Below are 72,089 nucleotides of genomic sequence, written 5' to 3'. Positions count from 1 at the left end.
CTGTGACTTATTAAACTGATAGTTCGGTAATTTTCACATCTGTCAACACCTGCTTTCTTTGGGATTGGAATTATTATATTCTTCTTGAAGTCTGAGGGTATTTCGCCTGTTTCATACATCTTGCTCACCAGATGGTAGAGTTTTGTCAGGACTGGCTCTCCCATGGCCGTCAGTAGTTCTAATGGAATATTGTCTACTCCGGGGACCTTGTTTCGACTCAGGTCTTTCAGTGCTCTGTCAAACTCTTCACGCAGTATCGTATCTCCCATTTCATCTTCATCTACATCGTCTTCCATTTCCATAATATTGTCATCAAGTATATCGCCCTTGTATAGACCCTCTATATACTCCTTCCACCTTTCTGCTTTCCCTTCTTTGCTTAGAACTGGGTTTCCATCTGAGCTCTTGATGTTCATGCAAGTGGTTCTCTTATCTCCATAGGTCTCTTTAATTTTCCTGTAGGCAGTATCCATCTTACCCCTAGTGATACTCGATTTTACATCCTTACATTTGTCCTCTAGCCATCCCTGCTTAGCAATTTTGCACTTCCTGTCGATCTCATTTTTGAGACGTTTGTATTTAGTTTTGCCTGCTTCATTTACTGAATTTTTATATTTTCTCCTTTCATGAATTAAATTCATGTATGTTCTGTTACCCAAGGATTTCTACTAGCCCTCGTCTTTTTACCTACTTGATCCTCTACTGCCTTCACTACTTCATCCCTCAGAGCTACCCATTCTTCTTGTACTGTATTTCCTTCCCCCATTCCTGTCGATTGTTCTCTTATGCTGTCCCTGAAACTCTGTACAACCTCTGGTTTAGTCAGTTTATCCATGTCCCATCTCCTTAAATTCCCACCTTTTTGCAGTTTCTTCAAAGAAATGCTTCAGTTGATCGATGAAGGAAGGAAGTACAAAAATGTTCAGGGAAATTCAACAATACAAGTCACTGAGGAATGGAATAAATGGGAAGTGCAGGAAAGGTAAAACGAAATGGTTGTATGAAAAATGTGCAGAAATCGAAAAAGAAATGATTGTCAGAAGGATAGACTCAGCGTACAGGAAAGTCAAATCAACCTTCGATGAAATTAAAAGCAAGGACCGAGCGGTTCTAGGCGCTTCAGTCCGGAACCACGCGGCTGGTATGGTGCAGATTCGAATCCTGCCTCGGGCATGGATGTGTGTGATGTACTTAGGTTAGATAGGTTTACTTAGTTCTAAGTCTAGGGGACAGATGACCTCAGATGTTAAGGCCCATAGTGCTTGGAGCCATTTGATTTTAAAAGCAAGGATGGTAACATTAAGAGTGCAACAGCAATTCCACTGTTAAATGCAGAGGAGAGAGCAGATAGGTGGAAAGAATACGTTGAAGGCCTCAATGAGGGGCAATATTTGTCTGATGAAGAAGAAACGGAAGCCTATTTAGAAGAGGTAAGGTAATTTAAGAGAGCTTTGGGGGACATAAGATTAAATAACCCAGAAGGGATCGTTAACATTCCATCAGAATTTCTAAAATCATTATTGAAAGTGGCAACAAAACTATTTATATTCGTGTGTAGAATGTCATCCACATAATTCCGAAGACTGCAAAAGCTGACAAGTGCGAGAATTATCGCTCAAACATCTTAACAGCTCACGCGTCCGAATTGCTGACAAAAATGATATACAGGAGAATGGAAAAGAAAATTGAGGATGTGCTAGATCACAGTGTGGCTTTACAGAGAGTAAAGGCGCCAGAGAGGCAATTCCGACGTTGCGGTTGATAATGAAATCAAGACTAAAGGAAAATAAAGACGCGTTTATTGGATTTGTCGACCTAGGAAAAGCGGTTAAAAATCTAAAATGACGTAAGACGTTCGAAATTCTGAGAAAAATATGGGTAAGCTATAGGGAGAGACGGGTAACATACAATGTGTACAAGAGCCGAGAGCGAATAATTAGAGTGGACGACCAAGAACCAAATGCACGGATTAAAAAGGTTGTAAGATAGGGATGTAGTCTTCGCCCCTATTGTTCAATCTGTACATCGAAGAAGCAATGACGGAAATAAAAGAAAGCGTCAGGAGTGGAATTAAAATTCAAGGTGAAATGATACCAATGATTAAATTTGCTGAAGGCATTACAATCCTGAGTGAAAGTGAAGAAGAATTATATAATATACTGAATGGAATGAACAATCTAACGAGTACAAAATATGGACTGAGAGTAAATCGAAGAAAGACTAAAGTAATGAGAAGTAGCAGAAATGAGAACAGCGAGAAACTTAGCAACGGGATTGACGGTCACGAAGTAGATGAAGTTAAGGAATTATGCTACCTAGGCAGCAAAATAACTAATGGCGGCCGGAGCAAGGATGGCATCAAAAGCAGACTAGTCCTGGATATGGACATCTGCTAAGACATCTTGGAATGACTTCCATGGTACTAGAGGGAGCTGTAGAGGGGAAAAACTGTAGAGGAAGACAGAGATTGGAATAGATACAACAAATAATTTAGGACGCAAGTTACAAGTGCTATTCTGAGGTGAAGGAGTTGGCACAAGTGAGTAATTCGTGGCGGGCCGCAGCAGTCATTTGACGACCCCCCCCCCCCCCCCCGCCCCACACCCCCGGCCCCTCAAGGAAAAAAAAAAAAGAGGAGCTCTGTAGAAGAAGACCGAGACTGGAAGTTATACAACAAATACACTGCCTGAAAAAGATTATTACAGCTGGAAAGACGACGGCATATGCCTCCTGGAGGATAGTAGGTGTACTGGTAATGGTTTCAAAATCGTAGCGTAGTGGCATAGCTACCAGAGCACAACCTGTGTCTACCCTTTAATAGGAGGAGTTCATAGCCAGGATGTTCAAGACGCGTGAAGCAAGCAGGCAACCACACCATGAAGCCCTATAGCCAAATGAGTGTGTCTGAAAGAGGTCAAGCTGTGGCCTTCAGAGCGGCGCGATACACGTTTCGGAGAACTGTCACGCAAGTTGGACGTGTTGCCTGAGTTGTGCAACGACGCTGGTACCAGTAGTCACCTGGACATTCTTACACCCGTAAATAAGGTTATGAACGCCACGTAGCACAGATACCCGCCATAATAGTCATATTGTAGGAGCATCAGGGGCAGATCATAATGCTGCCACTGCTCAGATAGGAGAGCTTATGAGCCCAAACGTGTCAACAAAAAATGTTGAAAACTGGTTATTAGCAATGGGATCACCGGCACGCTTATCTATAAACCGTCTTCCCCTCACGAGACAGCATCGATATGTATGGCTCGACCGGTGCCGTCAGAGGATGACTTGGAATGGGGCGCCGTGGTCTTCGGCGATGATAGATGATTCTGTCTGCACGCAAGTGATGGTGATCACTGTCTCGTAGAGTGCATCCGTCCGAGACATACAGGCCTTTCAGTCTGTGGCGGGATAAGCTACAACACTCGTTCACCTTTTCTGTTTCTGCAGAGGATGCTGACCGGCATTCGGCACGTGCAGAATGTTGTTAAACCCCTTCTTGTAACAGGAAGTCCGTTGCCAGACAGAGGGTGACTTCTTATGCAGGAAGTTTTCGGATGTCAATGCTGATTATTATTTAATATTTAAGTGGGGCCATTGTCCTGGGCATTTGGTCTGGGTGGATGTCACATGAAAACCCTTCACGTTTATTATTGAATACTTTACTCAGGTATTTTACTTGTTCTTTTTTACTATTATTAGAGAGGGCAGCCAGCCCCGTGACTTTGACTTCTGATATTTCGCGCTCTGGCTCGTAATATGTTACCCTTTCGTTGATCATTTAATCTTTTCTTATGATCACCTATCACCTCCTCCTTGGCAGCCCCTCCCGGAGGTCCAAATGGGACACCAATCTGACTCAAATGGCTCTATGGGACTTAACTTCTGAGGTCATCAGTCCCCTAGAACTTAGAACTACTTAAACCTAACTAACCTAAGAACATCTCACACATCCATGCCCGAGGCAGGATTCGAACCTGCGACCGTAGCAGTCGCGCGGTTCCAGACAGTAGCGCCTAGAGCCACTCGGCCACACCGGCCGGCGGACACTAATCTGCTACTAATGCAGACATCATGACACTTTTTCACATGTAGTCTACATGTCCTGTGGATATGATGGGACGTGAAGTGACATGGGAGACTCGTCAACCAACTGCTAGAGTCACCGCCTGCAATGCCTCCCGTTGAGACTACACCATGTACTAACATGAGGGCTTCTGCATCGGTCAATACCTGGTACTCCGAAACCGCTTGTGCTGTTTATATGTAAATGTAATCATGTACTACGAGGGGTGTTTGAAAAGTCCGTGCAATGTCCGAGAGATGGCATCACTGGCGCGTATCGAGGTCATGTTTAGTTAGTAGCATCTTTGGAAACAACGCACACCAAGTTTCAGCCATATTGGTACATTTCTTTGTGTTTGGCATTCGTTTGAATGAAGGAAGTCGAGAGATTGTCAAAAAATTGATGAAAAAGAATTTCGTGTGGTGATTAAACATTATTTTATGAAAGGAAGAACGCCTCAGGAGACTAAAGAGAAGCTTGATAAACATTACGATGACTCTGCACCTTCGATTAGAACAGTTTTGCAAGTGGTTTCAAAATTTTCGTATTGGCCATATGGGCACAAGTGATGCTGAACATTCTAGAGGCCCTGTGGAGGTTACGACTCCAGAAATCATTGATAAAATCCATGATATGGTGATGGTTGACAGAAGAGTTAAGGTGTGTGAGATTGCTAGTGTTGTTGGCATCGCTAATGAACGGGTACATAATATTTTGCATAAACATTTGGACGTGAGAAAGCTAACCGCAATATGCGTTCCGCGATTGCTCACGCTTGACCAAAAACGGAATCATGTGAAGTGTTACAAGGATGGTTTGCAGCTGTTCAGGAAGAATCCGCAGGACTCTAAGCGTCATTTCGTCACTGTGGATGAAACATGGATACATTATTATACTCCTGAGATCGAACAACAGTCTAAACAATGGGTTACCAAGGGAGAATCTGCACCAAAAAAAGCGAAGACCATTCCTTCGGTGCCAGCCGGGGTGGCCGAGCGGTTCTAGGCACTACAGTCTGGAACCGCGAGACCACTACGGTCGCAGGTTCGAATCCTGCCTCGAGCATGGATGTGTGTGATGTCCTTAGGTTAGTTCGGTTTAAATAGTTCTAAGTTCTAGGGGACTGATGACCTCAGAAGTTAAGTCCCATAGCGCTCAGAGCCATTTGAACCATTCCTTCGGCCGGAAAGGTTATGGCGACTGTCTTTTGGGATTCACAAGGCATAATCCTCATCGACTATCTGGAAAAGGGTAAAACTATTACAGGTGCATATTATTCATCGTTATTGGACCGTTTGAAAACCGAGCTGCAAGAAAAAACGCCGGCTATTGGACCTCAAAAGGTCCCTTTCCATCACGACAGTATCCAATCACACACCTCAGCTGTTGTGGTAGCAAAATTAATGGAAATAGGATTCCAACTCGTTTCACTTCCCCCAAATTCACCGGACTTGGCTCCCTCAGTCTACCATTTGTTCCCCAATTTGAAGAAATGGCTGGCGGGACAAAGATTTTATTCAAACGAGGAGGTGATTGCAGCAACTAATAGCTATTTTGCAGACTTCGACAATTCCTATTATTCGGAAGAGATCAACAAATTAGAACAGCATTGGACGAAGTGTATAAGTCGAAAATGAGACTGCTTTTCTCCAAACACGTAAGTAGTTTTTATTTTTGCACGGTTTTTTCAAACGCCTCTTGTACATATGCACTGTTGTTGATGTTGTTGTTGTGGACTTCAATCCTGAGACTGGTTTGATGTAGCTCTCCATGCTACTCTAACCTGTGCAAGCTGCTTTATCTCCCAGTACGTACTGCAGCTTACATCCTTCTGAATCTGCTCAGTGTATTCATCTTGGTCTCCCTCTACGATTTTTACACTCCACGCTACCCTCCAATACTAAATTGGTGATCCCTTGATGCCTCAGAACATGTCCTACCAACCGATCCCTTCTTCTAGTCAAGTTGTGCCACAAACTCCTCTTCTCCCCAATTCTGTTCAATACCTCCTCATAAGTTATGTGATCTACCCATCTAATCTTCAGCATTCTTTTGTAACAGCACATCTGGAACGCTTCTATTCTCTTCTTGTCCAAACTATTTATTGTCCATGTTTCACTTCCATACATGGCTGCACTCCATAGAAATACTTTCAGAAACGACTTCCTGATACTTAAATCTATACTCGATGTTAACAAATTTATCTTCTTCAGAAACGCTTTCCTTGCCATTGCCAGTCTACATTGTCTATCCTCTCTACTTCGACCATCATCAGTTGTTTTGCTCCCCAAATAGCAAAACTCCTTTACGACCTTAAGTGTCTCATTTGCTAATCTAATTCCCTCAGAATCACCCGAGTTAACTCGACTACATTCCATTATCCTTGTTTTGCTTTTGTTGACGTTCGTCTTATCCTCCTTTCAAGACACTGTCCATTCCGTTCAACTGCTCTTCCAAGTCCTTTGCTGTCTTTGACGGAATTACAATGTCATCAGTGAACGTCAAAGTTTTTATTTCTTCTCCGTGGATTTTAATACCTATTCCGAATTTTTCTTTTGTTTCCTTTACTGCTTGCTCAATATACTGATTGAATAACATTGGGGAGAGGCTACAACCTTGGCTCACTCCCTTCCCAACCACTGCTTCCCTTTCATGTCCCTCGACTCTTATAACTGCCATCTGGTTTCTGTACAAATTGTAAATAGCCTTTCGCTCCTTGTATTTTACCCCTGCCACCTTTAGAATGTGAAAGAGAATATTCCAATCAAAAGATTTCTCTAAGTCTACAAATGCTAGAAGCGTAGGTTTGCCCTTCCTTAATCTAAGATAAGCCGTAGGGTCAGTACTGCTTCATGTGTTCCAATATTTCTACGTATCTTCCTCGAGGTCGGCTTCTACCAGGTTTTCCATTCGTCTGTAAAGAATTCGCGTTAGTATTTTGGAGCCGTAACTTATTAAACTGATAGTTCGGTAATTTTCACATCTGTGAACACCTGCTTTCTTTGGGACTGGAATTATTATATTCTTCTTGAAGTCTGAGGGTATTTCGCCCGGCTCGTACATACATATGCACTAACGCAACAATAAACCTTGAGTGAAATACGTACATCTAAACGGTGTACTACTTTTTTGTGGCAGTTTACATAGAACGTTTTCAGCACTGTGTGCAAAAAGCAAGTCGTTTATTAGAAGATGGATTAACTCGTATTTGTACGTTCTTAGTTGCCAGTTGCCAGTGATACAAATCTTATTGACCACCGTGTATCTTGTGATCCACATACATTTAATACAGAACTGATAAACCGGTGCGCAGATTACACCTCACGGCCAGTGGTTTGCAAGTACAGCGACCTTTCGAAGCGGAGCGCCCGGGCTGATTTGCCGCAGCGCTGGTGAGCGGCTGTTTGCCGAGTTCATGATTAACGCAGCGCGCTGCCTGCGTAATGGTTTCGCGTCAGCGGCCGCGATCTCGGCGGTCTGCGCCGTCAGATGAACAAGTGCTGCGAATGGCCGCCAAATCCGTGAATAGGCGGCCGCAAATCTGCGGGTGGACCATCGCTCACAGAACACAAATAATGGGCGAAATTGCAGTGGCGAACAGGAATAACAACGTCTAGGGCAAGCATCACTGGCTCGATACCAGCCACAACTTAAATTCTGAACCAAAATTGTCAGCAATGGCGGCCGAAGACTTCTGGCGTGACACTCTGGTCTTGGCCTTTTCAAAGAGGGCAGTAAATCAGACAGTGTTCCAGCACAGCCTCTTGTTCTTTGATCTGTAAAATGACTCTAAAAGGCAGAAAAATTGGCACTAATCAACGTAAACTATAGACCTATATCTCTGACGTCGATCTGTTGTAGAATTTTAGAATATGTTTTTTGCTCGAGTATCATGTCGTTTTTGGAAACCCAGAATCTACTATGTAGGAATCAACATGGATTCCGGAAACAGCGATCGCGTGAGACCCAACTCGCTTTATTTGTTCATGAGACCCAGAAAATATTAGATACAGGCTCCCAGGTAGATGCTATTTTTCCTGACTTCCGGAAGGCGTTCGATACAGTTCCGCACTGTCGCCTGATAAACAAAGTAAGAGCCTACGGAATATCAGACCAGCTGTGTGGCTGGACTGAAGACTTTTTAGCAAACAGAACACAGCATGTTGTTATCAATGGAGAGACGTCTACAGATGTTAAAGTAACCTCTGGCGTGCCACAGGGGAGTGTTATGGGACCATTGTTTTTCACAGTATATAAATGACCTAGTAGATAGTGTCGGAAGTTCCATGCGGCTTTTCGCGGATGATGCTGTAGTATACAGAGAAGTTGCAGCATTAGAAAATTGTAGCGAAATGCAGGAAGATCGGCAGCGGATAGGCACTTGGTGCAGAGAGTGGCAACTGACCCTTAACATAGACAAATGTATTGCGAATACATAGAAAGAAGGATCATTTATTGTATGATTATATGATAGCGGAACAAACACTGGTAGCAGTTACTTCTGTAAAATATCTGGGAGTATGCGTGCGGAACGATTTGAAGTGGAATGATCATATAAAATTAATTGTTGGTAAGGTGGGTACCAGGTTGAGATTCATTGGGAGAGTCCTTAGAAAATGTAGTCCATCAACAAAGGAGGTGGCTTACAAAACACTCGTTCGACCTATACTTGAGTATTGCTCATCAGTGTGGGATCCGTACCAGATCGGGTTGACGGAGGAGATGGAGAAGATCCAAAGAAGACCGGCGCGTTTCGTCACAGGGTTATTTGGTAACCGTGATAGCGTTACGGAGATGTTTAACAAACTCAAGTGGCAGACTCTGCAAGAGAGGCGCTCTGCATCGCGGTGTAGCTTGGTCGCCAGGTTTCGAGAGGGTGCGTTTCTGGATGAGGTATCGAATATATTGCTTCCCCCTACTTATACCTACCGAGGAGATCACGAATGTAAAATTAGAGAGATTAGAGCGCGCACGGAGGCTTTCCGGCAGTCGTTCTTCCCGCGAACCATACGCGACTGGAACAGGAAAGGGAGATAATGACAGTGGCACGTAAGGTGCCCTCCGCCACACACCGTTGGGTGGCTTGCGGAGTATAAATGTAGATGTAGATGTAGCACGACGACGCTAATGTGACTAGCTGTCAGAATCCTGAATAACGACTCTTTTACAGCGCAGACCGCTTCAAGACGTGCAGGAAGAGTGTCACGTAGGTTCTGGAAGGTACAGTTGAGGATGTGAAGCTGTGCTGGACCCCAGTGTGGTTGCCAGTCGCGCTTCATTTTTCGGGTTTGGATCCTTGGCGTGAACAGCCTGACCGATGTAGTACCAAAGATTCTCGATTGGTTTTAAATCTGGAGTGTTTGGTGGCCAGAGGGGTACGGTAAATTTATCCTGATGCTCTTCAGATTACACATGTTAACTATGACCTATGTGACACGTAGCATTGTCCTGCTGGTAGATGCCATCGTGCCGAGGAGGAACAAACTGCATGTGTGGGTAGGCAAGGTCCCCAAGGATAGATTCGTATCTGTGGTCACCATTGTGGCCTTCAGAATGACAAGATCACACGTAGCATGCCCCAAACCATAACTTTTGCAGGGAGTTTGCTTCAGACTTTTCATGCCGTGCACGGCAATGACCATCTGCCCGATGGAGCATAAAACGTGACTAATCTGGAAAGTCTAGCTGTTGCCAACCAGTGGACGACCAATTACGGATCTGGTGTGCAAATTCCAGCCTTCGTCACCAATGAACAGCAATCAGCGTGGTTATATGAACCAGGGGCCTGTTGCAGAGGCTCACACGCAGCAACATTCGCTGAACGATCGTTAAGGAGACAGCGGTGGTAGCACATGGTTTCGTCTGGGTGGTGACTTGCTTGACAGTTGCATGTCTATTCGCCCGTACATACCTCTGCAGCCGCTTGTCATCCGCGCCCCGTTGTGCCGGTTTCGGATGGCGCCACTTCGCCGTGCACTGTATATTTTAACTAGGATGATACGGGAACAGTTTGTAGACTTATCCCTTTCGGAAATGCTTCCACCCTTGTCAAGAAAACCATTCATCATGCCCTTGTCGACGTCCGACCAATCGGTCCGATTGCTCATTACAACTACTGCACTGTTTTCGGTGTTCCCCCGACACGTTTCATATACCCTCCACTGCTGGTGCTGTTAATGACATCTCTGAATGGTTACTGCACGTAGGCGTAGAATATGGGAGGTGGTTACAATAATGTGATTGGGCCGTGTATACCCACAATACATGTAGACTGCAAGTGAAAAATTGTGGTGACGTCTGTGTTAGTAGCAGGTCCTTAGGTTAGTTAGGTTTAAGTAGTTCTAAGTTCTAGGGGACTAATGACCTCAGCAGTTGAGTCCCATAGTGCTCAGAGCCATTTTTTTGAGTGAGTTCAAAGCTATTCAAGTAACGTAAAGAAATTCAGGGAAGCTTAGGTGAATCGCTTCAGGAAAAATATGAAGAAATCAAAAAAGATTCAGCGTAAAGGAAAGTAAAAAGAAAAAATACTTTGATGAAATCAAAAGCTAGGGCAACAGCGTTAAGAGTGCCAGGGGAATTCAATTGTTATGCGCAGAGGAAAAGTTGATGATAAGATTGATATGGGAAGAATCCAGAAGAACAGTTTGCGTTTAAGAAAGATAAAAACGCCGGAGAGACAGGGCCTACGTTGCAGTTGACGATGGAAACAATACGTAAGGAAAATCAAGACCCGTTCATAGTATCGTAGGCCCAGAAACTTTCGACAGTGTAAAATTTTGCACAATATTCAAAATTCTGCGAAAAAAATAAGAGTACACAATGAGGAAAGACGGATAATGTACAAAAACGTACAAGGACCAAAAGGGAACAATGAAAGTGGAATACTAAGAACAAGGAACTAAGAACTCATTAAAATGATGGAAGGCAAACACTCTTTCGTCACTCATACATCGAAGAAGCAATAATGGATATAAAGGTGCAAGCGTGATATGCTTTCACGGTGGTGATGATATTGCTATCCTCAGTAAAAGTAAGGAAAAATTACTGGAACCGTTGAAAAGAATAAACTGTCTAATGAGCACACACTATGGAAGAAAGATGAAAGTAGTGAGGAGTAGCAGAAATGTGATTTGCGATAAAACTGGTGACTCGGAAATAGGCGAAGTTAGGGAATTCTATTACTTTGAATGCAAAATAACCTCTGGTAAACGAAGCAAAGAAGACAAAAAAAATTAGCTCAGGAAAAGAGAACATTCCTGTCAACGAGAGGTTTGCTAGTATCGATTACAGGCCTTAGTCTGAGGAACAAAATTCTGAGAATCAACGTTTAAAACACAGTATTGTACGGTAGTGACTCATGGACTGTGGGAAAACCGGTACAGAAGAGAATCGAAGCGTTTGAGGTGTGGTACTATAGGAGCATGTTGAAAATTAAAAAATGATTCGGTCCTCCGTAGAATCTACGTGTAAACGATGATGTAAACAACACTGACAGAAACAACGGACAGGATCATAGAATATGTGTTAGAACATCAGGGAATAACTTCTACTGCAGTAGAGGTATTCGTTGGGAACTGCATCAAACAACCAGTCCGTAGGGTGATGACCCAAAAAAAAAAAAGAAAAAATAACTGTCCCGTTGAAATGGCTCAAATGGCTCTGAGCACTCTGGGACTTAACATCTATTGTCATCAGTCCCCTAGAACTTAGAACTACTTAAACCTAACGAACCTAAGGACATCACACAACACCCAGTCATCACGAGGCAGATAAAATCCCTGACCCCGCAGGGAATCGAACCCGGGAACCCGGGCGTGGGAAACAAGAACGCTACCGCACGACCACGAGCGGCGGACAACTGCCCCGTTAATTAAGGTTTTCCGCCACGTGTATCTCCATAAAAGTTTCTCAAAATGAATCAGAAGTAGCCTAAATTGTTAATTTATCGTATTCCGTTGCGTGCCTGGTGGACATACGATGTTCAGCAATGGCAGACATCATGGGTTTCAAATAGTAACTGCAGCGCTAACATATTTCGTAGCGTTCTTCCACAATACTAATGGTCTGACTCACATAAGCCATGAAAGAGACGTTTTATACACTCAATCCTTCTGAAATGATAAATAATACATCACCAACCTCAGAATGTCTCAAATCATCGATGGTGGATGAAACACCATTACCTTAAAATTTCAGGAGGATCTTGCCTATGCGAACGAGATGTCAATAAATCAAAGCAAATCTGTGAATTTTTCCGGCATAGTCCCTTCTTTTCCGATTTCTGATTTGTGAGGTGCATCTCTGAAGCAAAAGGTGGATGGTGACATGTAATACGTCTCTCCTTTTGACTGTATTTTGAATGTTTGGTTATTGATTGCATATTTTATCAGACTCGTAATAAGTTACTTAATTAAAGGTGATTTTAGATCAGTTTATTCGGTATTACACCGCCTTTAATTACTTCTAATTCACCTTGATTTTTAGGTTATCGCCATTCTTTATGTAGTGAGTTACCCGTTCGACGCCCTCTGTTTATTTCGTCATCTTCTACTTGTGACGTCGGAATGTATAAGTCTACCCGAATTATCGTCGATGTCTTGGTTTGCTGTCGACTATGATGAAAATAATCCTAGCCCTGATTTCTCTTCGCATTTCACTTCAGTCATCAGCCATCTGTCTAGACTGAGATTTTATAGCTCCCCTACCACGTACTGATATTCCACGTTCTGGCACACAGAATGTTACTCTTTCCTTGGTTATTCAATCTTGTTTTCATCGTCACCTGCTCTTTACTTTACGTTGTCGTTAACGGAGTGGAGGACTAATCCCGAATCTTTTACCAATGGAGAGACCATGATATTCTGTCACTTATAAGCCACACGTCTTCAAGTGTCTCCAGTGCTGTGCTTTCCATTGCATCCAGTATCCGCATGCCATTGATCATTGCTAATCCTTTTGCCTTCTAGGAGCAGTTTCCCACCACTAGGCCAATAGATGCACCAGCAAGATTGTGCAGTATTTCGCTTTCTCTGAAAGACCGGTTGGCAGCAGAATGGTGACTCAAAACACCTACAGTCTTCAGCTGCTATTGTTGATGGTTTCTATAAAAAATGTCAACAGTAGTTCAGACCTAAACCTAGACCCGAAACGTTTTGATTCCTAGTCATAGACGATAGCCCTACCGTCAGTTTCACAATTTGCTCTCAGCAAACACAGTTGAATATGCTATGAGCCATGGTGTGTGGTAACACACTGGACGTCTTTATTTAGTATTTCTGTCCTCAAAAAAGAACCTTTTTCCCACGTGGACGTTCTAGCAGTTACGTTCATGACAAGCGCAAAACGCATTCAACACACTAATAAAGTCTTCGATGAGTAGTCGGAAGGTGTCTGGCAGGTTCCCACAAGAAATAACGACGATAATAGTTCAGCATGACTTGCTGAACTACCGATACATCATGGGCTATTTAGATCCGCGCGACCGCTACGGTCTAGTGGGTAAAGCAGGAATTCCCGTACATAAACAAAGCTTAGCAAATGGCATACTGAGTGAATTATGAGTTTCTACTGATACGCTAGATTTTGTAGGAACAGTGGGCTGTGGACGTGAAGTGACTTGATCTGCAAATTTATTTTGGTGGTCAACACTGGCTGGCCGGATTGGCCGAGCGGTTCTAGGCGCTACAGTCTGGAACCGCGCGACCGCTCCGGTCGCAGGTTCGAATCCTGCCTCGGGCATGGATGTGTGTGATGTCCTTAGGTTAGTTAGGTTTAAGTAGTTCTAAGTTCTAGGGGACTGATGATCTCAGAAGTTAAGTCCCATAGTGCTCCGAGCCATTTGAACCATTTTTTGGTCAACACAGTTTTATTATCAAACACCACTGAGCACTAGCTCGAATTACCTTACACACAAGAAATCCTATGCGGAAAGCATATTAATAAAATAATAATGTACCCATACAAGAAAAATGTCAGGCAAAGTATTTGTAAATTCAGTGGATTAACTGTTATTCTGATGGTGCTTGGTGGAATGTAAGAGAGATTCTGCCTGTCACCGTTTCCTCTACCAGCAGATAATAAAGATTTATCACGTTAATATTCTGTTCCCTGGACCGTAAAGACTTCAGACTACGTCACCTGCAGCGCGGAAATCTTCTGTCTACATAAACTAGTTGATTAATGAAGGAAACCAGGGAAGAACTAAAGACCAACAAGGCAGAGTATCTTAACTAAATAAGCATGTTATGGATATAAACACATAAATGCGAAGCATTCTTCTCACAAAGAATGTAATTTAGCCAGCATGTAACTCGTCCAGTCCCTAGAGAGGGTGATAGTCGGAGAAAAAAAACAGAGCAATCTTACAAGGGAATCGCGAGATAACTTAGCGCTCTAACATCGGTGAAACCGTAATGCTGGTTGGTTGTAATGCAAGTCGCACATTTGCATCTTAATCATGGACGAAGATACCACGAGCATTCTACCGTGGAACATCTTGACTAAAGCTGACAATTTACGCATATTTGGTTCCAGAATGATAGGAGCCAATACAGGCAATGCAAAATAGGGGAAATTACCCCATTAGTGCTAGTCACGAAGGGGGTACCGAGGTAGATCATTGCTACTGCTTTAGGCCGGGGGGGGGGGGAGGGGGGGCGGCAATTAGGACTCCCTGACTCTCAGGCTGGTGACTCTGTGGTAGCAGCAAATCTCCGAGCGTGGTCGACGTGAGTGTTGCTATGCGCCAGCATTGCCGTGAGTTGAATTTGAAAGTATCGGTCCCAGAAGATCTGCCGATTTTCGCCGTCTTCCGTGTTTTCTCAGTGAAATGACTGATGATCATGGAAACTGCTCTGCCCCCACCATTCAATAGTCCTCTACCCATGCAAGATATGGGCGGTTTCTGCTGACAGTGGAAAATTGACTTTAATGCATAAAGTAGTGGATTTATTTTATTGACTTTTTAATTAACGGGTATAAAGGCTCTTGCCTACTACAGCCGAAATCGTTATTCTAAAGCAACGCGAATCTGTTGTTGGGAGAGGAACTATAGTTTCATTCAACTCTTTTTCTTCGTAAGGGGAATGCAGTGAACAGCTGCTGACACTACTCTGCGTGCTCCATACGTCTCTGAAAAGTCTCCTGGTTACAAATGTCACAAAAAGGGAAAAAAATGGAAGCAAAATTTTCCATATCTTGAACAGGAAACCAGCATTTCTCTACAAATGCACTGCAATACGTGAATTAAGGTACACAGCATTTCACTGCTGGGTGGCACATTCTCGGAATTCAGCGCCAAATCGAGGAAGCAGAAAGTTGTCAGATGTAAGAGTTTCAGTTGGAGAGTCCTGCGTGACAGATCCACACAGCACGAGGCGCAGTCGCTGCCCGTGCACTCCAGCTATGGACTCCTCAGACACCAAGACAACAGCGACCGGTCTGTCCTCCGTGCAATCGGCGCCGCTATCTCCGAGTTGTCCCCCGTTTCAGCCGTCAGCCGCCAAGCGCCTTCCTCCGCCGTTGCTCGAAAGGTACCGCTTGTTCCTCTCCTCTCGGCAAGACAGCACGCTGTATCCTAAGTCGCTCGCTGGTCGGCATCGGCGGGCTCCTAAGAGGGCCTGCACACATTCAATATTTATTGAAAATACAGGGCAGGCATTATAAGACTTTCGCTACTTGAGCCAGTGTAGACGGAAAACTATTTGACGTTTGGGTACCAAATTTTATAGGAATGATGTTCACATTTTGCACTAGGACTGTTGAAATCTTTAAAAATATCGGGAATCCGAAATAGGTATATTTAAAAAATATCATTATCACCTATCGATATATCGACAAAAGTGTCGATACGCATGTATATCGACGCAAGAAATGTATCATTGTAAATGTATCATTGTAAATATACTGGCGGTTTTAGAGCTGTATGTTTAACTATTGATTTATAATTAGATGTTCTGAACATCAACAAACAGGTAGGTTGCGTATGTCCTTTAGAGAAGGAATTGAAAGGAGAACAATGCACGTTCACGCTTGGGGATGACAACTTCGCTAACAATGGTAACTGCATTCAAGTGGCACAATGAAAGGTATCACATATCGGACTTGTCTGGAACACTTCACGCCGACATCCCTGCAAATGCCAGCGAACTAGCAGTTGCAGTAGGTGGTGATTTTAAACGTTGCAGTTTCTGCTGGTTGTTGTGAACGCCGATTGCGTCAGCATTTCCCATTACACTTCTCCTCCCGCTGCAGAGACCAATCCTGTCATTTAGGCTTTTGTTCATCGTTTTGCAGCAAACTGTTTTTGAAGAATGCCGATGTGAAGAAATAGCACACTAGCTGCGTTAAAAATTGTTTTGTAACGCAAATTGTATACTACTTCTTCACCTCGGAAATCTTGTTATTCCACATCGAAGGTCTTTTTATTTCATTCATAATGCCATCCCCCCAGTGCGGTTGGGTTTCTTCGTACTGCCACCTATACATGCTTCACACAGTTACAGAGAAAGACTGGACATGATTAAAACTCAAAAAGTGGTAAGACTCCTTCACACAATGAAGGCAAAATTATGTTCTACTACAATTTCGAAATAATAATTTCAAATATTTACCGAAAACTGCGAAAAAAACATAAAATAAAAATCTCGGCACCAGATATGCTCATTTCGATATCGATGTACCGATATATCAGAAAAGGAAATATCGCCGATATACATCGATATTTTTGGAAATAATATTGATATGATGATATTTCATCAATAGCCCATCGTTGCGCTGCAGGATTGACGTTTTCAATAATGTTAGTGTCATGACTTGCCATTAGGTGCCGGTACTGGTACGGTGACGAAGCGCCGAAACAACTGTCAGTGTACATTTCATTTGTAGACAGTCAACATGGGTCTGGGGTCATTGGCATGGAAGGACTTTACCTGTAAATCTGTTTCCTCGAAACAAAAGCAATACTGCTGGTGCTCTTCGCGAGTATCGGCGCATTGAAGGAATACGGTGAGGTATTTCCTCACCAGGGTTGATTTCGGGAGCTAGAATTAACTGGTTATTTGGGAATTGTTCTTGGGAGAGGACGACGGATAATTCCAAGACAAATCTTTGAAGAAATCACAATTAAAAAAAAAACTGTTTTCAATGGCTGAAAATGTCGGACGCAATGTGCGATATTCAGACATTGCAGGAACTGTATCATGACAGCTGAACATTCCAAGGTCCACTGTTCAGAAATTCCTGCGAACAAGTGCGAAATATTATGTCTAGTGTGTTTCCAGGCTGACGTAGATGCACTTTGAGTAAAGTTTGTAATATGGAACGTAAACATGGTACGCTATTGACAAATGGTACCCCTCTCATGAGGAAATTAAAATGTGTTTCTTTCATTGGCTTGTTCGTCATTTCTCATGGCCTGCAACAAAAACTGTAGAAAATGGTTGAAACTGCTTATGGTGCTTATGGCGGTCTCTATTGCGCATTCTTTCAAGTGAATCTAAAATTAGTCACTAGAATGAAGCAGCGGTGAAACAACATTACATGTCCTCAGTGCTCTACACTCTAAGTTCAACTCCCTCCCTTATCGGAAACCGATTCTTATGGAACTTGTAAAGTATAATTGGACTAAATTTATATATTTTGCATCAATTAATTATACCATGGAGGTGAAATCAGAGTGATTCAAGTCGACACAGAGGCTTACCATCAATCGTTCTTCCCGAAAATCATTCGCGACCGCAACAGTGAATGGGGGAGGTGATACTGGAAAACGAAGTACCCTCCGCCACAGACCTTGAGGTAGCTTGCGGAGTAAAAAGATGTATTTTAAACTGACTGATTGGGAAAGAATATCCGAGGAACGGAGGTGGAGGGACAAGGAGTAATGCAACGTCTTCGCTAATAATGAGTGAGGACGTTCGAACCTACAGTTCAGGTCTGGCAGTGGATCATGTTCAATACCTACACTTACATTAGCGGTCGCCATTTTCAACAGGTTCGGTGAGCATAATTTACTGATTCAGGCCCTAAGGAATATTTATCCGCTGCAGTGTAGGTCTAAATGAACGTAGAATGTAACTGATGTACCTTCAGACTCATTTCAGCGGACGTACCAGGGGGAAAAACAAATCTCCGTCGAATCGTATCCACAGCCATGTTCGCTTGCAACGCCCTCAGCGAGGCCGTGACACAGCTTCTGAGATCCGGCTACAAGACCTCTAACTTCCGACACAGCTGTCGATGGTGTGGGAATTTATGGCGTCTATTATAAATCATTGACGCCTTATAACTGTGTTCTGGGATCTCTTTGTAGACGTTGTTGTTCGCACGGACTTGCCCCTGTCCTTATCAGAAAGACAAACGATGCTTTAGAATGAGAAAAGTGGGGAGGGGGGGGGGGGCTGCAGGCAGGGATGAAAAATGTGATTTTCGGACTCAATATATCTGGCAGTGTTGTCAGAAGTGCTTACCTCCAAACTAACATTCCGGTGAAATAGTCCTTCTTTCTCGAGCTAGTGCTTAGAAGATATTTTTGAATTTACAGACCAATATAATTAGAGTAAAACTGTATATAATGCAAAGAAACACTTTCCATACCGGAAATTTTCAGATTTCCTTTTGAGCTGCTTCAGTGATATGAGCCAACTGCGTTATTCCTTTAAACCGTGTACGAACAGAATCAGAGTAATTTCTCCTGTCACCTGCTAACTGCATCAGGGTAAATGAATTCAAGAGATCTGCAAAGAACTGGTCCGTTCAACATGAGGGGAATACGAGCACGATTTTCGGTTCACATCATGCTTCGGAACAAAAAATGAATTACAAAAGTCTTAAGAAGATTTACAATCCACTTTCTGTAATGCAGGAGATACCGCTATCGTAAATGAGCCATGGGTCTTGCAGTGGTTGTGTATACCGAGTGCCTCAAAAACATAAACGCAAGAGCGTTGGAGGTATCTGTGGAGACGTGAAGCTATTATATGGATCCTGAAAAATGGTAAAAGTGTTTTCAGTAGCTGCAGGAATTACAACTGGATGATCAACTGAACTAGCCAACTTATAATTGTTATGTTGGCACTGCAAACTGGTGAAAGCAAGGAGAAATTACATTCATTAAATATCCCAGAAAACTCTAGTGTTTAATGACATCATCCTTTTTGTATATGTTACGGAGGTGAAATAATTCCGTATTCCGATTCCCCATCAGAGACACTCGTAGGGGAGAATGAGGAAAAACAACATTGATATTCAAAGGGATGGAGCGTGGAACATTGTATCACTTAATCGGCTAGGCAACGTAGGGAATGTGAAAAGGGATATGGACACGTTGAAGTTGGATATACGAGGAGCACTCCAAAAGAAATGCACACTATTTTTGTAAAAATACAGTTTTCATTCTTCATGTGTGAAAGTTTTACAGAGTGTAGATACATCCTTCCCGCTTGTTTTCAAACTTAGTTGAACCTGTTTCCGTGAGTGGCGCCGTCATAGCATGACTTCAAGATGGCTGCTACACTTGACGTACCGTACGTCAGAAGCAACGTGCTGTAATAGAATTCCTGTGCTGTGAAAACGAGACAGTGGGAAACATCCACAAGACGTTGAAAAAGGTGTATGGAAATGCTGCTGTCGATCGGGGTACAGCTAGTCGGTGGGCAAGCAGATTACGTGATGAAAGCTGGCACGGCAATATTGAGGATTTTCCTCACAGTGGCAGGCCTCGTAATGCACACAGTCCAGACAATGCGCAAAGAGTTAACGAATAGGTGACTGCTGACAGACGCGTCACAGTGAACGAATTGTCACGCTACGTTGGGATAGGGGAAGGAAGTGTTCGCAGAATACTGAAACTGTTGGCGTTAATAAAGGTTTATGCCAGGTGGGTTCCCAGGATGTTGACAGTGGTCACAAAGAAACAAGAAAAACGGTATGCAGCGAACCTTTGGAACAGTACGAGAATGGTGGAGATGAATTTCTTGGAAGAATTGTGACAGGTGATAAAACATGGCTCCATCATTTTTCACCAGAAACGAAGAGGAAATCAATGAAGTGGCATCATGCAAATTAACCCAAGAAAAAAAAATTCAAAACCACACCTTCTGCTGGAAAAGTTATGGCTACAGTGTTTTTCGATTCCGAGGGACTCTTGCTTGTGGACATCATGCCAAGTGGAACCACCATAAATTCTGATGCGTATGTGACGACGCTGAAGAAACTTCAAGCTGTGCACTACAATGCACGGCCACATGTCAGTCAAAAAACCATGGAAGCGATCACAAAACTCGGATGGACAACACAGAAACACCAGCCTTACAGTTCTGACCTGGCTCCATGTGACTATCATCTCACTGGGAAATTGAAAGACTCACTTCGTGGAACAAGGTTTGAAGATGATGACTCCCTTGTACACGCTGCCAAACAGAGGCTCCAACAGGTTGGTCCAGAATTTTACCGTGCAGGTATACAGGCGCTGGTTCCAAGATGGCGTAAGGCAGTCGAGAGGGATGAAATTATGTGAGAAATGAAAATATTGTTCCTAAAAGGATGTATCTACACACTGTAAAACTTTCAGACATGTAGAATAAAAGATGAATTTAAAAAAAGGTAGTGGGCATTTCTTTTTGAGTGACCCTTGTAGTTGCGGTAAGTGAAGTACGATGACTATAAGAACAGTATTTCTAATCAGGTGAGTACAGCGTTATTAACACAAGCAGGGTAATGGAGGAATAGATGTCACAGGGAGTAACAGAGGAGGAATACGGGTAAGCAATTATGAACAGCAAATAGGCAAGACAGGTTTATGTTCCTAATGACTCCGCACGTGAAGAAATAGAATAAAGGTATAGTTAAGGGAGACTAAAATTTGTGTTTAGGTGCTGGAATTCGATAGTAGGAAAGGGAAGAGAAGTAAAAATAGATGGAGGACGTGCTGAAGGAAGAAAAAGAATGGAGAAGCAGCGTGGTGGAATCAGTTTTCGATCGTTGCTAACATTTGGTTTACGAAAGAGACTGTATACCTGGGAGAGACCCATATAACTCAAAGGAACCAGAAGGTGTCGAGAGTTGCGAAGGGTGAGTTAGACCGAAAGACAGAAAAGGAGCCGGCCAGTATGGCCGTGCGGTACTAGGCGCTTCAGTCTGGAACCGCGTGACCGCTACGGTCGCAGGTTCGAATCCTGCTTCGGGCATGGATGTGTGTGATGTCCTTAGGTTAGTTAGGTTTAAGTAGTTCTAAGTTCTAGGGGACTGATGACCACCGATGTTAAGTCCCATAGTGCTCAGAGCCATTTGAACCATTTGAACAGAAAAGGAATAAAACAGAAGGCGGGTTAGGTAGATCTTAAAGATGAAAGAGTGAAGACAGCAGATATTGCAACGATCAAAAGTACAAGGCCCTGAAGAAATCTCTGACCAACAGAAGATATATGGAATTTAAATGAAAAACAATATAAAAATGCAGCAGACAGAAGAGAACATAGATTTCTAAAAATGACCTTGACTGAATGTGTAAAATGGCAAAAGAGAAATGGCTAGAGGAGAAATGCAAACCTGTAGAAATACAAATGACTATGCGAAAGAGAAATGCTGTCTATTAAAGAGAAAGAAAAAAACGAGTCACATATATGATTATTAAAAGTTCAGATGGGAAACCAGTACTAAGAAATTTACGGAAACCTGAGAGGTGGAAGGTCTATACAGGTCTGTTCAATTGGAAACTGATATTATAGAAAGTGATGAATGAAGTTGTGAGAGACAAGATATTGCGCGAAGTTTTTGACGCAGTACTAAAAGACCTAAGAAAAAGTAAAACCCCTGAAGTAGAATACATTCGCTCAGAATTACTGAGATCCTAGGGAAAACCGAAAGTGACAAAAATATTCTGCGTGGTATGTAAAGTGCACGAAACAAACGCGATTCCTTAAACTTCAAGAAGATAGTGATAATTTCAGTTTCAAAGAAATTGAGGGGTGAATGCATCAGAACCACGGGTTTAATATGTCATGGTTTCAAAATAATGACAAGAATTTTTAAGGGAAGAACGGAGAGATGGTAGAAACCGACCTCGAGGGACATCAGTTTCGGGACCAGAGAAATGTGGGATCATGCGAGATGATTTATCATAGCAGATTGATTGAAGAAAGTCAAACCTACCTTTATAGCATTTGTGGATTTGGAGAAAGCTTTCAGCAACATTGAGTGCAATGCTCTCTTTGAAATTCTATACGTAGGAGGGGTGAAATACAAGGAGTGAAACTTTTTATGCTCTTTGTACGCAACCAGACTGCGGTTGTAAGATAGGGAGGACATGAAAGGAAAGCAGTAGTTCAGAAGAGGGAGTGACACAGAGGAATAGCCTAACCCCAATGTTATTCAGTCTATACAATGAATTGGAATTAAAGGAAGCTGAAGAGAAATTTGGGAAGGGAATTTAAGTTCAGGAAGATGAAAAAACTCTTTGATGTGTATGAGTGTCAGTCTGAATCTCTCAAAGATGGCTAAGGAGGCACTTGAACGAACTCGATAGTGTCTGGAAAATGGGTTGTATGATGAACATAACCAAAAGTAAAACTAGAGCAAGGAAATAGCGAAGCCATTTCTTCACTGTGCGAATCACCTCTTCATCATCTTCGCAATGACGTCCACGAATGCCATCCTTTAATGGCCTAAACAAATAAAAATCTGAGGGAGCTATATTAGATCTGTAGGTTTAACGGTTGTATATTTGCTTATTACTCAAAAATTAATTGAGATATAAGTATTTCGGCTATGTGGGATGTGTAACACTACAAAGTTTGTGCAGCCTCTTGAATGCCTTAGTATCCTTCATCGGGACAGGGTTTGAATAGCAAATTTTGACAGTATTTCTACATTACCTCAATTTTAACAGTCGCCGTAATCTGGTAGAGAGTTGTGCTAGACGGGGCAGCTCTCTTCTTCTCCGTGCTACTGATGCTGCAAGACTACGTCGTTCTCTGAAAGTTCAATATTTATACAGCTTCGCTATAGGCAGACGTAACTACGGGATAGGTGCAGTAGAAAACGTCGATAATTCTTGAATGCTGGCGTCAGACTGGGGGAAAGTTACTGATAAAATTAAAACAGTTCTTATGAAGAGACCTATTCTGAAGGAAATGGACTGTGGGCAGGCTCGAAGCAGCACTAGTTCATCAAGGGTGACTACTGTCTATGTGTGTGAAACTTCCTGGCAGATTAAAACTGTGTGCCCGACCGAGACTCGAACTCGGGACCTTTGCCTTTCGCGGGCAAGTGCTCTACCAACTGAGCTACCGAAGCACGACTCACGCCCGGTACTCACAGCTTTACTTCTGCCAGTATCTCGTCTCCTACCTTCCAAACTTTACAGAAGCTCTCCTGCGAACCTTGCAGAACTAGCACTCCTGAAAGAAAGGATATAGCGGAGACATGGCTTAGCCACAGCCTGGTCTATGTGTGTATTTGTGAACGCATTTAAATAAAGTTCGTTGTGAAAGGCAACAGCTCAGATTTTCACAAATTTTTATTTATTTATTCTTCTTGTAGCCTTCACGAACATTTAATTGCATTTAAGCAAACTTTTGTACGTCTTTGTGCTTAAATAAACTATAAATATCAAAATGACGGCTCCTCAACAACAGGAAAATTTCTGCGTATCCCTCGATGCCTATCCTAACCATCGGCTGAATCCAAAAATTACAATCACGCCCGGTACTCACAGCTTTACTTCTGCCAGTATCTCGTCTCCTACCTTCCAAACTTTACAGAAGCTCTCCTGCGAACCTTGCAGAACTAGCACTCCTGAAAGAAAGGATATAGCGGAGACATGGCTTAGCCACAGCCTGGTCTATGTGTGTATTTGTGAACGCATTTAAATAAAGTTCGTTGTGAAAGGCAACAGCTCAGATTTTCACAAATTTTTATTTATTTATTCTTCTTGTAGCCTTCACGAACATTTAATTGCATTTAAGCAAACTTTTGTACGTCTTTGTGCTTAAATAAACTATAAATATCAAAATGACGGCTCCTCAACAACAGGAAAATTTCTGCGTATCCCTCGATGCCTATCCTAACCATCGGCTGAATCCAAAAATTACAATCTCCGCTACACATCTTCTACTCGTCCCAGCAACGTCTCAGAATACTCCACATTGCAAAGAACTTCTTTCTCGCAGTTGACGATATTTCTCTGGGTGTTAACGCTAATATCGTGATCAATTGTTCATGCACTCAGCGCTAAATCCGTTTATTTACAGTTCTTACAATAAATATTTAACAAAATTGACACAACAATATTTCATGACAGTTGCACTTCTCATTATCAACATACAGATTTTCTGTTCATGAAGTAATTTCTTCTCTGTGCGAGTCACCTCTTCATCATCTTCACAATGACGTCCCCAAAAAAGAAAAAAAAATGATCTTATGGCATTGCTGGCAGGGTGGCCTCATCCGGTTACATTCGGCCGCCGAGTGCAAGTATTATTGCAGTCGACGCCGCATTGGGTGATTCGCGTGCCGGTATTGAGGATGAAATTATGATGAAGACAACACAACACTCAGTCCACGAGCGGAGAAAATCTCCAACCCCACCGAGAATCGAACCCGGGCCCGGGAGGCAAGCACGTTACCATTTAGCCAAGCAGGCGAACAGCATCCTCAGTGTAATATCCATGAATGGCACCCTTTGAAGGTCTACACCAATGGAAGTCTGAGGGAGCTATGTCAGGGATCTAGGGTGGATAGGGTAACACTGTCTAACCCTGTTTAGTGATGTGTTCAGAAGTCCTCAAACTTGGGTGCGGCCGACTTTTATAATGTTGAATCAATGACCTAGGCTGTTATAATGCTGAAGTCACTGGAAGTGCTTCCTGAGTTTGGTTAGTGTGTTTACATATGCTTTAGAATTTATGGCACCGCCCTCTGGCATCACATCAATGAGTATAGCGCCCTCTCAGTCCCAAAACACAGTAATCATGACCTTGCTAGTGGCAGCAGTTGGTTGGAATTGTTTTTTCGTGGAGAGTGAGGATGACACCATTTGATAAACTGTTGTTTTGTTTTGGGCTCAAAACGGTAAACCCAGCTTTAATCAATTGGCAAAATCCAGGACAAGAAGGTGTTCCCCTCGGCTTCAAAACGTTGCAGCAACTCAGATGATTTTTTTTTTTGAAAGATTTGTGTTCCACCATCGAAGAACCCATCGTGTACATACTCTTCAGCACTCAAGACCACGTACGATTGCATCCACATTTCCATTGCTGACAGACAGCTTCAACGCCAATTGCCGAGTCGTTATGTCGTTATGCGCCGGTCCTCACGAATGAGCACGTCTCAAAACTACATTTTGTCGGGTTTGAAAACCGTGGACGGTCTCCCCGATCGCTGAAAAAAAAAAAAAAAAAAAAAAAAAAGACCACGGAGCTCAGCCGAACCGATTCTGATGGCCCCATTCTCTATGCTCAGTGACTTCAGATGTCCCATAAAATGCATACAAATGTTTGCTAATGTTTCCAGTAATTTTTTTCGTCCGCGGTGAGGAATTCAACTTCGACACGTTGCTTGTAACGTACATTACTTACAGAAACAATTTAGAAACATTGCAGCAGCTACGCTCTCTGTCGGAAGAAACGGAAAATTTACGATCGCTCTGGAAACTGTAATAATGCATAACTCAAGTATCGCATCAGTACCACTGTTGCTGGCTGAGGAAAAAGGAAAATGCAATACATTACTTTTAGGGTGACCCTCGTGTTTTTCTGGCAATTTTTCAGAACGTTATAAGGTCTGCAGAACAATGCAAGAACAGTTCACTCAACACAGCATCCAGAAACGTCAAAATGAGCTTTACACATCAAATGCGGCCGCAGAATGCTAAAGGGACAATACGTGAAGCTGAGCTAGATATTCAGAAACAAAATATAGAAAGGATATATGCAAACACTTTGCTACTTCCCTCCTTCTCTCCGCCAATGGTTCTCAGACACAGAAAATTAATATCAAAGTATTTTTCTGTACTAATAATCAGCCACGTCCGATTTGTTGAGTTTTGCAAAATCGAAGCAAAAATAATTTTGGCAGTACGACTTTACAGCACCTCAGCAGCCATTGCATGTCACTGTAAGCATTTCCTAATAGAGTAGTATTTACAGCACAGTAAACTGTTTATCCATTTAGTTACTGAACCCCCCTCCCCTCCACACACACACACACACACACACGCACACACACACACACACACACACACACACACACACACACAGGGAGAGAGAGAGAAACTACATACATTAGAGAATTCTACAGCGCTCACAGGAGACACGAAGTCAACTATTTGTATAGAGCAGTTACTCGCTTGCAGTAACATAACAAAACAGCAAAACAGTGACACTATCATGAACAACATTTCAGTATTGTATTTCTGGTCGTAGGCAAGTCAGAAAATTTAAAGTTCTAAATCGTTAAAATTTCCGTATACTGTATGTTACACTAATCCATTAGTGATACAACTATTTAAGAGGACAAAGCTGTTCAAGTCTGTTCATAAAGTCATATGAGGAGTGGGAATGGAAAATGTGGTGCTGATTTTTCCTTACTGAAGGAGCGTTTTCAGTGCATTTCTATCCTCGTTACTGTGTTGCGCGTTGATCCTGGTGCCAAACAATGGAGAAAACCTTCCAAACATATAAGTGGCTGGTTTTTGTGCCAAGCTGCACTTAAATCACTAAGGAACACAGATTCGGTCTAGACGACTCGGAGCCAACGAGATATACAGGTCCTGTGGCGTAAGTCACAGCATGTGACACTACAGCTCTAACGAATTGAAGCGACTATCTCCGGCCGAAATCGAGTTACAATTTCACACCAGTTTAATACTTTGTAGCTGCGCGTTTATATACAGTAAAGCTCCCGATGACACAAGAAAAATTTAAGGGCAATAGAGAGAAACCATTTCATTCATATATACCGATATCCCAGCTAGACCCGCAATTAGCCAAGCATTCGTGACATAAGAGCGTCGGACAAGGAAAATAGTATTGCGGGGCCTGTATTTCTTGTGGGCCCCGAAGACGACTTGCGTGAGGTAACAAGTTGGTTGCAGAGGTCAGCCCTGGTACGCAGACAAACATATCTATCTGTTAATTTGTTTATGACTCCGATTTGTACAAAATCTACTAAAAAGTTGTTTATCTTTCATGCAATCGAAATGAAACTGGTTCTTCAAGAACATGTAGTAATTACTCTCTATATCAAACAGCAACCAATTTCTAGTGTTTTACTGGAAAATCTAGGAACTGCAATAGAAGGAAAAGAAAACACCAGATGTGTTACGGTAATGCTTAGTCCCAGATGTTGAGATATGTTATATTTATACGAATCTATCCTCTTTCCTTTCGTTTGGGTGTACAGAAGTGACAGGGATGTGTGTGTGTGTGTGTGTGTGTGTGTGTATGTGTGTGTGTGTGTGTGTGTGTGTGTGTATGTGTGCGAGAGATAGAGAGAGAGAGAGAGAGAGAGAGAGAGACAGAGAGAGACAGGAGGGCGAAAATTGCGGATTACAATAAAGACATATTTCAGGACCAAAGAAGTGATGGTCACTTGAATACGAAGAACTGCACTGACCGCTTAGTACCTTAACAAGGTTGGGCACTCGCCCAGATATCATATCGTAAGATGCACTCCCTAAGAAAGGATAGCACGTTGAGAGAGTACAAGTTACTCACTCACCTACTTTTCGCATACAGAAAATTATTAAAGATTTTATCACAACGTGAGAATCCTCGAGCTAGACTCTAGAAAGTTAATGGCCTGAGAAGATATTGATCGAGCCTTGCAGGACGCTAAAAGCATGAGGTATTTTTATGATTCTTAGCCTCTAGAAAGAGCATGTTGGGAGTTGAAAGCAATTGGCGGCAAGCCCAAATGGTTCAAACGGCTCTGAGCACTATGGGACTCAACTGCTGTGGTCATAAGGCCCCTAGAACTTAGAACTACCTAAACCTAACTAACCTAAGGACATCACACACATCCATGCCCGAGGCGGGATTCGAACCTGCGACCGTAGCGGTCGTGCGGTTCCAGACTGTAGCGCCTTTAACCGCTCGGCCACTCCGGCCGGCCGGCGGCAAGCCCATGCCTTGGTACATCTTGCTGGACAAGTACAGCCTTACAGGACAGAGGGGCAGCCCATGGTCGAGACAGGTCTCCAGCAGAACAATGCTAAGCTACCTACCGTGGCGCCAGAAGGCCTGTGCTGGGGCGACAGTCTGAAGGAACACATCAACACAGTGGATTCGTAAAGCGGGCACTGTGTGCAGAACCATGCGTAATAAAAATTAACTTGTTTTCATGTTCGACACTGGTGCAAATAGGCCAGTGAACCACATCCATTGGCTGCATTGGTTGTATAAGAAACTCTGGCGTCTGAGAAACGTTTGGAGAATATTTATTACACCTCATAGCTAGGACTAACAAGCTCCATGTCACAGGCGATTTAGATAAAGATCTTTGAGATTGTATCTTTTCACTTGTTGCTGTGGGAGCAGATATGACTTTGGAAAAAATCATATTCCCCCTCTGCAAAAACTTAAAAATCCAGTAATTTGTGATTCTTTTTTTTTCAGAGGTGCAGGTCTCAACTCTTGCCCTGGTTTGACATGAGTTTTTATTGTCGAGTGGGAGGGGAGATTTATCTCCTCTAGAGCTCCGTAATTGGCTAAAGGCGGTTCGTTCTGCGATTTGCGGGAAAACGGAATTTTTTTCTGTAGTCTTGAGTGGGGGAATTTGATCTGGTAAGCACGTCTGGTTGAAGCTCTGCCATGTGCGGTTGGTACTTGGGACCTGTCCTGAGAGTGACTTTATTTGCGAGTAGTTTAGACTGGGGAGTCTGTGCTGATGTTCTTACTGTGCTAACAGTGTGAATTCAAATGTCGCGGACTACTCGTTTTCTGAGGACATACTTATTCGTTTTTGGTTTACGTGTTTTGAAGTTTGGTGTCTTTGTGCACTCTGTTGTATAAGTGAGCCAAATTGGTCCTTGGTACCACCAGTGAACGGGTGTGTCACACACTGAAACCTACCGTGATTTCAGGGCTCTGGTAAAGAATAAATTTTGATCCTCTGACTGACTGCTAGACTGTGAGATTTTTGCATTTCTTTCGTGGCCGCGATCGACTCACAGGTGCCGCCTCCACGGTTCCCCACCGCCGTACACATCTCGCCAGCTGCAAGTTACATCGCCATACGAAGCAATCAGGTTAATGTACTCCTGCTCCGGTATTGTCAGGGCGTACAGATCTCAATCGCCTCTTGCTTTCAGCTGCACCTATGTAGAGAAACTTCAGTAGATTTGGTGAATAAAAGTCTGCTCAGCGTCAGATCTACTTAGATTGCGTTATCCACTTTTTTAGGGCCGGAGTACTTGACTCACACCACTAGTTAAACTGTCTCTGCCACCCAGGACCCATGTCTAGAGTAGTCTTAAATCACCTGTTGTTTGTTTACGGTATTCAATCAATAACTTGTTTAGCGTTATTTATGTCTGTTTCAGGAAAATAAATGTTTTTAGAACACTACAATTATGCCAGCATTCTCAGTCATTCAGACAGTCCCACTAGGGCTCCCTTGCAATATGGATTGTGAAAAAGTCTTCCCTAAACGATGTAGAATCTCCTTTATGTCAATTATTAGACTGGGGAATTTTTCTTTTACTTGTTGGTATTCCGGTTGGTACGGGTTTATTTATTGATTGTCCTTTTTTATCTGTAGTTCACTGTTGATATTCGAGTTTACATATTTTCGTTTCGTTGTTTTGTTATTGTGGAGAGAGTGAGTGGAGCTGTGGACGCTGTTTCAGTTCAATAGAGGGGTGGCGGCAGCGGAGGTGGCCAGAAACATGTGGGCCTTGTATGGGAATAATGCCACTGGACAGAGCACGGCAAGGAAAAGGTTTTCTCGTTTCAAGTAGGATCTTTTTAACATTAGTGACTCTCGACGTTCAGAAAAAACTTTGGGGTTTCACGGTCATTTAAACGTCAATGTACTTGAGAACTGGCAAATGTGATGAACTGCGATCATTCCACCATCGTGCGACAATTGTGTGCAGTAACGAAGGTTAAAAAATAGGGTGTGTGGGTACCGCATGCTCTAAGCCAAAAGCAGAAAAAACAACGGGTGGTCACATTTACATCTCTGCTTACTCTTCAAGTGGCTCGTGAACAACACCGACCATTCCTGTCCTGTATAGCTACCGGTGACAGGAAACGGTGTCTTTGTGCTAACGTAAGGAAAGGAAAGGAATGATTGTGCCCAAACAAAGAACCATCTCCTCCTACAAAGAACTGCGCGCCGCCATAAAAGATAACGTAACGCGTCTGCTGCACGAGCTACGATGTGCTGTACGACGAATTGCTTCCGCGAGGTGTACCCATGACTGCTGAAATTTATTGCCAACAACTGTACATCTTGCAGATGCAATCCAAGAACAACAACCAGTAAGACTCCGTGAAGTGATGTTACGCCACCATAACTACCACTCGCATTCTGCCATACTGACAAAAAACGCTGTAGAGTTGCTGGGTTGGGAAGTCATTCCTAACCCACTTTACTTACCTGATCTAGTGCCCTCAGAGTTTCAACTTTCCCACTCTCCAATGAACAACATTTTTTTTAAATTCTTTATTTCCATAACAACAATAATTATACAAATGGCCCACGACCTTAATGATTAGTGGGTCTTAATTTTCTTAGTGTTATACTAGCAGCTTCTACATTTTACTTTACTACAGACAGTACTATATTTACTACTGGGCAGACTACTTCTAATTTTACTAGCGTTAGTAATTTCTAATTTCTACGAACGGTTAGTATTGACTGCCTGCAGTGTTACAGTTGTGCCAGTGTTAATATAAATCTACTTGGGTGCCTGGCTCATAGAGCTAATCCCTGTGAGCATGCCCCTGGCACAGGGCAGGCAAGAAGTTAATTATCGCTGCAGGTTCCTAACTTACTATCCTATTCTATTTAACTAAATCTACTACCTATTCTACGTCATAGTTGCGTTGTCTCAGTTCGTGATGAGAATCACCCCAGTCCCCCTAGTCCTGCACGTGGCGGATTCCAACTCTAAAGTCGACCTATCCACGAACAGGCGGTGCGGGACTGGGGTGGTGGACACGATCGGTGATTTCTAGATATCTAGTCACGAAGGTCTCTCAGAAAAGTTGTTAATACTTTTGGTGATACCTCGTTGGCTAGCGTGTTCAGTCTCTCAAAGATCTACTCTTGTCTTAGTAGGTCACAGGTGTTTGTACTTGGTAGTTGTTGTCTTAGTGCGTCTGCTACATCATCGAAAAGGGGGCACTCGTAAACCACATGGTCAGGAGTACCCTCCGATGCGCCACAGTCACACGCGGGCGTCGCCCTTTTCCCAAACCGACATAGATAAGTCGGATAGGGGCCATGACCAGTGAGAAAGTGGAACAATCCCCGAGTTGGCTCGAAGTATCTCATTTTCATTCTTTCCTTTACATCTGGTAGGAACTGAAAGTTTCTTCTACCAGCTTCATCTGACTCCCATAACTCCTGCCATAGATCTTCACCCCTTCCCCTTATTTCCCCCTTTTCCCTAACTGGTGCTCCCATAATTTCCTCTAATTTTGTGATATTATCTTTCTTGGCCCAGTACCATGCGGCCTGTTCCCTTATCTTTTTATCCAGGGGACAGAGCCCCATTATGATTATCAGGGCTCCTCCCGGAGATGTTCTGTATGCTCACACGGAGCTTAGTAACATGTTCCTTTGTACTCTTCTCACCGTCACGGAGGGCACCACACTCGTGAGCCTGTGAGCCCAGACTCCCGAGCCGTAACCCGCTATTGACGTCAGTATACTATTATGATAAAGCTTAATTAGATGAAGCGGAAGGTGAAATCTCTTATGTCCGATGGAAGTCAGGTTATTTAATAGTTGTAGTGCTTTCTGGGTTACGGTTTCAAGTGCCTTGCAAAGTTCCACCTTTCATCGATGATGATTCCCAAGTAGCGCGTTTCTCGTCTCCGAAGAACTGGCGTACCGTCAATTCTCACGGTCGGATTTCTCATTAGCTGTCCTTTGAGTAATAGATAAGTCGACTTGGTTGGTGAGATAGTCATCTTGGTGTTGCAGCACCATAGTTGTAGTTTGTCTATTGCTCTCTCTATCTTCGGTTCTATGTCCTCGCGACTTCGGCCGCCGACCAGCAGGAGGAGGTCGTCAGCGTAGGCTATCACCTCTAGCACCTCTTCGCTCTGTTGCAGGATGTCCAGAAGAGGCTCCATGTGGATGTCCCAGAAAAGGGGACCCAGCACGGAGCCCTGGGAGCAACCCTTGGTGATAGTTTTCCCGACTTTCCCGCTAGGGGATGACAGCCATACCTCCCGATCCTCATAATAGCTCCTCAGACAGCCATATAGTAACCATGGGCACTCTTTCTCCCGAAGGCAGGAGAAGAGCGAAGGCCACCACAGGTTGTCAAAGGCGCCACTGATATCCATCATGATGCCAACAACATACTTACACGGGGCTGAGCCGCAGACGTCGGCCGCCAAGGCGACTGCATCAGATGCCGACCGCCCAGGCCTGAAACCAAATTGCCTGTTGCTCATCCCATGCAGCATGCGGTGCGCAGTCAGTCTGTCAGCTAATAATTTTTTCGAGAAGTTTGCCAAAGCCATCCAGCAGACAGATGGGCCTGTAGGATTTGGCCTCAGCAGGGTCCTTCTGAGGGTCTTTCTTAATGATCACCACATTTGCTGCTTTCCATATTTTCGGAAATCTGGCCTGCCTGCGGCATTCGTTGAAGAGATGTGTGAGCAGCGCAACTAGCTGTGGGGCTAAGAACTGCACCACCTCCGCCACAATGCCGTCTGGCCCGGGGGCTTGTCCTTTCTTTAGGGACTTGATGAGAGCGGCAACCTCCTCCTCAGAAAAGGGGAGGACTGCTTCGTCATTTTCATACCTAACAAGGTCTTCATTCCGTAATTGTCGCTATTCTTCAGTGTCATCAGTCCTATCATCGTCAGGCAACAGGGACCGGAGGAGGACCTCAGCAGTTTCCTGCCAGGATTCCGTCATCCCGTCCCCGTGCCTGATCGTTGGTAACAACGTTGGGAAGCGGATCTTCTCCCTCACCAATCTATATGGCACACCCCAAGGGTCGAGGGCCAGCTGGTTGGTTACAAAAGTTTCCCAACTTTTTATTCTGGTCTTCTGTAGTTCTTTTTGGAAGTTATCTTTTGCCTCCCGGTATAACTGCAGCCATCTTTGCTTTTCCCACCAGACGACACTGCGCTGGTAGTGCTTCCTCAGTCTCCTGGCAGACTGACGCAGTTCTTGTAGCTCGGCTGACCATGGTGACGGTGTGGCCGCCACGGCCCTCCTCCTGGTTCGTACGGCCGCCTTAATCGCCCTTGTTGTTGCGCGTACCAGCCCCTTCGGCTCTGTCGTCCACGTTAAAGTCCTGTCGTGCGTCCCCTTCTGGTAATGGAGGAATGTCGCACTCTCTGGCTAGGCGTTCGTTCCAAATCTGTTTTCCTAAAGTTCATTTGCACCTCCCATCCCATGGCCCAGTGGCACTCTCCTATTGTAAAGGTAATTAAATTGTGATCAATAGTGGTGGCGTTGTCTGCCACTCTCCACTCTTGGAGCATATTTACCGCGCTTGGGGTGACCAACGTCACATCAATGTTTGTACCCTGTCCCCCTCCGGCCACGTAGGTGGGGGGATTGCCTGGTCTGTTTGCCACCCATAATCCATAATCATTTCTTCTGCTTTAGCGCCATTTTCATCCTTTGTGCCACTGTACCATAGGGGGGATTTTTCGTTTATGTCAGCAGTTATAATGATTTTGCGTTCCTGCAACGCCGTGGCCACACTCACTAGATGGTCTACGTGCTGCTCGATTCTGTCTCCGTACTGGAAGTACATTTTAATGATAATTACAATTCCAGCAGGAGATTGTATCTCCACGACGTTGCAGTGACTATTGGAGTACTGTGACAGAGGTGTTACACGTAGTGCGGTGTTTGTTACCAGGATGGCCGCTTTGGGGGTATCCCCACTGCTAACGGTTAGCCATGTTGCGGCAGTGAACGCAACTTTCCCAGCCAGAGAGTACGGCTCCTGTAAACAGAGTATGTCCAGTCTCTTTTCCGCCACTTCCTTACGGAGCTCCTGCATTACTAGTCGACTGTTAGGAGTATTGAGTTGTCCTATTGTTATTTTGGTCGTCATGGAAAGTAGGTGTGTATGTGGTCATGTGGCCAGGTTTTGTTCCAGTCGTATGCTAGTCGTCCGTTTGCCATCACTGATTGATGGTAGATTTCATCCAGGTCAAATTTTTCTCCTCGTCTTTCAAAAACCTTTTTGAGTAGGTCGCGCAGTGCTCCGAAGTCAGTGGGGAGGTTCACTAACTTTAATTGTATTCTGTCCACAGCCTCCATCACCGAGAAGGTTACCCTCCGTCCGTTCTCATGCCCTACTCGGACCACATGTCGTAAGGCAGTGGTCAGGGTAGTCGGCTGCTCCAGCCTAGCCAGTTGCATGTTATACTCGAGATTCGGGTACACTCTCACCGGATCTACGGGTGACAACCTGACCACCGGGCTGTCTTTTGTGATGGAGTTAGCGGTGGAGCTTGTTATCTTATTTTCTTGAAGTGGTTGATCTGCAGCTTTATCTGCCGTTACCACAGGATGCTCTTGCCGTTTTGGGTCTTTAGTTGGCATCGTGTCCCGGCATTGGGAGGATTTTGCTCTGACCACTAAGGGGAGCTGAGTTTGAATGCCAATGTCCCTAGTGGGGAACTCTGTTTGTACTGATTTGTCGACTGTTGTTACGTCAGCGCTGGAAACCGACTTCAGGAATTCCCTGAATCTGCTTGCTCTCATAGCATCCCTCCTCCTTTTGCTCGGGGATTTATGCTTTGGCATCCTGCTTGGTATGCCGTTTTCAACCATAATCAATTCTTGATATTAGTCTTTGTTCGAGCATCCTGTAGGTAGGGCAGTTCCGTCCTGTGACTCCACAAGACTTTTGCCACGACTCTTACAGGGAATGCAGACGTCTGTGGCCTTACAATCTTTTCGGGTGTGACCACTATCACCACACTTGGAGCAGGCCGACCCCCTGGTGAAGTGTCTCAGAATGTGGTCCAAGTGGCCGCAATTGTGACAACGAGGTACCACAATGTAGTCTTTTGTATTTATTGCGTGGAATCCCACGTATAGTCTGCCCATAGCTGTAATTAGCTTCCACATTGTTGCGGAGACCTCGGCAACATGATGAACGACATAACGGTCCAGAGGACCCGTTTTAAATCTCAATTTGAAGCCGTTTTTGAAATCATTTTCATTCATGCTCTCAAAATTTTGTTTCCTAATTGCTTCACTTAGTTCATTGTTTGTCATTACTGTGGGAACATCGTACAGTATGACTAAGGGGTTCCTCTTTTTTGGTGCTTCACACTTGACTACTGCGTTTAGTTTCGGGTTCTCAAGCAGCTTGTTTTTGTCCTCCTCAAAAATGGTTCAAATGGCTCTCAGCACTATGGGACTCAACTGCTGAGGTCATAAGTCCCCTAGAACTTAGAACTACTTAAACCTAACTAACCTAAGGACAACACACACATCCATACCCGAGGCAGGATTCGAACCTGCGACCGTAGCGGTCGCGCGGTTCCGGACTGTAGCGCCAGAACCGTGTCCTCCTCAGATGCAACTTCTACAATCACCGAGTTTCGGCTTGACCTGACTCGCTTAATCTTTATTTTGTCTTGTACAGGGTCAATCGTGGTGGTTAGGAGTTCCTGGATTCTTTTAACGCTTGTATCTTGTCCAAGCAATGTCCTGAGAAAGACCGCCGTTTCTTGTTTCTTGGTCACCCTGTCTATGGTCTCTTTCGTGTTGCTCTGTTTAGTGGGTGCTTGTGCAGCCACTGCCGCCCAGGTCTTCCTCGGTTGTTGTTGTCGCAATCGGGTGTTCTCTTTCTCTAGCTCCTCTGTGCGGCCTTCCAGTTTTGCGTGGGCAATTGCCCATGCAGCCAATTCATTCTTCATTTGCGAGATTGCTGCCTGGCTTATTTTCCCATTTTTTATGCTTTGCTCCAGGAGCAGCGTAATTTTAGCATGCCACTTCATCACTGAGTAATCCTCCTCAGCCTGTCCCACTTCGTCCTGTGGAGAGGGATCAGGGGCAAGAGAATCTCTCGAAATCGCACTTGTGCCACTCGTTTCTGGTGGCGCCATTTTGTACGAGTGATAAAAAGGAGGTGGGAGCCCGTCTCTTGCCCGGCTCCACTGGCATGGGGGATGGGAGGGGGGGGGGGGGGGGACTTCTGCAGCTCGCCCACCGACCTCGCCCCTAGGTCAAGGGCACTTCCGAGCCGCCGGGTTCAGCGCACCGTCGCCAGTGCACTGGTCCCCCTCGGTGACTCCGTCATCGACGATTTTACGCGACGCTCCTCGGCAACTGCACCCCGCACTCCGGAGAGGCGGATGCACCTCTCGCCCTTCGCCGCCTACTTGCCCGAGTTTCCACCTCTCGGCCAAGGACCCACTCCTACTAAGGTGGCGGGCCGGTCCCCCAGACGTTCGGCGGTCTGGACCCATCTAACCTGGCCCAGGCGATGTCACCACCTCCTGGGTTTGGCAGAATACGCCCCGGTTACCCAGGGGCGCGGCGAAGCACCCTTGCAGACTCGCGCCGCAATCCCACGCCGACAAACGAGATCGCCTGCATGCAGAGCACCTGCTGGTCTGTCCCTGCGAACAGAAGGGACTGGTGTTCGGTCCCACGACACAGCTCCCCCTGTGCCACGCAACCTTCGCTTTCGCATCGGGTTGGGTCGCAGCTCTCCCTTTTGTCGCAAGGCAAAATAGCGAGCTTAACATCTGGCACCACGGGAAGGCGGAAAGAGCCACTTGGGAAGGAGAGGCTATAAGAGGCGCATCACTTCCCCTGTGAGGACTGCCGCGGCACGCCCGATTAGAAGCGATACGCCCCAGTGCGAGACTCCGTGCCTTACGGCGCGCCGGCAACGGGCAGGGACGCACCGTCAAGCGACTGACCTCACGCCAGACATTTAAGGAATTTCCTTTAAGGATGAAAATACGCTCCAGACATGGCTGTACGAGCTCTTCGCCTCTAAACCACGTGATTTCTACAGTCGCGGAATCGGAAAGTTACCACAGCAATGGTAAATAATGAAGGATACTAAAATGTAAACTTTCACGGCCGGAAATATCATGTCCATGTCCGGGCTGTTATGCCGTGGTCGGTTGATGAATTCTGAGGTGATTCCCAACGTTTCGTCCCCGACTGCGGGAGACATCTTCAAGGGGGTCCGTAGCTTGATGGAAGGTCCAACACACACACTGGCTCGCTACTGACTGCCGCTAAATTCCGTGTCCGCGCGCCCCCGCGCCGCGGCGTGACGTCACGTGTTTTGAAAACGTCAGTGCAATTGGCCGCTGTCCGTCGCCGTCGATCGCCGTTGCCATCACCCAGTAGTGGACGAGTGGTACACATCTTCTTTAACACCGGCATCCATATACCGTCTAATTTGACGCCCTTCTCCTTTCGGTTGAAATTATTTGGGTGTTTAGCGATTTCGATTGCCTCCCTGTAGAGCCTTTCGTAGTATCCGCTCGTGCCCGCTAGTACTTGCGTCTCCTCGAAATGAATATTGTGGTTCCCAGGCTGGAAAGCACGCTCCGCAACAGCTGATCGTTCCGTTTCTCCTCTTCTACAGACGACAGAGCTAGAAATATTTGTGAACCTGAGTTGCTCGACGCTGAGATGGAACATCTCCACAATGTACTAACGAAGAACGGATATTCGTCCGCCGAAATAAAACGTGCGTTGAGGCAGCCACGCAGAAATCATACTGACGTACAGGCTACTGCAAAATCTAAGGTTTTCCTGCCGTTTGTTAAAAATGTAACGGAAAGAATAGGGAGGATCTTGACGAAGCGGAATATTACCGTAATTTACAAGCCCACCAAGAAGATACAGGAATACCTTAGGCCTGCCAAGGACGCTCGCAAACCATTGGAAACATCTGGAGTGTATAGGATCCCATGCAGCTGTGGTGATGTTTATGTGGGTACCACCAAAAGAACTGTTTCTAAACGTTTGAAAGAGCACAAGGGAAATTGTAGAAGAGGAGAAACGGAACGATCAGCTGTTGCGGAGCATGCTTTCCAGCCTGGGAACCACAATATTCGTTTCGAGGAGACGCAAGTACTAGCGGCCACGAGCGGATACTACGAAAGGATCTACAGGGAGGCAATCGAAATCGCTAAACACCCAAATAATTTCAACCGAAAGGAGGAGGGCGTCAAATTAAACGGTATATGGATGCTGGTGTTAAAGAAGATGTGTACCACTCGTCCACTACTGGGTGATGGCAACGGCGATCGACGGCGACGGACAGCGGCCAATTGCACTGACTTTTTCAAAACACGTGACGTCACGCCGCGGCGCTGGGGCGCGCGGACACGGAATTTAGCGGCAGTCAGTAGCGAGCCAGTGTGTGTGTTGGACCTTCCATCATGCTACGGACCCCCTAGAAGATGTCTCCCGCAGTCGGAGACGAAACGTTGGGAATCACCTCAGAATTCATCAACCGACCACGGCATAACAGCCCGGATAATTGTAATGGACAAAATAATGAAGGAGTATATATTATTTATGACTTATGTCTCCGTATGTGTATCTGTTGTGGTTATTACGTTTATGGATAAACGCTACGAACTTACTCACCCACCTAATTATTACAGACATAGTGCTATCAACCTCACTATTCAAAGGAGCTGTACTAATTGTTGCTGCTGGAAGCTTAGTTCTAATTTAATGTCGTTTCACTTTTCAAAACGTGGTTAGTATCTTTGAAGAAATCACAGTATTTAGAACTGGATTTGTCTGACTTGAATATGAAACCGACCGCTTTCTCATGCGCAAGTTCATGTTATGCGGAACTATCGTGTCGGGCTGATGGAACGCTCCAGCTTGACGCATCTAAGACTCAGATTACAGAAGCGGGATAGCGCATAAAAGATAAGTTTAAAACATACTAAATACACTTGGCTGTATGTGGTGTGGCCGACATACGAAATGGAGGGCAAAGAAAGTTATGTTGAACGGCGATTCAATAGTTAGCTGCAGTAACGGTTCTGCTCTTGTTTCTACAGTAGGGAAGACAGGAGACATGGTGTCATAAACACTTACTTAAAATTTCATTTATGTTATCAAGTGTTCTGTGTGCCCACTGACTTCTGAAATACACATTTGCAGTACTTATGCGAGAAATCTGGACGGACTGAAGAGATTACTTCGATGTCATTGCACATGCTACAACTATGACATTTTTTCAATTCTCTTAGGTTGTCAGAACTTGTGAATAGATTTCAGCTTTACGTTTGCCCTGCAGAAAAAATTCCAGTGGTACAAAATCAGGTAAATGTGCAGACAGGTGATAACGCCTTCTCGTCCTATTCGGAGACGCGGAAGTAGCTGTGCGAGTTATTTCATATGATGATGATGATGAAATCAAATTGTAAGTACAATGATGAGCCAGAACATTATGACCGCCTATTTTATAATTAACAGTAGAGACGATGGATGGCTTTTATTTTATTTGATGTCACATACATAACCTTTTCATGTTGGGTGCCGTAAATTAGTGTATGTTACTTGAAGATGATCAGATGATCGTACCGAAAAATAATTGTTCCCCCAAGAACCCATAACAGAATTTAAAAACGACTGTTCTCAGGTGTCTGTATTGGCATGGTCACTGTAATAATGATCCTTTGTCAGGGATGCTGGAACCAAGCCATGTGCACATTATATGGACAGTCATGCAGACAGTCTACATCCCATTTTAAGGTTTCGCCTGAGGGACTTGCCATGTTTCATTAGTCCAATGCGCCATATTACAGCTTTCAGGTTCCATGCAGGTCGCACGATAAACACTACAGCGAATTCATGAGTATAAACTTGCCCTCCCGGGTATGACGATCTTAACCTAATGAAGCACTTACAGCACATTCTCGATAAACACTAGATGAATCCCACACCGTCTACACAAGAAGAATTGTGGGTAGCATTGCAATACGTGGGATCAACATCTCTTTAGAATGAGTCCAACACCACATAGAATTCATGCATGCATTACTACCTAGTAGCCGGTATGTCCACCTTTGGCGCGTATAACAGTGGCGATCCTAGTGGTATGAAGACCTTGAGAGGGAGTTGGCACCATATCTCCACACACACACACACACACACACACACACACACACACACACACATCACCTAATTCCCCTAAATTCCGGGGAGAGAGGCGATGATCTCTGACGCCACGTACAATCGCATCTCAGATCTGTTCGATCGGTTTTAGATCTGGGCAGTTGGGGGACCACTACACCAACTGGAACTAACCACTGTCTCCATCGAGCCACTCTATCACACTCCTGGCCTTGTGACATGGCGCATTGCCTTGCTGAAAAATGATACTTCCGTCGGGAAATATGATCGCCACTCACTGGTGTACGTGTATGCAAATAGTGTACTACACTCATTTGCTGTCATGGTGCCTTTAGAGAGTTCCATTGGACCCATGGACGTCCAGTGAATGTTCCTCAGAGCATAATGGAGCAGTCGCCTTTATCTATGTCCTACAGTTGAGGTGTCAAGTTGCTGTTACCCTGGAAGATAACGGATCGCGCCCTCCCATCGGTATGATGAAGAAGGAATCGGGATCCATCAGGCCATGCAACGCTCTGCCAATGTGCCAACGTCAGTACCGATAGTCATGTGTGAATTTCAGTCGAAGTTTGACAATGTCGTAGTGTTAACATTTGCACATGGATGGGCCATCTGCTGCGGAGGCCCATCGTCAGGAGTATTCTGTGCACTGTGAGTTGGACATACTTGTACTCTTCCCCAGCATTAATGTATGATGCTAGTTCTGCCACAATTCACCTACTCCCTTTTGTCAATCTGCCCAGCCTATGACGTCTGACATCTGTAACGAGGGATGGGCACCCAACCCCATGACGTCTGGACATAGTTGCAATTTGGCTTCACCTCGTGTTGATGACACTCACCACAGCGCTGCTCGAGCACCCGACGACTAGTACAGTTTCCGAAATACTCATGCCGAGCCTCTGGGCCATCAAAATCTGGCCTCCTTGAAACTCAGATAGATAGCGGGCCTTCCCCATTCTACACACGAACAGCACGCTCACGGGTGCTACATGCACCGTGTATGTGTCTATCAGCCATTCCTCGCCAGATGACGCTGCTACCGCTGGACGGGTTTATATCGATAGCAAGTTTGTGGTCCCAATGTTCTGGCTGGTCACATGCTTCTTCCTTCAGGACTGACAAACGATCTAGTTGAATACATCAGATTCAGTGGCCATTGTATCGATTTAATAACCTCTAGACACAAGCTTTTGACTTGTGGATCATATATCTCAAAGTCCACATACCATTAAGCAGTATTCGACAGGACAAGTTTGTAGTCCATGCATCGTACTTTGGCAACTGACAGATTAAAATTTACATTTACTTCCACTTTTTCAAATATGTAATTGTTTTCACATAAAATATATTCTAGTCGTAATGATTTGCTTTACGTACATACACATACACATGTGTAATTAATCTCCATAAATGAAAATTTAGCCGGTTTCATTCTTACAGTCAGGCTTAACAAAATTTCACAGTTAGTTCATCAATGCCTTACCACAAAAAATGGCTCTGAGCACTATGGGACTTAACATCTGTGGTCATCAGTCCCCTAGAACTTAGAACTACTTAAACCTAACTAACCGAATGACATCACACACATCCATGCCCGAGGCAGGATTCAAACCTGCGATCGTACCAGTCGCGCGGTTCCGGACTGAGCGCCTAGAACCGCTAGACCACCGCGGCCGGCGCCTTACCACACACCACAGCTTAGGGACGGGAACAAGATCAGTACAAACCAATTAACGGTGCACTCAGAAACGAAGGTTGGTGTCCCCTCACAGCATTTTGCTGCCGAAAAAACAATTATAATGGTTTGGTCGTTCTGTAGGTTAATGTGTGAAACAATGGAGTACTTGTGTGCAGTTAAAATCTCTTGTAGTGACTGCGTGTTCATTTGGGTGAGTGTGATCAGAAATTAAGAAATAGAGGATGGGTGGGCTTCTCCTGCATCAGAATAAAAGAGAATACTCAGATCAATTATGGAAAAATGAAGCTACATCCTAATAAAGTTTCCAATAGATGTGGTCATTGATTATTAAATGCAGGGTAATTTCAAATGGCAGTCTCATGACAGGGATACGGCATGTGGAAGTGGCAGTGAGAATTCGAGCAGATCCAGTCGATTTAACCAAATTATATTGAATTAGGGTGGCAGTCAACAGGGATCTTTAGCATCTATCTATGTATCTATCGCTTGAGCCTTGTCCCACAGTTGCACAAGTTCAGCCATTGGTAATGGGGTTTGGCATGTTAATGTTTAAGGAGTGGCCGGATGCCCTTCCTGCCGCCAACCTATACCCCTGGGACGGAATTAGTGTACCCCAACTGTCTGCGTTGAGTGTATTCCACGAAATAGTGCGAAAGTTCAGATGGTTCAAATGGCTCTGAGCACTATCGGACTTAACTTCTAACGTCATCAGTTCCCTAGAACTTAGAACTACTTAAACCTAAGTAACCTAAGGACATCACACACCCATGCCCAAGGCAAGATTCGAACCTGCGACCATAGCGGTCGCAAGGTTCCAGACTGTATCGCCTAGAACCACTCAGCCACCCCGGCCGGCTGTGCGAAAGTGTTCAGATGTCTGAGCCGTGTAACCGAGGCGGAACATGGGAACCAGCCCGGTATTTGCCTAGTGGGATGTGGAAAACCGCCTAAAAACCACATCCAGGCTGGCCGGCACATCGGCCCTCGTCGTTAATCCGCCGGGCGGATTCGATCCGGGACCGGCGCGCCTGCGAGAGTCCAGGAAGCAACGCGTTAGCGCTCTTGGCTACCCTGGCCGGTCAACAGAGATCTTCAGTGTTGCAGAGAAAATGTTGCCACAAGTGTTACCTGCCTTAAATGGCTACCACAAGTGTTAAACGGTCGTCATGTCTCCTTCACAGAGCCATACGGAACCGTCGACGGTCTGCTATATATATGAGACCCCTGGTCGAATTTAATGTGGGGTGTCAGCAACACATTTCTACTGGGGCTGTTAGAAGACATATCCACAGCAATGCCTTACCACAGCAGACGGCGTGACACTGATTGCGGCTCGAAGCATGCTTCAGGTATATTGAGCTGATGAGTGAGTGAAAGTGTGGCTTATGCCCTGTGAAGCTATGGGTTCTACGTATCAACAGGATTGTATCGATGTAGAAGTAGTTCAACATATTTTGTGAAAATATTGCGCCCTCCCCTCCCTCCCCCCCCCCATACACCAGCCATTAAGTAACTGAAACAAGTAATATTTCAAAACCGTCAAGAGCTATTGGCAAAATAATTACTTGTTTAGTACTAGTTTCGATCAGCTTATCTTCAAGAAAAGTAAAATCTGATTATGACAGTAATTGAATATTGAAAAACTATCTGAGTAACTTTTACTGTTAACTCATAGTGTATTTTATAATTAATGGTAAAGATGATGGATGGCTTTTATTTTATTTGATGTCACATAGAGGCAAACATGTCACATAGAGCGCAAAATTCCCTCCAAAATTAAAATTTTCCCACCTACTTTCCAAAAACATGGTTCAAATGGCTCTGAGCACTATGCGACTTAACTTCTGAGGTCATCAGTCGCCTAGAACTTAGAACTAATTAAACCTAACTAACCTAAGGACATCACACACATCCATGCCCAAGGCAGGAGTCGAACCTGCGACCGTAGCGGTCGCTCGGTTCCAGACTGTAGCGCCCTGAACCACACGGCCACTCCGGCTGGCCCTACTTTCCAAGCGGATAATACACCATCAAGCAAAAAGTCGGGAAGGGTAGGCGGGGGACTGCCAGATGACCTGTGCGAGCATATAATTCAAGTTCCCAACAAAATTCAAACTTCCACCAGGGGGTCGTAGCAGGGGCACTTTCCCGCCAAAAGCCGCCATCTTGGATAATTGTACTCGCGTCATCAGCTGATGTCAAGGCCGCCTTCTTGGATGACGTTATCGTCGCTATCTTGGATACATCTGGCAACAATGCACTCTGCGCCAGCAGCCCCACTACCTACTACTTTCATCAGTACAATGTGCCATATTACATCTTTCAGGTTCCGTGCAGGTCACTTCATGAACACTACAGCGATTCACGACCTTCAACTTACCCTCATGGGTATCACGATCTGAACCTAATAAAGCCCTTACGGCACATGGTCACTAGATGAAGCCAACACTGTCTACACAAGAAGAATTGTGGGTATCATTGCAAGATGTGGGACCAACATTTCTTTAGAATTAGTCCAACACTACATAGAATCCATGCATCTGCTACATCTGTTTTGAGAGGCTATAGAAAAACAACTCTTTATCAGCGTCAAATTCAGTGCTTATGATTGGCCGCATAAGTACACCAATGAACATTAAAATTGCTCCACCATGAAGGACAGAAAAGAACTAAGTCTTACTTATAGTGCGTAAACAGTACAGTGGGATGAACCTTTTCTTTCGTAGTAGACTTCTGACTGGTTTGATGTGGCCCATCACGAATTCTACACCTGTGCCAAAGTTTTCATCGCAGATTAGCTCTTGCTGCCTACATCCTCAATTATTTGCTGGATGCAGTCGCATTTCTATCCTCCTCTACAGTTCCCCCCCCCCCCCCCCCCCACTTAGCTTCCTCTAATATCACAGAAGCTATTCCCTATTATCCTGTACCTTCTTCTTGTCAGTGTTGTCCATATATTGCCGATTCAGAGAAGAATCTCCTCATTCCTTAAATTATCAATCCACCTAATGTTCAACATTCCTCTGTAGCACCACTTCTCAAATGCTTCTATTCTTCCTGTTCCTGTTTCCTCATAGTTCATATTTCACTACCATACAATACTATGCTCCAAACGAACATTCTCAGCAATTTTTTTCTCACATTGAAGTCTATGTTTGGTACTAGTAGACTTCTGTTGGTCAGGAATACGTTTTTTGCTAGGGCTAGTCTACTGTTAATGTCCTCCTTGCTCCGTCCATTATAGATTATTTTGCTACTTAGGCAACAGAATGCCTTAACTTCGTCTTCTTTGTGAGCCCCAATTCTTATGTTAAGTATCTCGCTGATCTCACTTCTACTACCTGCCATTACATTCACCTTTCGTCGATTTACTAGCAGTCCGTAATCTGTACCCAATAGACTGTTCATTCCATTCAACAGATCAAGTATTACTGTTGACTTCACTAGGATAGCAATGTCATCAGCGACTCGTATCATTGATATCCTTTACCTTGAATTTTAATTCCACTCCTGACACTTTCTTTTATTTGCATCGTTGCTTCTTCGATGTACAGATTGAATAGTAGGGGCGAAAGACTACATCTCTGTCTTACACGAATTTTAATCCGAGCACTTCGCTCTTTACTTTCCAGTCTTAATGTTCCCTACTGGTTCTTGTACATATTGTGTATTACCCATCTTTCTCCATAGCTTACTCCTATTCTTCTCAAAATGTCGATCATCTTCAACGTGTTTACACTGTCGAATCGTTTATCCAGATCAACAAATCCTATGAAAAATTAGTGAGTTTTCTTCAGTCTTCCTTCCATTATGAAGCCCAACGTCAGAACTGCCTCTCTGGTGCATTTATCTTACCTAAAGCCAAAATGATTACCATCTATCAGATTCCTAAATTTCTTTTCCATTCTTATGTATATTACTCGTGTCAGCAACTTGATGCATGAGCTGCTTATGCAATAATTCTCGCACATCTCAACTCTTCGTGTGGATGCTGTATTTCCAAAAATTTGATGGCATATTGACAGTTTCATACATCCTACACCCCAAAGTGAATAGTCGTTTTGTTGCCACTTCCCCCAATCATTTTAAAAATTACAGTGGAATGTTCTACATTATTTCAGCTTACGTCTACCACACTCCTTTCAAATTCTGACTCTAATACTGGATCCCCAATTTTTCGCTTTCGAATCCTGATATTTCTATTATCTCGTTATCAGACAAATTCACATCCTCATGGAGTCCTTCAATGTACTCTTTCCACATATCCACTCTTTCCTCTGAATTTAACAGTGGTATTCCCATTGTACTCTTAATGTAATCTCCTTTACTTTTAATTTCCCTGGGAAGCAGGAAGAACACACACACAAATCTGAAAGTCATTTGGGTGGTCACAGGTTGTGAAATTTACTACGCTGTGCTGCCATCTCTGGCAAAATACTTTGATACAGTTGGCCATCGTGTTGAAACGAATTGAGGTGAAAGTTACAGGTATGTACGTCAGGCCACGCCGCTTCATCTCTATGACAGAGTTCATCAAATATATTGGAATGCAGGTTGTGGCCTGTTAGTCTCTCGGTAACCTTTGATCAGAAGTGTTCTAGTATGAGAAAAAAAGGTTCAAATGGCTCTGAGCACTATGGGGCTTAACAACTATGGTCATCAGTCCCCTAGCACTTAGAATTACTTAAACCTAACTAAGCTAAGGACATCACAGAACTCCCAGTCATCACGAGACAGAGAAAATCCCCGACCCGCCGGGAATCGAACCCGAGAACCCGCGCGTGGGAAGCGAGAACGCTACCGCACGACCACGAGCTGCGGACTTAGTGTGAGAGATATCGAGAACTTGCTGGAGAGAGTATCAGTCGAACAACCTCTAAACAGAGTTAGATCAGGAAAGCAGGTGAAATTACAGTCTTGGGTTATCTCGTTGAAAAGAGACCTTAAGGCTCAGTCACATTGTGTAACACGTGAGAACTGTAGTAGCTTCTATCAAAATTTCACGTCGTGAGAACAAGAGATGGTTCTATTGTATGCCTCGCGGCACTCCTTACCACGACATAAGGTGTCGAGTCAGTGTGACAGTGCCGAATGAAATACGGTAACCGTCATTCTTACGAAATATGAGTGCCAATATCATACAGATAAACGATATCATTTTTCCTTCGGACATGCATGTATGTCACTATGTGACACATAGACAACGATATACCGAAGTTTGGGTATGGCCGTGAGTCGTGCACAGACAGCCGAAACTGTTAAGGCGCGTGCTCGCGCAAACTGGAAAATGCAGGTTCGAGTCCCAGACGGGCACAAATTTTAATTATTGTCATTCCAAAATACAGCCGATGGTGGGGCCTATTCGAAATTGGGAGTACAATTCCTAATGTTCATTCTCGTTCGACACTCTGCGTGCACATACGTTCCAGAGTAATGTTATGTCGAAATCTGTGCATCTTTTGAAAAGACGAGTTAGTGCCACTGGTATGTCAGTTATCGTCGTTCTGCGTACCACTGTATTGTGGTGGCGAGGTGACCCACAACAATGTTCCTCGTGCTGACAGTGAGTGGTGCTGCAGATAGCCGGCCGCGGTGGCCGAACGGTTCTAAGCGCTTCAGCCCGGAACCGCGCGACTGCTACGGTCGCAGGTTCGAATCCTGCCTCGGGCATGGATGTGTGTGATGTCCTTAGGTTAGTTAGGTTTAAGTAGTTCTAAGTTCTAGGGGACTGATGACCTCAGATGTTAAGTCCCATAGTGCTCAGAGCCATTTGAACCTTTTTTTTTTTTTTTTTGCTGCAGATATCATCGCACCTTTTATGCGGATGCATGCTGGGAACAACTCCACTTCCTGAGCGAAGACGAAGGGCATACGGTCTCGCACAAGGAAGTGAAAAATATTCACTGGCGGGAAAAAACTATCGCAACACAAATACGGAGTTGTGCGGCGTGAACGAAAGATGGTAGGCGTGTTTCTGCATCTGAAAGATGATGTCTACTCATATTTCGCGCCAGTCAAGTAAGTGAGGCGCTAGTAGCGTCACTATGAGGAAGCAAACCGGTCTGCTTTAAGTACATGATGTAACGACCGTGAGAGTTAGTTATCTTTGAGATTGGACGTGGTGGGTCGACCTCAGTCAAGAGTGCCTTCAAGGTGACAAAGACGCCATTATCATCACTTCACTGAGTGTGAAGAGGTCGTGTAATAGGGCTACCAGAATCAATGTTTTCTTCAGCCATACTGCGGGAAAATTTGGCAGGAATGTAGTCACTGTACATGATTGCTGGCAGCGCTGGTGGCGAGAATGTACGGTCAGGAGGGTGGAGCTTGAAGCCGTCGGTAGGCGTTCCGCCAGGTAGATGGCAACCCGAAGTTAGTCGACCAGGGTGGCGATTGTACCGTTGGGACAGCTACCGCTCCCCCACATTTTCTCGGCTCAAGATCTCAGTGAAATTCCTCGGAAAAGTAACAGGCTCCGGGCGGTCACGAGATCACCGAGAGAGCCCGCATCTCGTGGTCGTGCGGTAGCGTTCTCGCTTCCCACGCCCGGGTTCCCGGGTTCGATTCCCGGCGGGGTCAGGGATTTTCTCTGCCTCGTGATGGCTGGGTGTTGTGTGCTGTCCTTAGGTTAGTTAGGTTTAAGTAGTTCTAAGTTCTAGGGGACTTATGACCACAGCAGTTGAGTCCCATAGTGCTCAGAGCCATTTGAACCATTTGATCACCGTGAGCCTGTGGTGCATCTTACTGCATCTCCAGCAGCAACTGGAGCAGCAGTTGGCACAACAGCTACACAACGAAGCGTTACAAATCGGTTACTTCATGGACAGTTCCGATCCAGGCGCCCTGTAACGTGGATTCCACTCCCCAAACCACTGCCGTTTGCAACTTCATTGGTGTCAAGAGAGAGCTTGTTGGAGGACAGGGTGGAGGTGTTTTCTGATGCAAGCTGGTTCTGGCTTGGTGGGAGTGATGGACTTGCGTTGGTTCCGTGGAGACCAGTTGAGGTTCGGCAAGCAACCTGTCTCTGTGCGCTAGACACATCGGATGTACACTTGGAGTTATGGTCTGGGGTTCAATTTCGTATGACAGCAGGAGCACAGTCGTAGTTATTCCACAAATCGTGACTGTAATCTGTACGTCAGTACCTGATGTGCTGCCATTCGTGAACAGCATTCCAGGGGGTGTTTTCCAACAAATGGCTCCAAGCACCATGGGACTTAACATCTGAGGTCATCAGTCTCCTAGACTTAGAACTACTTAAACCTAACTAACCTAAGGACATCACACATGCCCGAGGCAGGATTCGAACCTGCGACCGTAGCAGCAGCGCGGTACCGAACTGAATCGCCTAGAACCGTTCGACCACAGCGGCCGGCTGTTTTCCAACAGGATAATGCTCTGCCACGTAGTACTGTTGTAATCGGACATGCTCTACAGAGTGCCGACATGTTGCCTTGGCCTGTTTCATCACCAAATCTGTCTCCGATTGACCACATATGGGATATTATTGTACAATTCCAGCGTCACTCACAAACAGCGTTAAACATTCCTGTATTGATCGACCACATGCAACAGGCATGAAACTCAATCCCACAAACCGACGTGTGGCATCTGTACAATAGAATGCATGCACGTTTGCATGCTTGCATTCAACATTCTACTGATTACACCGGTTATTAATGTACCAACATTTTACATTCGCAATAGCTTATCTAGCACTTACATTAACTTGTGATCTTATAATGTTAATCAAGTAGATATGTTTCCTAGATATTCCCGAAATGTCATTACTTTACATCAATTATTTTTTGATGTTGCGATTTCTTCCCGCCAGTGTATATTTCCTCTCGGGTGCTATTTATGTGGGGCGAGATCCGACATGGCGTTCAATATAGCACTTCAGATCGTATCACTCGCATATTTGTATGACAGTCATGCGTCCCGACCAAGGAGATTAACAATATCGCGTAAGAATAAGTGACAGTGTTGATAGATAACAAAGCAGTTATGGTAGATGTTTCACCCTGTTACGTGTGGCGTACACGATCATCTCATAAAGAACCGACATTTCAATGCGATTCTTGAATGAGAAAGCTGCTGTGTTGTCTTTCCACATATACAGAATACAGACGCCGTAATTGCTAACTAAACTATGTGGGTGCACAGAAATGCCAATCATTTACACATCCGGGCGTTTCACGCCAATTGAACAAGTTTTCTTGGAATTTTAATGGCCAGGGATAACCCAGGACAGCTGTGTGTATATTCACGCACAGAAGTAACTCGGAGACAATTTATTTCTTCTGTGACGTGCTGCATCGTCAGCTGTCACGCTTTGCGGAGGCGCGGCAGCAGTTGCTGTGGCAGAGAATCGCTGCTACCGCTACGGGCGTTCTATGCCGCAGCGCCGAGACGGCGCCGTCCGACGCTAAGCCAGTATTTATAGCGCGATGGGTGCGGTGGCACGCCAGCTAAGCCGCGGCCGACGCTAATCCCGCGTCCGCTTGTCGCGCTGCCATCGCAGACACCAGACACCTGAATTCCCCTCCCTCCTACCCCCCTTTCCCGCGCAGCGTCCTCTACCTCGCAGCACGGGCCAAATATATGGCTTTCGATTAGGTGCGCTTCCTCCCGGTAAATAATGAAAAAGTCTGGCTACACTCCCTCCGTTCTGCTCCAGAAGTCTCCCGCCGTTTGTCAAGCTCTTGTTTCCGTTCGAATCGGGTCGACTTTGTGGACCCACTGCATTTACCATACCAGAGTTTGTTCCACCGCACAGCTCGTTATGCATGTTTCTCATTCTGTGTGTCTCCTCTTTTTCCTTTTGAACGAAACTATTCGAAGACACACAGGAAAGAACAACATATCTCATATTGCAGCGAACAGCATTAATATTTGGTAATGACTTTGTTGTAAGAAACCACACGAGCTGAAAAACATTTTTCCGTTTTTTACTCATTGTTCTGCCACTAGCTGCGCCATCATCTGCTTGAAATTTTAAAATGTTTCGTCATGAAATTTCCGTTAATTGTTGACACTGAGTTTGAAACTAGTAGCACAATAGTAATAGCAAAAAATATTTTGTAGCGTGTATGGTTTGTTACAGCAAAAGTTCTTTCATGAAATCGGTGAATCACGATTCTAAGAAGACTTGACGAGGCAGAAATCCAAATTTGCAAAACTTTGTAAATCTCTATTTTCTGTACCAATAATTCAAAAGAAAAAAATAATACTGTAGATGTAAGTGTCAGAACGTTTCAGACCAACATCAACATCATCATCATAAACTAAAGGCTATGCCTTGTCGATTTAGCAACGTCCCTCTCTCCATTGTCATCCTCTTCAATTCTTCATACGATTTTATCCCAATATCTTCTTTGATGTTATTAAAATACGTTTCTCTTGGCCTGCCTCTTGGTTTTTTCCCTACTACTTTTCCTTCAACTACATTCGTTAGGAACTGGTTGTGTCTCTTTATGTGCCCTATCATTCTTGATTTTCTTCTTCTACATATTTTAGCAGCGTTCTGTTCTCATTCACTTCTCTTAAGACCTGTTCATTACTTTTTCTATCTATCCAGATTGTTTTCGTCATTTTTCCCCATATCCACATTTCAATTGCTTCCAGTCTCTCTTTCTCTGCCTTTCCCAGAGTCCACGCTTCACATCAGTATGTTAAGACAGTCCAGACAAAAGTTTTGGCAAACTTTTTCCTGCATTCTAGGCTTATATGATTGTCTGTTAGTAAATTTCTTTTATTTTGGAAAGCTTTCTTTGCCAAGGCTATTCTTCTGTTTACATTTATTGTCGTCAGTGATTGTGCTCCCCAAATAGCAGAAGTTCTCAGCCAGCTATATAACATCATCTTCTAGTTTAATATTAACTTTACCATTTTATTTTGTCTTCCCTATTACATAGTTTCGGTTTTCTTCTTATTTATTTTTAGATTAAATTCTCTTAGGATTTTGGCAAATTTTAGCAACATAAATTCCATTTCCTTTACTGAGTCAGCAAGTACTCCTATATCATCTGCAAAATGGATACAGTGTATTCGTTCCCCGTTAATTTTAAATCCTTTGGTTATTCTTTTCAATTTTGCAATGGTTTTTTTTTCAAAAAATAAGTTGAACAAATATGGTGATAACATCCTTGCCTTATTCCCCTCCTTATTTTTGCTTTCTTCTTCACAACATTCACTTCTATCTCCTGCCTTTTATACAGGTTCCAGATTAATTTTCTGTCCCTCCAATCAAGATTAATTTCCTTTATTGTTCGAAATAACAATTTCCAATTAACCATGTCAAATGCTTTTTGTAACTCTATAAAGGTCAAGTAGGTTTTCCTATTAACTCCAATAACTCTTTCTAATACCATCCTCAGAGCTAGTATTGCCTCTCTAGTATTTTAATAACATCTTAGAAGATATGGGGGTAAAATCGTATGAAGAATTGAAGAGGATGACAATGCAGAGAGGGACATGGCTAAATCGACAAGGCATAGCCTTTAGTTTACGAGATGTGGAGCACCACCTACTGTAAAATGCACATACGGGGCATGCTGAAAAGTAATCTCCGAATTTTTTGTTCTGTTCTTCGTATCAGTTGAGATATCACATGTCATGGGTATTAGTCGGTCGACTTTCCCACTTCGCACAAGCAGGTTGCAGCCCTCTACCGCTAGCGGATTCGGAACTGTAGCGGGGTAATATGGTAAGTGAGAAACAATGTGCTATAATCGACTTTCGAATTCGAGGAGTACGTTCACACATGCAGAATCCTCTCCTTCAGCATGACAAGGCTAGACCACTGACGAGTGCTAAGAAATCTGAAGCAGTCTGACACCTTGGGTCACTGTCATCGATCATCCTTATACAATCACGACATGGCCTCTTCCCTTCCGATTTTCATTTGCTTCCAAAACTTACATAACACCATCGAGGACATCGATCTGATGGTAATGAAGTGCTGCAAGCAGAGATGAGGTTGTAGCTCCGTCAACAAACATTGTACAATGTCAGTATCAACACCCTATCCCTCGTTTGGGGAAATGTATTCGTCGCCAGGGCAAATGTGTTGAGAAATAAATATGTATAAATGAGGAATAAAGTCGGAGAATGTTAATAAAGTTAATTTTATGTATAAATCCTTAAGAGTTTTCACACATAAAAATCGGAGGCACTACTTTTTAGCACGCGCTCGTAAGTATAGGACGTATTCCATCTCTCAAAGGGAGGCGATCTGAAACAGCAAAGTGTTGATCTATTTCACCCCCTGTAGACTCATAAGATTGGAACATCCAAACTTAATTTTTAAGAACTGACTGGCCCCTTTTAGGTATTACAGAGTCCTACAGTACAGATTTCATCTTCCTCACATGATCTGCAACATCTTTAATCGACTAAGCTTCAAAACGCAAAACCCATTTCATGAAGTAACGGCATTTTAATGGGGATGAAGAACTTGAAAAACATGAGCTGCTGATAAAAAATTGTTTTTATACAAGCAGTTTTCGTCCAAAGACCATCATCAGATGCCATAAAATATTTACGCCAGCATATGACACGATTTTGTTATAAATATTTTATGATTCCTGAAATAGCAAACCCTGGACCGAAACTGCTTGTATAACAGAAAATTTTATCAGCAGCTCTTTGCTGTGAATCATAACTTCCTCAAATATTTACGAGATGTGGAGCACCACCTTCTAAATGGAAATGAAAGAAATGTGAATGTCAAAATCTGAATGCCATCTCTTATAGTTAGCTTTGCAAAACCTGCGTTCAGTCAGCGCTGCATGGAAAGTTCTTTTAGGTCGTGACCAATTTATTTTTGCAGCTACGTACTACCAAAATCATTTTGGTGTGTCGTATTATTCATTTTTGAGCGGAGAGATGAATAAATAGCATCGAGGATCAAGTTGGTTATAAAAACGAAAAATAACGTGCAGACCTCCTCTTAACACTGGATACAATGATCCAAAGAAGCGAATATTTATGAAACAATTCCAGAAGGCCGTGCTCATTCAATTGAAAGTGGTTATTAATAGCTAAGGATTTTACTTTCCAACACGATAATTGTCATCTCACACATCAGGAAATGAAAACAACTGGTTTGGATAAAATTCGTATGACGGAACATTTCTTTAGTGGCCTCTGCAATGTTTGCACATGCATGCTGCTTCTAAGAAAGAGATACTGCGGAGCACCGATTCCTCATTCCATCTATAGACCCTATATGAAATAAATTGTATACAGACCATGATTATAATCATAATCAAAACAACATGCACCGATGGATAGGTTACGTCTTACAGATGTGCTAGTATATCGTCTGTTGATCTACAATTTTCTCCCTTTACTCATTTTATTCTCGTAGTCTCTTCTCAGACACGGATTGGGATTGGCAGCAACAATAATGCTCGTCCTTAGTCCAGTATGATGTGAGAAATGACTTCAGTTCCACAGTTATAAACGAATAAAATAATGAATATGAAAACCAATAATCAATAATTTCTGCATATGACGCAGGTAGCGGTAATGTAGCTGAGATGTGAATGACGCTGCTGCACACAGTTTGTAGGAATTGGGTACTATTGTGCCTGACGATCGACTCCCGGTAAATGGAAAGGGGAGTGGGGAGAAGGGTGGAGGAGATGAGCCAAAACGCTTTATTTGCATGGGGACACAGTTTGTTGGCGAGTAAGAAGTGCGTGTGTGGCGCAGAGAATGAGAGTAGTAAAAGGCTGGCGGTCGTGGGGGAGTACATTCTTGTCAAATTCAGTATTGTTTATTTATAATAGGCAGCAGCTAATCACAGTGCATCAGCTTAAAATCAGGAAATATGACCCCCTCCGCTGACACCGACTTACTGCTGCACCACCCGTGCCGGCGAGAGGGTTTTCGTGTTTCAGTGAAGAGGGGGGACTACACCGCCGGTAAAATAGCTGCTGGCAGGTTCTCCAAGCCGGCCAGGCCTCACAACGCTCCATCTTTCCTTCCTGTCCTGAGATTTCCTTTCCTTATTTGTCAGGTGGGCGGAGCTCGAAGCCATAGGTAGGCGGTCCGCCTAGCAGATGGCAACCCGAAGTTAGTACACCAGGGTGTCGGTTGAATCGTTGGAACAGCTCCCCCGTATTTTCTCGGCTCAAGATCTCAGTCAAATGCCTCGGAAAAATAACAGATAACGGGAGTGGACCATATCAGTGACACAAATGGCTAAGGAAAAGGTTATGTTTACAAAAATGTGGAATGTGTAGGGGTTTGGCACAAAGAAAAGAGAAGTATTCTAGGAATCAGGCAAGTTGAATGTAGATGTGTGTGTTCTCAGTGAAACAGACGTCATTGAGAAGGGAAATGAAAATATTACAGATTACATTTACTTTCCCAGTGGCGTTAAAAAGGAGGAAAGGGAGAAGAGAGGAATTTCACTAGCTCTCCTGCTGTACAGAAGACATGAAATGCTGAGAGGAAATTGATTAGATGATTATGACTGCGTAAACCTCAAAATATGACCACAAAATTATCATTTTGGAAGCTAATGCGCCTGGAAATAGCGCTGACAGTAAAGTGAAACATGAGTTTTATGAAAAATTAATAACTGTGCTAGAGAACAAAAAAAAAAGTTAAATGGAAGATTTTGACGGGAAAGTAGGAATGGCCACAGATAGTGGAGAAGAGCGAAGATATGATGATCACACAGTAAATGACAATCGTGATATATGTGAGATATCATTCTTGAACATTCTAAATAGTTTCTTTTCTCACAAGCAGATCCACAACTATGCGTGGAGGGTTCCTTCCACAGATATTTGTTCAAAACAGCCCATTTTTATTCAAAATAAAAATTTCAGGAAAAAGTAAACGATGTTTGAGTCCACAGGGGTGTAGAATGTAGTTCAGACCACCTCTTGTTAGGTGTGAAAATGGTAGGAACATCTAAGGAGCAAGGAAAAATTGAAGAGATAAATATTCCCACGAGGACAGGAAATACTACGAAATGCAACTTAGACTGTTTGAAACAAGAATCTGCAATGGTTTTTTAATAAGTTGCAGTTAGCTTACAAACTGAGGCACCTAGACGAAGGAACGGCGTGGAATATGTACCACGGAATTAAAAAGTGAACACATGAAGCAGCATTTGAAGCATTGGGGCAACGAAGCGAAGACGGAAAGCGGCTTGCACAATGGTGTAACCAAAGCAATGTAAAAAAGTAAACCTGAAAAAGATGAATAATAATTGGTCGAGAAAAAGGGACAGACAGGATACAGCTTTTTATGTTAGAATGAACAGATAAGTTAGGAAAAAAAATATTTGTAAAAGGAAAAATGAAATCTGGGAGAACAAATTGGAGTAAACAGATCGAAGATGCGTTCCACAGAAGCTGCGTGGAAAATGGTTTCAGGGCTGAGAAAAGAAGTAAAAAGAAGAGCAAACCTGCTGGAGATCAGTCTGATATAATGGGAGACACATTCCTAAGGGCTCTCAACAAAATAAAGAATAGAGTGCAAGAAAATAAAATGCGCGATGAGAGAAACGAGGTTTGTGAAGAGATAGATAAAATAACCACGAAAGAGACACAGAAGGCGACTACACAGATGAAAATGGGGACACGGAGATGTACTGATAGAGAGCTATGGCTCAAGTGTTTCACCTCGGACAGTTTGACACAAAAGCTGCTCCACACAACCACATAAGGCTTTGCCTATAATTGACCAAGTGCGCCTGGAAATCTCGACTAAACATAACCAAATTACCCAAATACTGATAAATGCAACTGAATTTTAAGTCAGAAAAACCCATTATCTAAAATATCGGCGGTTGAGAATTCGAAGGGAACACCATACTCAAACAGACCGCAGTCAGTCGCAAAGGCGGTTACTGGTTTTGACTCTTCCACTAAACGTATTTGGAAATAAGCTTGATTAAGAAAAAAAAGTTGTGAACATTATTTGATTCCAGGAAAAACAGGACTGCAAATCCGGTACTGGAATAGAATGCAGGACTATTATCTTATTAAGTGCACAGTAATCTTCTACAGACAGGATCCCACTCTTGGATTTCGGAACCAGAAAAAAAGGGAACGAGTATGGGGACTTAGGTATTCTAATTACTCGTCTGCTCAGCATTTCATTCACAACTACCTTCAAACTGATTCATCTACTGAGGGGATAGGAGATATGGAAGTTGTCTAACCGGAACAATATCACTCCACTTAGTTCTAATTTATATTCCTCGCGCTCTACGACCCACAACCAATTAATGAGAACATCCTTAAATTCGTAACACAAATCTTCCAGCTTTTTCCGCTGTTCGGGGCTCAAAATCAAATTCAAATTTCTTTTCATGCCAATTAGGGACTAACTCACCATGGTGAAAGAAATCCGAAGTCGCCCGCATCTCGTGGTCATGCGGTAGCGTTCTCGCTTCCCACGCCCGGGTTCCCGGGTTCGATTCCCGGCGGGGTCAGGGATTTTCTCTGCCTCGTGATGGCTGGGTGTTGTGTGATGTCCTTAGGTTAGTTAGGTTTAAGTAGTTCTAGGGGACTGATGACCATAGATGTTAAGTCCCATAGTACTCAGAGCCATTTTGAAATCCGCAGTCCGACCTTAATTCCATGTAAAAATAATACTTAAAGTTTGTATCTGTTGTTTCAGCCAGCTAAGTAGGTTGGAAGTGGTTGGTTTGGCGACGTAACGACCGCACATCAGCGCACTATCTTTTGTGTAGTTCTTTACAAAGTGCGATTATCACTGTTATGATTATGGGAATAATTCGTTGCATTGAAACCTAACACAATCACGACCCTGTGTAACCACGCTTTACCACTCGCCAGCAACGACGTCTTTGCCCGATACACGCAATTACACAGGTAATAATTAATCTTCGGAGTATTTGACAGCAGAAGTTTAATTTCATCAATTAATTACAAACCGCGCGGTCCTTTCCATGATTATATTGTTCTCTTGCTACCATCAGTGTGATGAGTCCTCATTCATCAAATATTTTGCTTTGAATTCTAAACATTTATAAATTCCGCAAAGATGCGAGCATGACGTAGCATTTTACAGAGTAGCATATCTTCCTCACGCTCTCGGATTTACGTGAATTATGTGAAACTATCCTGCATTGTACGTTGTTCCTTGAAGATTGTAGACACTGTAGACTACCGTGCCCCTGATATAGCGGTATTTGCCACGTATCTTGCTCACAAAAACCGTCACTGCGTCATTCGCTACACAGAAGTTAGGAAGTCGTGAGGAAAAAAGAAAAAAAAATACTGCCCTGACTCATTCGTACTCATGTGTCCACCAAACTTTGATTGTTCCAACAGCCGTTCTGAGTGCAACGTTGGTCCTAATCTGTGCTGTAGTAAATTTCGACTGGGCAATGTTTGCTTTATAAGTACGGCGCTTGAGAAGTGAATCAGTATGCTGTTGCCTTCTGGATTCAGGGTAAAGGGCAATGGCGTCTTCCTTAGACCACTGACGCGGGCGTGTCAACTCAAATTCAAAGCGTTGCGCAGTTGTACGGAAGAATTGTAGGTCCTCCCGCAGGGCAGACTTTACGACTCCACTGCAGTCCACGAACTGTGTTCTTCGATGCCGGTGGTACGTTTAAATTACTGCCGAACCGAATACGTAGCTCACAATAGACCCCCTTTCATAAAATAAAATGCATTTGCCATGTATTCAGCATTTTCATGCAAATCACGATGTTTCTATCCAATGTATAGTACAGTGCTTAACTGCCCTCCATCAATGACCCATGGATGTATAGTGTTTTTACGTCACTTCATATGGGTGTTGACTTTTCATTGTAAGCTGGAGTATAAATATCGAACATGGATGTAGGTCTGACAGCACTTCATTGTGATAATGTTTCTTGAGAAACTGTACCAGTTAGTGCCGTCTGTTTGATTTATAGCTGTCTGTAGTGTTCCAGTACAGACTTTCAATTGAAGAGTATATTCCTATCAAAAATTATGTTCCAATTTTCCGATAGGTTTTGGCTTAAACTCTTTTTCAGTGTTCTGCCTTCACGTAAATGTAAAATCATTTCCATTACACATCAGATTCGGCAGTGCGGGTCTGCTGCATAATTCAACACACGAACACCATTCGCTGATTTAATACGCACGACAGTTTTTACTTTCGTGTTCGGACTTTGAATTCTGAGTTCGCTTGATTCTCTGACGTCAACGGCAACTATTGTTCTCTCCTAGGAAATAATGCTTACGTCATCCTAGTAAATACATTGTAAATACCTGTCAGTGGCTAATCACATATAATTTGATTTTCCTGTGTTTTGTTTTTCGCAGGACTTCTTGTTTCTCTACAAAATAATGTGAAAAGATTGAGCAGTGAATGAATATACACCTAATGCTAATTTGAGTTTTGGAAAGGTGGACTGTGAACTAAGCTGACGGAGTTAACGTTATACTTACATACTTCCGCTGTTTATCGTCTCAAATGGTTCGAATGGCTCTGAGCACTATGGGACTTAACTTCTGAGGTCATCAGTCCCCTAGAACTTAGAACCACTTAAACCTAACTAACCTTAAGGACATCACACTCATTCATGCCCGAGGCAGGATTCGAACCTGCGACCGTAGCGGTCGCGCGGTTCCAGACTGTAGCGCCTAGAGCCCCTCGGCCACTCCAGCCGGCGTTTATCGTCTCATTGCCTTTTCGCTCTGATTCCATTTTAGTTTCTCGACTGCTGCACTCGGCAAATGATATTTTTTTCATGAAATAAACCATAGGCTCGCAATCGACATTGAGTTACCCTCGAATCTACTGGAGATTTTTAGCGTTTATGGAGAACATCGTAGCTTCTGGTTCTACTTACCAAATCTGTACAGCTTCCTACACGAAACATCTCTAATAATTTTTAATGATCAAGAAACATAGTATTAATTTCTGTATAGTGACAGCAGCAAAACCTGCCTTCCTGTTGTGTACTTTATAAATTCCCTTTCGTCTCAGTATTGATTTGTAGCTTATATGAAAATCCAAGGAGTTCCTTTTTGCAAACCAACAGTAAAATTATATTTTTTATCGGTTCAGTAACCTGCAGGGTATTGTTTCTCTTGTTAAGTATTCTCGAGAAAAACTGGCATTATTCGCTAGCATTTGGTTTTTAACTCAGGCAGCTGAGACCAGTTTTCGCAGCCAGTGTATTTCACAGGGTAATGACAAAGCTACTATCCTGATGGAAGGTTTTACAATGTTTTTGTCCAAATAAAGTATTTCGTTGCACTTCACATTAAAGTTTGTTTCTCATGCTCGTGGCGACTGTAAGACACATGAACGCCACGACGCCGTTTAGTGCTGTGCACTTGTTCAGGGCCTTCCATCTCCGTTCTACCCTCATCCGCTAGTTTCTTCTTTCCTCTGGGATCCAGAAACTCTACTAATACTCGTACTTCAACGTAGTGTCTGAACTATTGTTTCTTTTTACAGATACGCGTTTCTTCGTGCCATTCATGTGGAACTTTATAATGGATGTGTCACAAGATTTTAAACCGTTTCTTTCAATGGTAAGGTTGATGATTGTTGACGTGGCTTTGGAGATTTGCAGCACATTATGTCCAGTGTCAGTCAATATCTAAAATACCAGAAAATGTACAAAATTCACAATTTTACATTTACAGAAATTTAAATAAAGTTCTAAAGCATTGCATCACTTGGAATCTTATCAAGATGTGACTCGACATTTGTGCATATTCTTTTTGCAGATAGTAGGACACGTGTAACTTTATAATGGATGTGTCACAAGATTTTAAGTCGCTTTTCTCAATAGTAAGGTTGATGATTGTTGACGTGGATTTGGAGCACATTACTTCCAGTTTTCAATCAGTATTGAAAATTAATATCTGTTCTTATCCTGCTTCTATCAGAAAAAGAGAAAATGCATAATTTTACATTTCCAGACATTTAAATGAAGTTCAAAACCATTGCATCGCTTTGAATCTTATCAAGATGTGATTCGACATTTCTACTTTTTTATCAACTGTAGAAAGTCTTCGGTTGCTAGTAATAGTGTCTGTCATGTCATTAACTTCCGCCTCCGACGCTCAACCCAAGATTACAAGTTGCGATGTCCCAACAAGGAAATCCTGAATCCAGTTAAAATTTGTTTTGATTCTCCACATGAATGTACTTACGTTAATCATGAGCCACGGAGCCTCACTTAATGTTACATTTTTCAACTGTTTCACAGAATCACTGACACAAATAGCTGTACAATTCATCCTACGTGTGGTGCGAGCATTTATCTGGGCAGTTCTTGTATGCGTTATTCGTAAAGGAATACTTGGGAACGGAGTTCTGAATTCCTGCATGTTCCTCGTTACTCTGAATTGTAGGTCCTGTGTCTTCCATGAGTGACTGGACACCACCCTTGATGACACCACTGACAATTACTGACAACCTTTGCATTTGACCAGAATTTCTTTGGATGTTGTCAGATGTTTCGATAACATTTTGGTACGATATTCAGTGAAGGCTTCAAGCACTGCCCTTTTCAGAGCCTAACATTTTCCATTCAGCATCTCTCTGTCTATATCGCTTTGCTTTTCCTATTATGCACTGACTGTCTCTGTAGTAGCTTCTTTACAGTGGCTATATGCCACGGAGACTTCCTCCTATCATGAACTTTTCTAGGATACATATGTATTAGTTCTTGGTCAATTGTTCTTTTAAACTTAAGCCACAGCTGATCTACATTCTCGTGCCCAGAGGTACTACTGCCCTCTTTATTTAGTCTACTGAACAAGTAAATTTTTCTACTTGTTTTCGTTCTGCTTGAGTTACCTGAGTTGTCACGAGTGTCCCGTACTTAATGATACCAGTTTCAATATGAACATTTTCGAACTAATCAGTATTTTTTTTTCTTTTTGCCGTTATAACTGGTATATACTCGTATTTCCATAATGGGTTGGCCTCTGAACAGTTTGTTCTCGATAGTTTTCAGAGACAGCATTCAGTATTATTTCGCAGGCTGTCTTGTAACGCCCACCACTTACAAAACTATTAATTATCGCAATGGTCAATGTCCTCTAATAGTGACAGCGTGATTGAAGAACATGCAGTATCTGGACATCCCTATATAATGCGAGAAGTAAGAATATTAGGGAGACATGGCTTAGTCACGAAATGTGCGCTGATTCGGAAAATTTCATTCTGGAAACTCCCCCAGGCTGTGACTAAGGCATGTATCCGCAATATTCTTTCTTCCATGAGTGCTAGTCTCGCACTTTTTGCAGGAGAGCTTCTGGAAGGTAGGAGACGAGATACTGGTGGAAGCAGGGCTGCGAGGATGGGTTCTGAGTTGTGTTTATGTAGCTCAGGGGTAGAGAACTTGCCAGTGAAAGGCAAAGTCCCGAATTCGAGTCTTCGTCCGGCACACAGTTTTAATCTGCCAGGTAGTTTTGACTACTAGCTGTCGCAAAAGGCAGACTCGCCTGTGTAAAAGGAGGCGGGGAGAATTTTGCTATCAACAGAGAAGGAGTAACAGCAGAATGGTTCTGTTACGACAGCTCAAAACTTTGAGTGTTTAGTCATTGCATGTCACCTGAGTAGCACGTCAATCAGGTACATTTCTAGCCTTCTAAAGCTGCCCAAGTCGGCTGTAGGTGACCTGGTTGCGAAGTGGAAACGTAAAGGAACAACGACAGTTAAACCAAGACGAGGCAGACCTGATGTACGAAAAGTGAGGGACTTTCGAGCACCGTGGATGGTGGTTGGCAAACAACGAATGAAATGAGCGGAATGACTCGTGAGTTTCGAAGTATTACCAGCAGTCCTGTCACAATGTCTGCACCTAGGTAGTTGAAAATAACGGAGTATAGTGGGCGATAAGCTCCTCGTAAGCCACAAATTCCTGTCTTCCCTGCTAAGCGACACTCCAGGTGGTGTAAAGAGCGACCTCACTGGCCACATGTGATTTGGAGTGATGAATCACATGATTAAGGTGTGGTCCCGTTTAAGGAAACGTTCATTGCGGAAGGAAATGAACACATTTTACAGCCATGTGTACTACTGCAGTAGAAAAAACAGTTCGGAGACGATGGCTGCCTCTATCAGCATGGTAGTCCATTCTCCAAGTAGTGGCACCTGTTAGGCAATGGTACCTGAACAATAACTTGCTGAAATGCACTGGACTGCCCCGTGCAACACCTCTGTGATGAGTTAGAAAGTTGACTTCGCTTCAGATCCCAGCGCCAAACATCACTACCATCTCTGGTTTCGACCCTAGATGAAGAGTGGACTGTCATTCCTCCACAGATATTCAGACACCTCACTGAAAGTGTCCCCGGCAGAGTTCAGCCGTCATAAAGGCGAAGGGTGGATCTGCTTCATACTGATGCCCACTAATAGGTGTCCGGATTCTTCTGATTAGACAATGTATGTGCACTAGCAAACTCAAATTTTCTCTCAAATTACAGATTACATCAGGAAATGAGTCTATCATCCAGCCTCTTTCTTAATTCACCTAAGACAGACGCTCGCATTCGGAAGGAGCTCTGTTATTCCCGTCCTGGCAGTTGTATTTAATTACTAGCGTTTCACTCGCGGGCTTCACCCGCATACTCATATGTTACATATATACATATATAGCACACATCTCCACCACCCACCCCCTCTCTCTGACAATCTTCTCTTCCTTCCCCCATCCCCCTTTTGTCTGTCATTTCTTCGTCCCCTTTCCCTCTGTCCACCTTGTCCTCCCTCCTCTGTCTCTATCCTCGCCCCGTTACTCCGTCTCGTCCATTCCCCTCTCTCTGCCAATCTCCTCCTCCCTCATCTGTTCATCTCCCCCTCCCTCCTCTTATCCATCTCTTTTGTCATTCTCCTATGTCACCAGGTTCTTACCCCCAATCTGACCCTGATGGAAGGTGGTTTTTACCCCCACAGTACTTCTTTCCGGAGTTTGTAGCAACTTTGATTGAAATCGATCCGGTGGAACATGCACAGGCACACACACATACATACACCCACCTACCCTCCCACACACACACACACACACACACACACACACACACATACACTTCCATGTTTGATATTTGTATACGATGATACAGATTCCGAAGTTGCTCTAAATCAACTGAGATGAATAATATGGTGACTCATGTAAAAAAGGAAGGCCGATTCCGCTGCCGATTCTTGCCCTGTCCGAGCCTTTCCTTCGGACCTTAGGGTTTTTTTCGTTCCTACCTCTTACCTGGTAAACGTAGCGATTTATAACAATATGTTAAAAGAGGAAACAATGTAGTGAGCTCATTTTTGTAGAAGTCTACAAGAATCTCTATTACGTAACAGCAGAGAAAGTTCATTTTTTGTCGGAGACCAAATCATGTCTGATTTCACTAAGAATATTTGCAGAATTTTTCAAGGAATCCTAATTTACAGGGCGAATCACCTAAACTTTGCATCGCACACATTATGGAAATAGAAATTGCTACTGATGTGTGGTTTTCACAGAATGGATTGGTAGCCGGGGGCTCGTATTGTTAGCTAATCAACAGATTTTAATAATACTTAGAAGGTGTATTTTTGTGCAAACGTATATTTGGCTATTGACATCAACATACTAAAAGAAGTGTAAGTTAGAACGTCAGTAGTACTTCACGAGGTATCGTATTTTGAAAAGTTCCCACACCGACACTTGTACAATACCTGTGGTAGCACAACTAAATAAAAACACAAAATAAGTGCATACACTGGTTATATGGATTCTCACCGGTAACGACACGACTGACCATCACAGATTGTGTTCAAAATGACCACAGACAGTGGCAATACGCGCTTCCGGTGTGGTATGGAACGACTGCTGCTTACGTGGTCGTATCTCAGCTGAGATGTCCGAGCAGGCTGCAGTAATACGTCTTCGTAAATCACCTGGTGTAGTTGGTTTGTCCTTGTAGACGGCATCTTTCAGCTGTTCCCATAGGAAAGTTTTTTTTTCCTTGGGTCCTCAGTCTTCTGACTGGTTTGATGCGGCCCGCCACGAATTTCTCTCATGTGCCAACCTCTTGATCTCAGAGTAGCACCTGCAACCTACGTCCTCTATAATTTGCTGGAAGTATTCCAGTATCTCTCTTCCTCTACAATTTTTGCACTCTACAGCGCCCTCCAGTACCTTGGAAGTCATTCCCTCATGTCTTAATAGATGCCCTGTCATCCTGCCACTTCTCCTTATCAGTGTTTTCCACAGATTCCTTTCCTCTCCAATTCTGCGCCGAACCTCCTCATACCTTACCTTGACAGTCCACCTAAATTTCAACATTTGCATGTAGCACCACATCTCAGACGCTTCGATTCCCTTCTGTTCGGATTGTCTCACAGTTCATGCTTCAGTACCATACAATGCTTTGCTCCAGACGTACATTCTCAGAAATTTCTTCCTCAAATTAAGGCCTATGTTTCATACTAGAAGATTTCTCCTGGCCAGAAATGTCCTTTATGCCAGCGCTAGTCTCCTTTTGACGTCTTCATTGCTGCCCAGGTAGCAGGATTCCCTAAGTTCATCTACATCGTGACCCTCAATCCTGATGTTAAGTTTCTCGCTGTTCTCATTTCTGCTACTTCTCATTGCTTTCGTCTTTCTTCGATTTAGTCTCAATCCATATTCTGTAATCATTAGACTGTTCATTCCATTCAGCAGATCATGTAATTCTTCTTCACTTTCACTCAGGATAGCAATGTCATCAGCGAATCGTATCGTTGAAATTGTGTCACCTTGAATTTTAATTCCACCCCTGAACCTCTGTATTATTTCCATCATTAATTCTTCCATGTAGACATTGAACAGTAGGGGTGAAATACTGCATCGACATCTTACACCCTTTTTAATCCGAGCACTTCGTTCTTGGTCGTCCTCTCCCGTTATTCCCTCTTGGCTGTAGTACATACTGTATATTAGCCGTCTCTCCCTACAGCTGACCCATATTTGCCTCAGAATTTCGAATATCTTGCGCCATTTGATATTGCCGAACACTTTTTCCAAGTCGACATATACTTTGAACATGTCTCGACTTTTCTTTTTTTCTAAATCCAAACTGATCGTCTTAAAGACCATCCTCGATTTTCTTTTCCACTCTTCTGCATATTATTCTTGGCTGCATGAGCTGTTAAGCATATTGTGGGAAAATTCTCTGGCACTCATTAGCTTTTGCAGTCTTCGAAATTGCGTGAATGATATTTTGCTGAAAGTGAGATGGTATGTCGTCAGACTCATACACTTTACGCACCATTGTGAATGGTTTTGTTGCCTCTTCCCGATGTTAGTAATTGTGATGGAATATTATCTATCCCTTCTGACTTATTTGATCTTAAGTCCTCCAAAGCTTTTTTGAAATCTAATACTGGATCCCCTATCTCTTCTTAATCGAATCCTGTTCCTTCTTCTATCACATCACACAGATCTTCCTCTCTCACAGAGGCTTTTAACGTATTCTTTCCACCTATCTGCTCTGTCCTCTGCATTTAATAGTGGAATTCCAGTTGCACTCTTAATTTTACCACCCTTGCCTTTAATGTCACGGAAGGTAGTTTAGACTTTCCTGTATGCTGAGTGTCATTTATTTTTTGATTTCTTCACAGTTTTCATGCTTCGCTTTCGTCTTAGCTTCGACGCATTTCCTATTTATTTCATTCCTTAGCGACTTGTACTCTGTATTCCTGAGTTTCCGGTAACTCTCTCGTACTTCCTTCTTTCATCGATCAACTGAAGTATTGCTTGTGTTACCCATAGTTTCTTCGCAATTATGTTCTTTATATCTATGTTTTTCTTTCCAACTTCTGTGATTGCACTTTTCAGAAATGTCCATTCCTCTTCAGCTGTACTGCCTTCAGAGCTTTGCCTTATTGCTGTACTTACACCGTATGAGAACTTCAAGCGTATCTATTAATCCTTAGTACTTCCGTACCACACTTCCTTGCATATTGATTCTTCCTGACTAATCCATTAAACTTCAGCCTACTCTTCAACACTACTACAGTGTGATGTGAGTCTATACCTGCTCCTGGGTACTCCTTACAATCCAGTACCTGATTTCGGAATCTCCGTCTGACCATGATGTAATCTAACAAAAATCTTCCCATATCACCCGGCCATTTCCAAGTATACCTCTCCCCTAGTGATTCAACAGCACGACCGCTACGGTCGCAGGTTCGAATCCTACCTCGGGCATGGATGTGTGTGATGTCCTTAGGTTAGTTAGGTTTAAGTAGTTCTAAGTTCTAGGGGACTTATGACCACAGCAGTTGAGTCCCATAGTGCTCAGAGACATTTGAACCATTTTTGAACCTAGTAATTCTTCAACAAGGTATTAGCTTTTACTAGCTGAAACTAAGTCGCAAGAAGGCCCCGGGAGTAGATAACATTCCATTAGAAATACTGGCGGCCTTGGCTGAGCCAGTCCTAACAAAACTCTACCATCTGGTGACCAAGATGTATGAGACAGACGAAATACCCCCAGACTTCAAGAAGAATATAATAATTCCAATCCCAATGAAAGCAGCTGTTGACAGATGTGAAAATTACTGAACTATCAATTTAATAAGTCACAGCTGCAAAATACTAACACGAATTCTTTACACAAGAATGGAAAAACTAGTAGAAGCCGATCTCGGGGAAGATCAGCTTGGATTCCGTACAAATGTTGGAACACGCGAGGCAATACTGACCTTACGAATTATCTTAGAAGAAAGATTAAGGAAAGGCAAACCTACGTTTCTAGCATTTGCAGACTTAGAGAAAGCTTTTGACAATGTTGACTGGAACACTCTCTTTCAAATTCTACGGGTGGCAAGGGTAAAATACAGGGAGCGAAAGGCTATTTACAATTTGTTTGGAAACCAGACTTCAGTTATAAGAGTCGAGGGGCATGAAAGGGAAGCAGTGGTTGGGAAGGGAATGAGACAGGGTTGTAGCCTCTCCCCAATGTTATTCAATCTGTATATTGAGCAAGCAGTAAAGGAAACAAAAAAAGTTCGGAGTAGGTATTAAAATCCATGGAGAAGAAATAAAAACTTTGAGGTTCGCCGATGACATTGTAATTCTGTCAGAGACAGCAAAGGACTTGGAAGAGCAGTTGAACGGAATGGACAGTGTCTTTAAAGGAGGATATAAGATGAACATCAACAAAAGCAAAACGAGGATAATGGAATGTAGTCGAATTAAGTCGGGCGATGCTGAGGGAATTAGATTAGGAAATGAGACACTTAAAGTAGTAAAGAAGTTTTGCTATTTGGGGAGCAAAATAACTGATGATGGTCGAAGTAGAGAAGATATAAAATGTAGACTGGCAATGGCAAGGAAAGCGTTTCTGAAGAAGAGAGATTTGTTAACATCGAGTGTAGATTTAAGTGTCAGGAAGTCGTTTCTGAAATTATTTGTATGGAGTGTAGCCATGTATGGAAGTGAAACATGGACGATAAATAGTTTGGACAGGAAGAGAATAGAAGCTTTCGAAATGTGGTGCTACAGAAGAATGCTGAAGATTAGATGGGTAGATCACATAACTAATGAGGAGGTATTGAATAGAATTGGGGAGAAGAGGAGTTCGTGGCACAACTTGACAAGATGGAGGGACCGGTTGGTAGGACATGTTCTGAGGCATCAGGGGATCACAAATTTAGCATTGGAGTGCGGCGTGGAGGGTAAAAACCGTAGAGGGAGACCAAGAGATGAATACACTAAGCAGATTCAGAAGGATGTAGGTTGCAGTAGGTACTGGGAGATGAAGAAACTTGCACAGGATAAGGTAGCATGGAGAGCTGCATCAAACCAGTCTCAGGACTGAAGACCACAACAATAACAACATAGCTGAAACTTGTTACAGAGCTGCCAGCCGCTGTGGCTGAGCGGTTCTGGGCGCTCCACTCCGGAACCGCGCTGGTGCTACAGTCGCAGGTTCGAATCCTGCCTCGGGCATCGATGTGTGTCATGTCCTTAGGTTAGTTAGGTTAAGTAGTTCTAAGTCTAGGGGACTGATGACCTCAGATGTTAAGTCCCATAGTGCTTAGAGCCATTTTTCATTACAGAGCTCAGTAAGTCTTTTTCGTTTCTCATTCCCTGTTCCAAGCCCACATTCCCCTGCAACCTTTTCTTTTACTCCTCCTCTTGCAACTGCATTCCTGTCACCCATGACCATTAGATTTTCATCTCTCTTTATGTGCTGTATTGCCCTTTCAATATCCTCATATACCTTGTCTTTCTCTCTCCATCTTCAGCATCCCTACTCCCGTTATACCATTTTCTGCTGCTGTTGATGTTACCCTGTTTTCATCTGACCAGAAATCCTTGTATCCTTTCCATTTCACTTCACTAATTCTTATTATATCTAGTATGAGCCTTTGCATTTCCCTTTTCAGATTTTGTTGTCCCCCACCACGTTCAAGCTTCTAACATTCCACGTCTCAACTCTTAGAACGTTATGCTTTCGTTGATTATTCAATCTTTTTCTCATGGTCACCTCCGTCTTTGCATTTGTCTGCGATCCGGCATCTTTTGCCAATGGAGAGATCCTCATGACACTTTTTCGATTACAGGCCACATATCTTGTGATTACGCATTACGTGTCTGTAATGCAGTCGTTTACATGGTCTAGAGCATCCTCATGACGTTGATCATTGCTGATTCTTCCACCTTTAGGGGCAGTTTTCAGCCCCGAGGACAAGATAGTGTCCATTCCTCGTGGCCTTAGTGGCTGAGCGTTTCTAGGCGCTACAGTCTGGAACCGCGCGACCGCTACGGTCGCAGGTTCGAATCCTGCCTCGGGAATGGATGTGTGTGAGGTCCTTAGGTTAGTTAGGCTTAAATAGTTCTAAGTTGTAGGCAACTGATGACCTCAGAAATTAAGTCCCATAGTGCTCAGAGCCATTTCTTTGTTCGCTCCTCCTTCCTCTTTGTCATGGCCGTTGGCTGAATGAGGGTGACGTCTTATGCCAGAAGTGTTATTAATCAAAGTTTAAACACTGCCGGGTTTCGAACGCCGGAGCGAGGGCGTTTTAATTACTAATCAAAGACACTACCCCAAGGCCATGGGTCTAGGCGTCAAACAAGGGTCCGCCAATGTACAGGCCCGTGCCTCTAATCCAACGATTTGTAATTAATTCGCGAAGACATGCTGTAGTACCTCGTGTTCTATTGGCTGGATAGCCACCATGTTGGTACCAAGGTTCCTCCAAGACTGCAGAGGAACGTTTTCCAGCATCCATGGAAATTGGTCGGTTAGGAGGCTGCGAAACTTTTGCGCGTACAGTGTTCCTTCTGCGGTAAACGGGCCTATGAGCTCATGACTCACTATCCCACACCATACGTTTAATTCCATGGTTGCTGACATTCCACCTGAGGAAGCCAACGGCACAATAGTGTGCGTTTCGGCTTTGTACGTGGTCATTATGGGTAAATGTGGTTCCACCACTAAACAGTGTACATGACACATCTGGAGTATCCTGTCTTAATGCCCATGTACAAAAGTTAACACGACTGTCATAATCGTTTTCGTGCAGCTCCTGATGGAGAGAAATGTCATAGGAGTGGAACCTATGTCGACCGAGAGTGCGTAAGACACTTGTCTGAATCATGCTACTTCCTCTTGCGATATCACGGGAGCTAACGTGCGGATCAACTGCAACAGCAGCAAGAACATTAATTTCCTTCTGTCGTCACTTCTTTCCTTCTTTTACGTTATCTATGTGTTACACTACCACTTTCACGTAACTGGTTGAATATGTTGATAAATAACTGCCGAGATGGTTGAGGTCTATTGGAAAATTTTGCCGCATAGACCGTACAAGAACTAATTGCATCCCTCCTACACCTTTCACAGACACTGAGCATGTTGGCTTTGTCTGCTTTTGCAAATCCCATCGTCCACTCACGACGTACTGCTTGGATTGTCGCACACCAACTGTCTAGCGAAACAAAATGTAATGCACTCAAGGAACACAAGCAAACAGAACGGCATCGAACCCAGCAACAACGAAGGTTGAATGCCACAAACAATTATCGATGTGAAAACTTTTCAAATACGATATCTCGTAACCGACTCGCCCTAGAATCCTGCAAAAATGCCATTGACATCTAATTACTCTACTTTTAAATTGGTAGTCTCAATGTGCACTGTTTCATTAAAGAATGTGTATGTATGCACAAAAAGTACACTTTATACGTATTATTACAATTCCCTTAGTCGCTAACAATACGAGACCCTGACTACTACGACGGTACAGGTCGATTCTTTTTCTTCTTCTTCCAAGAGGCTAAGCTTTCCCTCTGCAGCCACAGCTTCCTCCCTTAAGCAGTCGACTTCATCACTAAGTGTGAAAAACATTCCATCACACTGGTCATTTGTTTTAAACAAGACCTTCTCGATCGTGCCCTTGTTTCCTTCTCTGTTATCTTGCCTTCGAAAATGTCTTGTAATGCAACTGACTAAATCTTACTCGTTTTCCGTCAGTTCATCTAGTTTTTCTAACTCTTCTCCCTAAACACATTTTCGGAGCTTCGAAGCGAGCTTTGTTTTGCTTTGATAGCTTCCAGTTTTCACAACCATCTTTCTGGAAATACCAGAGAAAAGTACATACAAGTCTTCTCCTAAAGTGGTAAGTGATGTGTTTGTACAAAAGAAGATTCTACTTATTCTGGGAGGAAATGTTGGCTAGTGCTTTCTTCTTTTGATTTCCTTGAGACACGTATTATTTTCCTGGACAGTGCTACCGAGACAATAAACTCGGTCGTTTCTTCAAGTTACTCACTGCATATTTTTATGTCTGTTCTACTTTCTCGTCTATAACCATGATTTTTGTGTTCTTAGTATTTGTTTTCAGTTTTTGTTTTGCTATTTCGTGATTTAAGAGCTTGAGTATTTTATTTAGTTCTTTCTCTGAGTCTGCCACAATAGCAATGTCACCGGCAAATCTGATACAATGAGTATGAATACCATTAATTTTGATTCCAATCGTCTTTCAATGTTATTTTCGCCTCCTCATTGAACATATTAAATAAGTATGGATATA

The sequence above is a fragment of the Schistocerca serialis genome, chromosome 8 (assembly GCF_023864345.2).
Source record: "Schistocerca serialis cubense isolate TAMUIC-IGC-003099 chromosome 8, iqSchSeri2.2, whole genome shotgun sequence".
Classification (NCBI taxonomy): Eukaryota; Metazoa; Arthropoda; class Insecta; order Orthoptera; family Acrididae; genus Schistocerca; species Schistocerca serialis.
The sequence above is the reverse complement of the archived record's forward strand: the minus strand, read 5'-3'. Positions refer to the sequence as shown.